Raw genomic sequence first — 71,327 nt, 5'->3', positions numbered from 1 at the left:
AGAAAGGAGGAGATGAAGAGGATAAAAGAGGTAGAGAGGGACAGAGAGGAGAAAGAAATGGAAGTGAAAGAATGGAAAGAGAGGATGGAAGAGACGAAGAGGGTCGAGGTCGAGAGAGAGAGGGAGATAATCCTGAAAGAGACAGAAGGCGAGGTTAAACGTGTGAGAAAAGAGATGGGTGAGACTATGAAGAATACGATAGAAAGGAAGGAGAGGGAGATGAGACAGTTAACAGAACATACTGTGAAGACGATGAAGACAGAAATGGAGAGAGAGAGGGAGGAGTTTGAAGAGAAAAGAAGAGTAACTTTGGCGGCTAATATGGTGTTCGTAAGCGACAGCATGGAGAGGGCCTTCGGGAAACAAAAAGGTAGGCTCGTCATTATCTGCTAACATGATTCTATTGGCTTCCCAAATTACCTCAAAGTAATGTATATTTTATCTACACAAATGATAAGACAGTTTTTTCCCTTTCAGATATTTCAAGGCAATTCTGGCAGTTCTGGAAATGAACTGCCAGAATAACTCACTGCCACAACAACGGAGAACCTACCATATTAGCTAATTCACCTCTCCTGACACCTGTCTCACCTGTCTCACCTGTCTCTCCTGACACCTGTCTCACCTGTCTCACCTGACACCTGTCTCACCTGTCTCTCCTGACACCTGTCTCTCCTGTCTCACCTGTCTCACCTGACACCTGTCTCACCTGTCTCTCCTGACACCTGTCTCACCTGTCTCACCTGACACCTGTCTCACCTGTCTCACCTGACACCTGTCTCACCTGTCTCTCCTGACACCTGTCTCACCTGACACCTGTCTCACCTGACACCTGTCTCACCTGTCTCTCCTGACACCTGTCTCTCCTGTCTCACCTGACACCTGTCTCACCTGTCTCTCCTGACACCTGTCTCTCCTGTCTCACCTGTCTCACCTGACACCTGTCTCACCTAAAAAAAATAAAAAAAAATAAAGTCATGATGATATTGTGTAAGTGTTTACTAGCCCATTTGACATTGTGTTTACTAGCCCATTTTTGAGAAATACCGACTTAATTGCCATGGGAAAAATGTGGGTCCCAATTAAGCCAGACCGGCTGAGATCCACTACTCGAGTCTAGACAGAGCATGTTCTGTCTGTGAAGCAAAACATCTGCGCATGACGTCATCACGTCGCACGGGGGCACGCCCTCACCTATCTCTGGGAAACACTAGCAACCAGGGGGGTATTCCATCAACGTTGCTAAAGGAAAATCTAGGCTTATTTTGACAAGTCTCGCGAGATCTATCAAGATATGCCTGGATCTTTTTAAGAGTCTCGCGAGACTTAACGAAATAAGCCTAGATTTTCCTTTAGTGACGTTGATGGAACACCCCCCAGTAGCCCCCGTTTGTTATTGTGCCAAAACCAAACTAGTCAGGTTTGTTATATAATTTCGTGGGAATTTTTTGGGGATTTGCTAATCTATACATTTTTGGAAAGGGCATTGTATGAGGAATCAGAAAATATATGTTTCCATTTGCACAGATGTCTGAAAGGCGGCCATCTTGGCATTTAAGAAATGGCCGCCATAATACACACGTTTTGTAATATCTTGGCTTCTAAATAAGCTAGAACATTTTAACTGCTAAACCTACATTTTCAGGGTCAAGGAATCCAATGGTTGTAGTTACAAAGCTATTTTTTGTATTTTTTTTTTTTTATATCATCACATAAAAATTTGTAACTTATACTTTAAGAAATTGTCGTTTTTCTATTACTTCCATACGTGAGTCCACAGACCACAGTATGATCACGACAACCTCCTGCATTAGATAGTCTCGATGTTATGATTTAAACTTTTGTTGGCTTTTTGGGGGGATTTGCTTATCTATAAATTTTTGGATGTTATGGCAACAGCCAGCAACCAGTAAGGCAATACAGAGGCAGGTCAATCTTTAGCCTAATGGCATATTTAATGATTTTCTTTCGGCGTATGGGTAGTTGTTTTCCTCTCCACTCCACCATGCTCGGGGCCGAGGGGCTACCCTTTTACCACCCCGAGACCTGGTTGAGGGGCTCACCCGGGCTATATTTCTGGACACCCCTCCAGAAGCCACGTCATCGTCTCGTCATCTAGTACCGACAGAACATGCATCCCGTTGGGTGGGTGGTACACCGGGCAATCCAGGATAACATGGTCTGCGGTTTGGTCCTCTGCGCCACACTCGCACGACGCATTTGGGGCCAAGCCCCATCTGTGCATTGATGAGCGGAAACGTCCGATGCCGGTCCGGAGACGATTGAGCCTCACCCAGGATAGCCTTGGCAAGTCCATCCCGAGGGGCTCAGGGCCGGCGACTGGGATATGGTCGCGGAGTTTGGAGGTGTTTGCCTCCCACTCCGCGCGCCACATATAATCCGCCCATCCTGCCGCACTGATGTTAAGATCTCTGCATTGCTGCCTGAGATCCTGTGCGGCAGGCACAAATGGGTGTCTCGACTTGAGACGCCGGGAGGGCTCCGCTGTTATAGTGAGCCTATCGTGGAGCAGATGGTTATTAAGCTCCACGGCCCGGCAGGCGAGACGTGCTGTGGCTCCCATGCGGCGGAGGCCTGCGGGCTGGATGCCTGCTAGGATGGGAAGGTTGTCCACGGGGGTAGGACGCAGGCATCCTGTCACAAACCGCAAGGCTTCGTTTATAGGCGAGTCGATGAGGCGGGTGTGGGCACTGCGACACCATACTGGGGCGCAGTATTCACTAGTTGAATAAAGGAGGGCTAGGGCTGCCGTGTGCAAGGTCTTTGCGCCGGCGCCCCAGCCTGAGCCAACCAGTCGCCTCATCAACGCCACACGAGCTGTTAACTTCTTGCGCAGTGACTCGAGGTGCCGGCGAAACGTGAGCGTCCTGTCCAATGTCACGCCGAGATAGATTGGCTCAGCGGAACATGGCAGGGGAGTTCCATCTAGGTATACTCTAAGCTCACATTTAGCCTCCCTGTTGTTAAGGTGGAAGGCAGCCGACACCATCTTTGCCTCGCTAAGCTTCAATCTCCATTTCCGGAAGTATGCCACTAGTGTCTGCATGTCCTGGCTCAGAATCCCCTCCACAGACTGCCAATTTCCAGCAGAGTACACCACTGCGAGGTCGTCTGCGTAGGCGTACTTCCGCGAGAGTGTGTTGGGCAGGTCATAGGTGTAGATATTATAGAGGAGGGGGGCCAGGACCGATCCCTGAGGGACGCCGTTCTTAAGGCGTCGAAGCCTGCTTAGCTGTCCGCAACCGGTGGTAAGGGTAAAGCTGCGGTTACGGATGAGCTCCATGATCATTCTGACCATGTGCCTGTCCGGCAGCAGGCGGAGCAGCTTGCAGGTGAGGCCGCGATGCCATACGGTATCGTAGGCAGCCGTCAGGTCTATAAAGACGGCCCTGTCTCGAGGATCTTGAAGGGGATGCATAACAGAGAGATGGGACGGTAACTCTTAGGGTCCCCTTCAGGCTTATTCGGTTTAGGGATCGCAACAACTAGGGCTCTTCGCCAGATTTTGGGGATCTTGAGTTGGCGCAAACAGGAAGTGAGGAACGCTCTCAGGCAGGACTTCAAGGCGGGTGCGGCATGGAGAATAAGCTCCGTATATCATATTTAATGATAAGAATAGGGAATGAAACAAAATAAATGAATGGGAGGAATGTGGGGAGTGTATGGTGTGCTGGTTGTTCTGTTTGTGGGATGTGTATTTACTCTATGTGTAATGACAGGCGGGTTGTGTCTCTTGACTATGTATAAGCGTTTATGCTATGTGTGATGTGATATGTGAATGGCGAGTCCAATGCGTGCCAATGTGAGCTGGGCTGTTAGATTAGTTCATCATCATCACTTTCGTGCAGGGAATCGTCATCGTTCTGGCACTGGCTGCTGCACATGTCGGTACAGGCTAAGTTCTTAGCTCTGCATGAACATCTGCCAGAAGAACAGTCAGTTCTGCATTTGCATTGTACCATCTCAATGATGGACTTTGGGGCTGGGAGGACGTCTGTGGTTGTTGGTTTAAGCATGCCATCCTCATGTTTGGAGTACCAATTTTGCAGGGGATCCAATTAGCCTATGGATCCTGCAGAGCAATGGCTGCCTGTGCCCATATACTTTTTTTTTTAAAGAAGAAGAATACAAAAAATTGCTTTGTAACTCCAACCATTGGATTCATTGACCCTGAAAATGTAGGTTTAGCAGTTCAAATCAATGTTCTAGCTTATTTAGAAGCCAAGATATTACAAAACGTGTGTATTATGGCGGCCATTTTGTAAATGCCAAGATGGCCGCCTTTCAGACATCTGTGCAAATGGAAACATATATTTTCTGATTCCTCATACAATGCCCTTTCCAAAAATGTATAGATTAGCAAATCCCCAAAAAATTCCCACGAAAGTTTAAATTGAAACATAGTGAACCTGACTAAACCAGGGACTACGGATTACTGAGCGAATCGGAGTACACCCTTTCGTCAACGCTAATGCATTTGGGTTTTATTCTAACTTGTGAATCGATACCTTGAAGCATCCTCTCCAGTAGTAGTCGTAGTAGTAGGACTTTCAAAACATTTTGAGCTAGCTAGCAAACTGAATGCCGGCTTGACTGGAGAGCGTTTTGGTGGGTTTACATAGTAATCCCGTTTGATTCCTAAACACTTCTGCTTTCAACGAGTGTCTCTTTTTGTGACTGTCTCTTTGTACGGCCGTATAGATAGCAAATGTTAAGCTAGCTCATCCAGCTCGTAGCAGGCTGAGACGGACTGAAGACAAGCGACAATTTTGGTTAAAGTTCATTCTAATGTGAAAATTACTATGCAATCCCAAAATAGCATATTCATTTGCCACTTTTGCCTGCGTTATTTGAGTCAATATTCAAATTGTAATGCAATAGTGTGATTAGCAAGAATGCATGCAAAAGTGGAACATGCAAATGCAATCTCAAATTGCATTAACATTTGAATTAAGTCCTCTATAAGCAAGCCGTGTTGCCAGATTGGGCTACTTTTGGTCACACTGGACGGGTGGATTCGGCAGCTTTTAGACTGGTTGGGCTGGAAATTGTCAATTCCATCTGGCAACCCTGGTAGCAAAATATGTGCATACGTATCTGGTAGCCTACTGGTACTTTCAAATCGCATCGTATTATTATTATTATTATTAATAATAATTACAATTTACAATACAAATACAACAATTGGGGGTCCCTCAAAGAAAAATTGGGCGCACTGCGCGCGCACAACATCAACCTCCAAGGCTTGATTCTGACCCAGGAAAAACCCTGGTATGTACTGTATAACATGATAGCCATCTATGAGCAATGCACTGTATATAAGATGATGACCAAGGGCCTTTCTGCTGCTGACCAAGGGGTTGAGTTCACTTGATGAGGCCCAATTTTGTTTTAGACTCTGTAGGCTACTGTATTTGTTTATTAAGACTTAAGATATATTATCTGAATTTCTCTTGTTTTATCAAATGTTCCAATTATTTTCATTTATTGTGCTGGTTTAAAATTGCAGGAAACTAGCACAAATAATTGTGTGGGAGAGAGGGGCCGCCGCTACCAAAACGTGCACAGTTTTGGGTCGCTCCACCACCAAAAACTCTCACTCCAAACTTTTGGTGAAACTTGGCAGCCCTAAAGTGTTTCTAATTTCGACACCAACACCCCGATGTGTGTGTTCAGGGATGCATGAAGCTGGGGGCAGGAGGAGAACAATATGAAACGATTAAGGTTGGGGTAGTAGCCTATAGTTCCTGTAAGAAACTCAAACCACTTTCACCCCTGGATATAATGTGAACTAATGTCGGTGTAGGAGTGCTGTAGTGCTTCTCCACAACTGCCAACACACATGATCGACCGTCACCGGCATAACTGATTATGCTAAATAACTAAACCACTGAAAAAAAGAAAATGGCGCAGGTTGGGGTATTTCAACTTGAGTACGTTTACCATCTGAACTCGGTTACACTCACCCCTCTAAACTCACCACACCACAGCGACCCCAGCCATTGTGCCGAGCGCAAATGCGGATCCGGGTCACAGCACCAATGTAATGGGGCTTTTCCACTACGGTGCTGACCCGGGTCAGCCCGCTTCGTTCCCCTTTTCCATTAGTCGTCCCAGGTCGGTTCGGTCCCAGGTCAGCTCGCTTCTTTAGCTCCACATCGACCCCAGGGTCTACAATTTCATATCCGGGTCTCTTTGCCAGGCTGCGTGTGACGTGTGACGCTGCACACCGTTGATTGGTCAATGGAAATCGTCATCCCATGTCCCATCCCATATATTTCTTCACTAACCGCCTACTATCGTCTACTCCTCCTACTAGTCCGGGTCGGTTTGTGTATAATGGAAAACCAGAACAGATCAAAGTGACCCGACCTGACCTCGAACCGATACGAACTGCACTAACCCGGGCTGCTGATGGAAAAGCACCATAACAGTGACAAACTGCCGTTTTGCTTGTGACCTCACGAGTCTTGAACCTGCATCCTCTCTATTGCCAGGACATGTAACCGCCACAACAAAATACTCAATGTTTACCAGCTACACCACTGAAAAAACACCGACACGTGGCCAGCTGGGGATCAAACCGCCAAACCGCAGTCCTCGCGATCATTAGACACTGGCTCTACCTTCTGAGCCCACAGCCACTTCTATTACTAATTGACCAACATCCAAAACCACAAATTCAAATCTGGCAAAACGTTCTCGACCGGCTCTTAAAACCACAATCCTGAATCTGTGAAATGGCAAATTTTACTGATCCACTGCCACCTAGGGTAGACAAAACAGATAACAGCTCCCTTATATCAGGTTATCCTATAAGACAATGGCTATCGAAGCTGCTACTGACAGAGGCAGTGTCTTTTTCCTGAGGCTCTTCACTGCTGTAGGGTTCTATATCACCTGGAAGATGTGTGTTTCTAATAGTACTTGAACAACCTTATAATTAATAATCCCTATGTATGGTCATATAAACATACTCATAGCACCAAATAGTCATAGACATACAGCATAATAAGCATAATGATACTCAGTCTAAAGTGTAACTGGACTACTACACACTTAATGTCAACTTAAAATCCATGTTGCCTTATTTCCACCAGTAGCTCATGCAGTGATATTACTATTGATATCTTATTTGATGAGCACATTCCCCATCCTCTATCTATGCACATAGTGTAATGTAATTGTCTCACCTATACTGCATATTGGAATTAAAGAGTAGAGAGACTGAAACCTGAAACTGAAATTAATTAATTAATTCATATATGCAGAGGTAGAATTAGGGAAAAACTGATTGAGGTAGAAAAAACTCCATTCCCAAGTGTGGGAAGGGTTCCATCAAGCTCTATATAGTTTGATTGATTGAATGTGATGAAGTCCTTGCTCTATTGGGACACATTGTTTTTGTATCATCCATATGTCTAAATCATAACTGCCAAATATATTCAATGGACAGAAAAGAAGCAAAAGAACTGAAGCAGATTATATCAGAGTAAAGAACCTCTCCACTGTGTGCCACTGTAGCTGCCAGCAACACACTACCACCAGTCCCTCCCTGTTGCTATGGAAACTGCTCTCCCCCACTCCTTCTCCCTCTCTGTGGTGTGGCACATCCTATTTTTTCCTCACTGTCTCTCTCTTTCTTTCTCTCTATATCTATGTATCCCTCTTCCTTAGAAAATAAAAACTGGCCATGTACCTACAGTACGTGTGACATTCGAGGGGTATGATATTTGAGTGTGGGGGGCAGTAAGACCAACTCGCCACCACCATCCGATGACCACATCATCAGCCAATCAGATCATCAATAGCACACTCCTAGCTCTGGCCAATAGTAGGATTAGACCGGAGTACGAGTAAGGTGGTACAGCGCCATGGAAACTGCAGGGGATGCATTACAAATAACAGCTCGCCCTTGTGGCACCAGATATCATTACATTTCAGTGTGTTTGAGGTGAGTGTGGACCCTATGTGCCAAATTCCAAATAGACTCTTAGCCCCATGCACTTTATGTCCATGTTCACTTCACAGATAGGATAGATATCTCCAAAATGACAATGGCTGCATTCCAGGTCACTTAGAGTCATGATGCACAGTGCAGTAGATTGCTTTATCATATTGATGGGGTTCCTCTCAACTTCAGACATTATGAGATCTGTTGTAGGTTAATGTAGGCGACCTGCAACGCAGCCAATTGCTAGACCTTTGGTTTGGTTTGATTATTCTGTTATTTCACATTAGTATTGGACAGACAAGGAAAGAAAGCTATTTTAGACTATTGAGATACAAGCTCAGACAGTCATCGCTGGCCAGTGGCCACGTGGATTCAATCCATGCAATAGTTTTACACTGTTACAACGACTTTGAGTTCAGTCAATTCTTCATGTGCAGAAAAGCTATTTTTCATGTTTGAGAATGTAATTTGAGTTCTGTACCACATATCTTTTTTACATGGCCCCATCGGACGTGTTTCTCCTCCCCTCTTTTTTTCTTTGGTCATTGTTATAAAATATCTTGCTGATATTTAAATGTGTGTTATAATAACAATGTTCATTTGGGAAAGAAAAGAAGGTTGCTATTATTCATAGAACAATCATTTATAGTAATTAACATGAAGCTCACTTTTTACATGATACATGGCTTATTGAACATTTGATTTATGAGGACATTTTTGGCCTATTAGACAAATTATTCATGAGAACAAATTGAAAATGTATAAAATGAGATCATCCATTTAGATCATCACTATATGAATTCCAGTGAATTCACAAAAATGCTAGCTTGGGTAGACTGTGACATTTTGCTGTTCGTCACCAAGGTAAATTACATACTGAAATGACTATTTTCAAATAGATATTCATAATTGTGTCCAAGGCATTGAGGCAGGAGGGAGGGGTGATTGGGATAGCTCTACTGCCACCTCAAGGGGGCAGCACCAGCCAACTCTGATTCAATCACCTGTAAACCTGACCTGCAAAGGGTGGAAACCTTGGTTGAATTCTTGGTTGGTTCTCCACCCTTGTCCCCCAAGTGTAAATCTGTTTACCTCCTCTCATGCATTTAAAACCACCATGATGCCTTTTCAGCAAATCTATTGAAATATGAGGACCACTCTCGTAATAGTCAGCACAAACTGATAGGAATGTGTAATTGTTTTCCTATGTCTGATGCAATAAAACAATAAACTGATAAAATAAAAATATGAAACCAGCCCATGAAATACTGTATTTACTATTCCTCGACCATTACAGACTATTATACAGACTATTGGTAATACACCTAGGATGGCCTGGACATCTCTGCTGGTGTCAGGTAATGGTCTCAAACCCTTGAAATATATTTTACCAATCAATGCATGTTTCAAAACAAGAGTTATGTCATAACTTCACCTCATACCTGGATGAATTTTGCATAAACGAGTACGGTGAATATTTAACCATGTAAGCCTTTGTTTGCAGATATGAGTTTGTTATAGAAATAGCAGGCAATATCGAAAATACATACTGGAATGAGTCAATGAGTCAAATCGTGATTCCTATATTATGTCTCTATTGGTTTTATTAACTTATATTCAACATTCCTAACTAGCGGGGAGTACACGATTGTGTAAAGATTTATTTATTTATTGAGGGGACAGGGAAAATTGTGGAAACGCTGACGTAAAGTGATGAGATTTGATGGTCAATGCGTGCGCGGGGCGCATTGGATTGGTGGAATGGCGAGAATGGGGCAGATTAGGAAACTGCGCCTTGAGTGACACAGAGGGTCGCGATCAGAACGGCATCTTGGCTCAAGTGGTGTAGGAATAAGCAAGGAGTCTGGTCGCGCCTACGGAGCCATTCGGGCGCTCCACACCACAGTTTCATAACCTAGAGAGGGAGGAGTCTAGCGTTTCTGGAAGCCGGAGGAGCAACCAGCCAGCATCGGAGGCATCGTAAAACTGGAGGAACGGTGGACGAAGGAGATTGTGGAATACGATCTAGTATTCTTCTTTTTTTAAAAAATATATATAACACAACCACGACACATGGATGTACAATTGACGAGATAAGCATGAAGGTCTTTGATGTACGATCGGGTAGCTGAGCTCTTTCTGCAGCATTGCTTTTTCATGTGCGGGGATATTCCCTGCCATCTGTGCATACGTTGGGTGTGCTCAGCGCAATAACGGCGCTAGGCTAGCTATTTCAAACAGTCAAATAAATCCAGATAGCCAACCATTTTAGCTAGTTTGCGGGAGGAGCGCAAGCTGCCTACCCCGGGCGGAGGCAGGCATCATCGGATGCATCGACCGAGAGGAGGCATCTGGTACTAAAGGCGTCCTGGCACGATAGTCTCGTAAGCATGCAAAGTGGGGTGTTTTGTGCAAACGAGTGAAAAATCTCCGCGCCCTCGGCTCTGGTCGGCGGATTAAAGCCAGCCGGGAGAGAAGGAGAAGGTGGGGCCGCCGAGGAGTGTCACAACGTCCTAAACCACCGTCTGTAGCCCAGCGCGCCCGCTGGATAGCGGCACCGGGAAAGCCACCCAAAAGGTTTTCCTATTGGGGACAATTATTTGGAAACCTCGAATTATTCGAACATTGCATTGGAATTCTGAAAGGCTGCGGGGATTTTCCGGGCCATTCCCCCCCTCTCCTCCAGCAACGAGGAACACTGCTACACACTTGAGGCCATTGGCTTCACCACAGATAAAACCGTGTGGGGCGGATTTCACGGGGGATAGCATCCCCGTTCGCGCTGCACCATGGCGGACGACGACATTCTCTTCGAGGATGTCTACGAGCTGTGCGAGGTGATTGGGAAGTAAGTGTCACAGCGCATTTTGGGTGGACTAAAGAATGACAATAAATGAAACCAACCGTGTGTGTGTGTGTGTGTGTGTGTGCGCGCGTGCGCGTGCGCGTGTGTGTCAGTCTCTGTATGTCTGTATGTCTTTGTCTGTAAAAAAAAAAGCAATTGCCCGGTAACCTTCGGTAATACATATTTACAGTATGCCAGCTCTAATTGGCTGACTTGTAGGTGAACATTTACAATATGAATAACGGCCCTGGAATAGCCTATCCCCTGATACATTCAAGATTGAAGCCTGATCTTGAGATTCATTGTGCACATCAACATATCCTTCAATGATAGAAACAAATTGGTTATTTTGAATTCAGAGGCCCATGTGTAGAGGGATGTGGATGCCATTGAATTATTGGCCTTCTCTGTAACACACAATAAGTTCATAACCCCTGTGATTGAATATGATATAGGCCTGGGCCCTACAGTGTCAGTGTGTCTCATTGAGTCAGAGCTTCACATTCTCCTACTGTAACTGTCTGATTCAGTGCAAGATGAAAGCGTATACCTGTGTGTTATGATGCTTTGCTTATGATGCTTGCTTATGATGTGCATCCATTCATTCAGCCTTCTCAGATTAACATATTCATGCTGAATCAGAGAGAATGCTAATGGCAATTAATCATTTTTTTGGTTAGAACCGAGATACTACCCTACATGTGGGCTAAGAGTTTCAAAAGCTGTGTCACTCTTCCCCTGTTGAGCTGGGCATCACTATTTAATGTTAGCAGGCTACTGATATTACTAGTAACAATATCCCTGCTATTATTGCACCCGCTACATCCACTGTTACTTCCACTACTCCATCCTACAAATACATGTTACCTCAATTACTACAGAACATGCATCATTTTGACTCCCACTACACACTCAGATTTCATAATAATCATTTAGGCTATAGTAATCATAATAATAATCATCTAGTAAATATCATTAATTTATCATTCAAATATAGGCTGTTGGTCCCTTACGGACCTGATACAGTATGTTCCAGACAATGACATCATATTAAGATGTCACACTGATACTAGAATGTAGGTGCAATGGTCTCAGAAAGGGACTGGAATATCCTTCCAAGAATGCCTTGTTTGACAGCATTTGATCTACAGAATGGATGCACTGGAGTCCCCACCCTATAAGAATTCTGACTACTACTGGTATTGATTTGACTAACCAGAGCTGGCTAATCCTATTGTTGATCTATTATTTAACAGACATAGTAACTATTTTATCCTGATGTCAACTTTGATTGGCAATTATCATTGTAGCAGACCCTGAGCCTAAACAATTCAAACTGTATAGTCAGGCTACTAGACAAGCATTTTATTAAAAAAATGTTCACACTAGGCCTATAACCTGTTCTGGTTCTTCCGATTACTTGTGTTTGATTGAAGGGGAACTCTCGTCTTTGTATATGAGAAGTAGACCAGCCCTACACCAATGTGATTGTCCTTTATGTTCAATTTCGAACCCTACTGAAGCTGCTTTCAACTACCAACAACCCAATATCCCTTTCCCCCCCAGATTTTTGTTGTTTTGCTGATCACATCCCTACACATGGCGAACAGGCAGGCTGCAATCTGGGCGCTAGGCTCTTTCCCTTCCCCCTCCACGCTCCGTGGAGATCTGACGATCCATTAGGGTCCAGGCACAGACACATGCCCTCCGGCCCCTCAGGCCCTGCTCTTTGTCTGGGGCTCTCTGCTCCACTTTACTCCTCAGTGACTGATCCAAGACCTGCCGTGTAAGTCCCAGTCCCAGTGTTGGCCACTGTGGGCTGTGTGCATCAAACTGATCAGGGAACAGCTGGTAATTTCACCACTCAGGGCATCCCTCAATTGAGCCATCACTCACAGAGGGCCGTTAGTCAGAGCGTATACCAAGTCCTGAATGGTCCAAAACCAATATCAGGGCCTCCTTCTTTTCTTCTTTACGTGTTGAGTGAAGAGAATCTTTTTCAAGAGTTATATCTTTATTGTATTTGTATCTATTTTATTTCAATAAGCAGACGCTCTTAATTGGCGACTGACAATTAGACCTAGGCCTAGTGCATTCAAATAACAACCAATATGATGATCACTGTCACAGCCTAAAACACAGGTTGTAGTAAAAGCCTTTGTTTCAGCACAGAAAAAGTAAAACTCCTAAAAAAAACAAAAGTGGACCTTTGGGTTCATCGTCATATCCTAGCTTTGTGAAGGATACTGATCAAAGAGCATTAATATGAAATCATATGAAATCAAACCTCCTCACCAAAGTTTTTGTAATTTCTCACAACCGTGCAGTATACAGATTCAACAAAGTCCTGTAAGTACCGGTGTTCTTTTGGGGAACACTGCCTCTCCTGCAGGAAACTCTGGATCATTGTTTTCAGCACAGGGTTGGGGGAGGCTGAAGAATATCAATCAAGACAATGCAGGTCGAGTGAATGGGACGGCCCTGAGTCCCGAAATATACTTATAAATCATCATCGCTGTCACGACAAGAGAAGTAAGAGAGGCGGCTAACTATTCTACTATTAGCCTACTTACCAATGTCTTAAACATGGGCTCAGACATTTTAGTTGTCGTGTTGGTTCACAGGGAGTGTCAGACTTGAACATTGTTGAATTGCATATCAGGGTTATTTAGTTATTATATCCCTAGAATTAGTTTTGACCAAGTGGCTATGCATTCCTTTTGCTTTCCTATCTAGTCCAATATCCTGACATTTCTGTTAGGACGGACAGTACGCCCACCCAGGATGTCTAATGCTGAAGCCAACACACTTGACCTTTGGCCACTTGACCCTTGACCTATTATCCTTTTAAACAAGTGCATCAGACCAATTATCCCTCTTCCCACTCTTCTATTGTTGTCCCTACACTCTGTTGTCTCTGATCCGGCTTGTGTTGGAGAGGAGTAGGGGTGCAACGGTTCAGTTGGCCCATGGTTCGGTATGAACCTTGGTTTTTGGGTCACTGTTTCGGTTCGGTTTCGGTACGTGTTTTGTGAGTAAGGAGAAAATAAAAATGCTACTATTTATGTATAATAAACTGTTACTTTAATTTATTTTGCTTATACCTATGGAACTTTAACATTCAGACACATTCCAGAATATGACTGGTATAGGCCTATAATATAAAGTATAATATACAAAAAACACTTTCAAATGTAAAAAAATTTAGCAATCCGGGGCTTCCTCAAACTATTTCCATGTTCTCAACTCCGCTCTCCATGAACAAACATTTGAACAAGTTACAGAAGCAACTGCGTTCCAGACAAACTCGACGTCCGACTTAATGGAACGCATCGAAAAACCGACATTCACTAGTGCGTGTGTACTGTGTCTGTGCATGGCGAACCATACGGTTCAATATAAAACCGAGAACCGCTGCACCCCTAGATAGGAGGGGGATGGAAGGATGGTGGGTTTGACGCTTACCTTTTCCCCAGGTAGCACTGTGCTACCATGTCAAATTTTTTTGTAGCACACCAAGAATTTCAGTAGCACAATGAAAATTGCGCAATTTTCGTATGACGACAACAAATTATCATAATCATAACATATCAGAATTATCATAACCGGCTCTTGACACTGTAGGTGTTTATTAATGCCTGTGTGGTGTTATTTTTAAATGTTTACATTTTTGAGTTAGTAATTCATAAAATACAAAGGTTCCATCTCACAGAACATAATGGAATGTAAAAACTTTGACGCTCAATATCTCTGAACTGCCCTAAGCGGAGATAGAACCTTATCATTCTAAACGGAGATAGAACCTTATCATTCTAAACGGAGATAGAACCTTATCATTCTAAACGGAGATAGAACCTTCTCATTCTAAACGGAGATAGAACCTTATCATTCTAAACGGAGATAGAACCTTATCATTCTAAACAGAGATAGAACCTTATCATTCTAAACGGAGATAGACTTTGTATGTTAATATCAAAGAACCATGTTGGAAATAGGTGTTCACACTTTCACATGTCATCCCTTGGATTACTGCTTACTGTCGAACCATGAATAAACTCAATCAATCAATCAATCAAAGATGCAAAGCGGAGATTCCTTATTTGACAGCATCTAGACAACACAGCTCCGAGTCTGCCCAACCAGGTTAATGCCAGCACTCCAAAACCAACTCAGTAATCAATCAGCCAAACAGCAGTGAATATGCAAACCGTATAACACCCATTAATATGCAGCATACACAGGTAAGCCTACCTGGCTTCTGTGATTGTCTTTGGCTGCAGGTCCCGAAGTTAATATGTTGACAAGTTCAGTGATTTATCTCCTATGGTCACTTGTGATCATGAGGGACATGATCCCCATGATCTCTTACTCAGGGACACAGAGGCTCTCACAGTATGAATGAATGAATGGTCTTTATTGTCATTGCTATAGTACAGGTACCAAACAACGAAATTTAGGAGGGGTGGCTCCCCTGGTGTTTTTTTTTTGTCGCACTGGTGCGATTGAATGTATTTCCAAGTCGCACAGAAATATATTCACTCGCAAATGCGACCAAAACAGTCGCACTGTCGAACCCTGCAGAAGGTCAAGTCTAAGGATGACCTGCTTATTGACCTGCTAACTGGGTTTATTGTGAGAGTACTTATATCTGAAATAGTAGTTAAAATGCAATAATAAGTATTATTATATTTACCGTTCATGGAGGAAACATCTCTGTTCAACCTATTATTTTTACCCGAATCGAAACCTGGGGAGAGGAACGGGACGGGACTAATGATTGTTTTCTATCTCTACAAGTTGATAGAGCTCTTGTCTCATCTTCAGTTCTATCTTTTTACCCAATTAGCCTACATCAAAAATTCACTGTGAAAGTAGATTTTTGAGTGCTCAAAATCCTTTGTAATCTGCACACAAGTGGAGGCGGTTGGCCACACCTGAGAGAACATTCTAGAAACATGTCCCCTTCTCTCTGAATCGATTGGAATTGAGAGGAACCCCTCCCCCTCACCACAAGGGTCTCTGTCAGAGTTTGGTTCCTCCGGATCCATGCACTGTTGGCACACACCCAGATAGTGCTAGGCGCCTCTCCTCTCCTCCCCTCATTCTCTCCTCGCCTTGACTATCTCCTCTTGTCATCACCCTTTTTATCCATCTGCTTCGTCAAGCTGGGGTACACTGTCAGTGTATTGGCTCATATAATTTTTGTAACAAAGGTCTATAACTTCAATTTCAATTGGATCAGAGACATGCCGTTTGAATGATTTTGACTAAACAAAGGCCAAACTCGTATTCAGTTACCACAGAGAGTGAAGTGGCCAAGGACTAAACTACATATCCGCTCAGTGAACTCATAGCATAGCCTATAGAGCCATTATTTTAACAGAGCATGGGTAAGGGTCTTTCTCTTTCACTGCGTCATCTGATACTAAAACACACACAACCAGCTTATGTAATCCTGATTATTAGCCATTGTGTCTGGGTGCACGTAAGCACATCAATATGCTGTGCGTGTCAGCTCCAGTTGAAGGGACGGCAAGGCAGGGGTAATTTGAGCCATCTCTGTCCATAAGGACTCTGCATGGGAATAGTAATGCAGAGGAGTGCAATTGGAGTCACCCATTCTGGCTCTGGGGTGCTCATTAGAGCCAGGGATGATATTGGGAATTGGGATATTGTCAGAGTGAGTCTGAATTAGGGAAGTGGTCGTTCCTCTGGCTCTCTTGGGCTCTGCTGATAAACATCAACTGCTGACCACCAATGTTTAATGCTTTGAATCTCAATGGCAACAATTCCACACAATTTAGTTGTAGTATCAGAACAAAGAAATCACACACCAAAAGTAGACACACATTGTATGAAGGTAGGACATATGAAGGCATTGTTATACAGGGATTAATGTCAATTAATGTCAATTAAGGCCTAAACCAAATTGACATCACTAATTTGTCTTGATTGCGGGCTATGCCAACCCATATGATGTCCAAGTGCATGGACATTATTTGTCTTAATACAAATTAAACATGTCTAGTGTATTAATTAATCCAGGTTAGTTCGGTTTTCTCAGGGGACCCCACATTGCGTCGTGACCCCAAGTTTGGGAACTGCTGGCCTAAGTAATACATAGCCCGACACAACCTCAGCACAAATATTACATAACCTAACCATTATCGTTCTTTGCAAAACAGGTTTTCTCATCCTCTGGAGTGCTCTGGCCAACAGATCACCCCCACCAACAGGTCTAGTGTCATCTATTTCTACCCCAGCCCCAGATAAATACAAAGCTGACAGTCGGTCATCTTTTATGTATGCTTGTTATTTCACCATCCTCTGCTGCATTACTCCAAAGTTCTTCTCTTTACTTTCTTACCATTCTTTCTTTCTTTCTTTTTTTTCTTATTTTTTTCCATTTTTTATCCTGGGTAACAAAGTGTGTGGTCAGCTCAAAACAGAGCCCAGACACTAGAGAGTGTCTCTGATTTAGGCCTGTGCTTACAGGGGACTATGGGATGCTCTGGGCTTAGTCGAATCCACAAAGAGCAGAATCCGAGGTGATTTTAAGTTTGGGTTTCTGTTACGGGCACCAAAAAATAGTGGTTCTCAAGCGCGAACCAAAACGTAGAACAGTCACGTCGTCAGTGGGTGTGTCATATTCTAGGCTGCAGAGACCAGCAAGGAGGAAGTAGACAAAATCTAATCTAATCCATATCTAATCATTAGTGATCAAAAACAATATCAAAAGTGTCATTATTCTCTTTATCTTCCTCACATGCTCAGCAAACACACACACACGCGCGCGGACATGCGCGAACGCGAATTTCGTAAGCCATTTCTATTCCAGTAACGGAGCAGCTGATTAGTAAAAGAACGCATATAGAAAGTGTCTTTTGTTTTGTTTCACAGAAAATAGTGTTTATTTCAGATACTGTAGTGGAAGATATTATCCTCTTTCCCAGTGAAGTAGCCGCCATCTAGTTGTGAAATGTTTGTTTATCCCGCCCCTTCATCACCCAGCGTTGATGACGCGGATGGTTCAGGTTACACTGGTATGAACACGGGCTCGTTCGCCAGACAGCACCAAGGTTCGGAGGTTTCCGAATGCGAACGCGAACCGGCACGGTTCTTTGCCGGTATGAAAGCCCTACACATGGCTTTAACAAAGGGTCGTAAACCCTCCCCTCCCCTCCCCTAGCCCCCATAGTCAGGAGGGTCGTAAACCCTACCCTCCCCTAGCCCCCATAGTCAGGAGGGGGACCTTATAGCAAAAGGCAAACTATACAGTTTATACGGTTTATGTGTGCCAAAATCTACTACAATGGCGCTACGTGAGGACACAGGATTTCTAGACGTTATTTGCGTTGATGGCCTTCCATAGTGGAGAAGCGCCATCAGTAGCTCCGTGTGCTCGTCCAGACCAGGCGACACGGACATAAACTGATAACAAGTTCCGCCAACATTATATAGTGTTATATATATAACAACATCATATAGCGTTGTACAGTATATCTCAAAAGTGAGTACACCCTTTAGATTTTTGCAAATATTCTGTCATATCCTTTCAGGGGATAACACTATCTTAATGAAACTTTGATATAACTTAAAGTACTCAGTGTGCTGCTTGAATAACAGTATAGATTTATTGTCCATTGATCAGAGTGTAAATTCAACAGCTTCAGAGCGTGTTGTTGGTGGTATAATGGTACATGTGTGAACCCATTGAGGCTTTAACAGAGGAATATAGAGCCTAGGGCTCCCGGGCTTACAATGTCTGGCTTTTTCCAAAATGTCTGTTTTTCTTCACTGTTCTTCTTACCTCCCTACAAACTTTCCCTCCTCTTGTGTAAGGCAATCAATGTTCTGAAACGACGGTGTAGGTTAAAGCCACATGGCTGGGAGGCCTAATTGATTCCTTTCAGACAACAGTGCAGTGGTCCATAGTTCCTAGCCAGCCCCGTAACAGAGTTGGGACCACAGGAAGATGTGGGCAAAATCATGACAAATTCAGAACCGTTTGAATTGTAACCGTTCCATGAGCGTAACAAAAATGTTGTTCTCTTCAAGTAACGAGTCAAATTCGAGGAATGCCGGTCCTTCTGTTCCATCCCATCGAAACAAAATGTTGTAATTGAAGATCCATGGAATTGCGGTAGGTGAAAATAAGGGCTGCTTTTAATGCAGTGTGCTTTCAGCCTCTGGATATTGTCTTGTGAGAGTCATCTCAAACTCCCCGGTTCTCAGAGGTGTCCCAATCCAATGACATAGAGCAAGTCCTGCATCTCTACACAGCATATTGATAATACACTGAACAAAAATATAAACGCAACGCATTTGTTTTTGCTCCATTTTTTTTTTCATAATTGAAATCAAGACTTTTTCTATGTACACGAAAGACCTATATCTCTCAAATTTTGTTCACAAGTTTGTTTAAATCTGTGTTAGTGAGCACTTCTCCTTTGCTGAGATAATCCATCCACCTGACAGGTGTGGCATATCAAGATGCTGATTAGACAGCATGATTATTGCACAGGTGTGCTGTAGGTTGGTCACAATAAAAAGCCACTCTGGCCACAGATGTTGCAGGTTTTGAGGGAGCGTGTAATTGGCATGCTGACTGCAGGAATGTCCACCAGAGCTGTTGCCCCTGAATTGAATGTTCATTTCTCTACCATAAGCCGTCTCCAAAGTTGTTTCCGAGAATTTGGCAGTACATTCAACCGGCCTCACAACCGCAGTCCACGTGTAACCACGCCAGCCCAGGACCTCCACATCCGGCATCTTCACCTGCAAGATCGTCTGAGACCAGCCACCCGGACAGTTGATGCAGCAATTGGTTTGCATAACCAAATAATTTCTGCACAAACTGTCAGAAACCGTCTCAGAGAAGCTCATCTGTATGCTTGTCGTCCTCACCGGGTTCTTGACCTGACTGGAGTTCGTTGTCGTAACCGACTTCAGTGGGCAAATGCTCACCTTCGATGGCGTCTGGCTCTTTGGAGAAGTGTTCTCTTCATGGATGAATCCTGGTTTTCACTCTACCAGGCAGATGGCAGACAGTGTGTATGGTGTCATGTGGGTGAGCGGTTTGCTGATGTCAATGTTGTGAATAGTGGCCCATGGTGGTGGTGGGGTTACGGTATGGGCAGGCATACGCTAGGGACAACGAACACAGGTGCATTTTATTGATGGCATTTTGAATGCACAGAGATACCGTGACGAGATCCTGAGGCCCATTGTTGTGCCATTCATCCACCACCATCACCTCATGTTGCAGCATGATAATGCACGGCCCCATGTTGCAAGGATCTGTACACAATTCCTGGAAGCTGAAAACATCCCAGTTCATGCATGTACTGCATACTCAACAGACATGTCACCCAAGCATATTTGGGATGCTCTCGATCGGCGTATACGACAGCGTGTGTCGTGGAGTGGACCAACATTCCAAAGGTCACAATCAACAACCTGATCAACTCCATGCGGAGATGTGTTGCACTGCATGAGGCAAATGGTGGTCACACCAGATACTGACTGGAACCCCCCCCACCACACACACACACTAGGGATGCTCCGATTTATCGGCCACCGATTTAAATCGGCCGATTTCACTCCAAATGACTCGATCGGTGATCGGCAAAAATGGCCGATCGCAAAAACCATTTTCTTTTCTTTTTCTTTTTCTTTTTTTCTTCCTGGGGAAGACAGATAACTGAACAGAAAACATAGGAGGACGTAACAGTATGTAAACCATGAAGGCCACGTTTATGATGTCTTTTATACAGCCATATCGACTGACTTGGGCTTCAGGCCCTAACTGGGTGATAGGCCAGACCTTTACTATGCCATAAAAATGGGTCTGCGTTTGCTTGGTGCCTAATGGATCAAAACTTTTGTCTAAAAAGCAAAAAATATGTAGGCTATCCAGTCAGTAGGCCTACAGTTATGTCTTTTTTTTAAAAATCGGTATCGGTATCGGTTGATCTTGAGGAAAAAAATCGGTGATCGGTATCGGCCCCAAAAATCCAGATCGGAGCATCCCTAACACACACACACACAGAAATTTAAATGCATATCTATGAAATCCATAGTTCATTGCCTAATAAATGTCTCTTTTCACATCTCATATTCATGCTGTCTAATCAACATCTTGATATGCCACACCTGTCAGGTGGATAGATTATCTCGGCAAAGCAGAAGTGCTCACTAACACAGATTTAAACATTTGTGAACAAATTTGAGGGAAATAGGCCTTTTGTGTACAAAGAAAAAGTCTTAGATCTTTGATTTCAACTTATGAAAAATTCTATTTTTGTTCAGTGTAAGAAACCGGTTTGTCTTAATCAATGGCTCAAAAGCATGTACGGTAGGCCTACATCTTCTGCAACCATTCAGCTATTTGCCAGGTGCAGAATATCAACCTTGATTATCGAATGTAATCACTTTTTAGCCCACTTATTAGCCCTACAAACAGCTGGACACAAGGAAATAAAGAGAGAACCATCCTATTCTTCTGACCATTTTTTACATGACCACACACTGAGTAGTTATTGAGATCAGCGTCAGTCTGTCTGGGCATCCGGGACTGTCAAAGAAACAGGCAAAGATAAAAGCATTCTGGTTGTCTTTAAAGCGATTATTGTGCTGTAACTGTGCTCTGAGCCAAGGCCAGAGGTGCACATTTTAATTCAGTCCTCTAAATCAGAGGTAAGAGCCTGACCATGTTTGATAAAACACTAAAGAACAGCTGAATGGAGCGGGTGGATTACGTGCCAAACATCTTTGCTGGAGATTACCTCGTAGGAAGTCAACACCCTAATTCCTTTCTACCGATGTCTCACTATTTTTCTTCTCTCTTTTTCTTGGGCTGTTTCTGAATTTCTCTCTCTGTCTGTTTCTCTCTCTCTCTCTCTCTGCGTTTGAGTTCAGATCAGCAGTAAAGTGAGAGGAGGAGCTGCAGGTAATGGCTAGAGCTGCAGGGAGGTCATGAATGTGTATGAGAGTTCATGGGGGCCATGTGAGCACAGCTGTGCTTGTGTCATCAAAGCGCGCTGCCCTCCCTCTCGCTGCCCAAACACACGCTCCCTGTAGAGCACTATATTCTCGGGTAGAGAGGGGCCCATTTCCATTTGAACCAAGGGAATAAAAATAGCAATTCTTGAATGGAAAATGGTTACTAATCATCTGGGAGGATTTTTCAATTTGCCCCCAGAATTGACAGAGTTGAAATTGGATTGACCCCCAACCGTTGGTGAACACACCCCGGTCCCTGTCACGCTGTCATGAATGTAATCAGGAACTTCATTGGCACGCTCAGCTCACACTTATTAACTTGAGTGCGACAGTTGAGTTCTAGATGGACCTACCTGGTCACAAATCATGTGATGTGACATGTTGAAAAACCAAAAACCTCCATCTTTGTACGACCATCAAAAGTCTAGTACAATCTCTCTCTCTCTCTCTCTCTCTCTCTCTCTCTCTCTCTCTATCTCTCTCTCTCTCTCTCTCTCTTTAATGAGAAAAGCAGCTGGCTTAGGGCTTCTCTAACCCCACGAGAAAAGGGTGTGTTTGTGTGTGTGTGTGTGTGTGTGTGGGGGGGGGGTCGCCTACTGCCTGGCTTATTGAGAACTCATCGGAAGGATATTTCCTTTAGTTTATGGGGTCATCATAGAACCTACTCTCCACCTTGCCCCCCCATGTGACCCGCACCCAGAGCTGCATGGGTTAATCATTAAAGCCGAGGAGAGGGAGGCCCACACCGGTGTCGCTTCTCCCCATATCGGTTGTTGTTCATAAACCATGTAGGCGTATTACTATTTTCATGAATTCAAAACTTATTTTAGTTATTGATGAGCGTTGAATCCCTCCTACTGGCTATTCGTGTTTAGTTAAACTAGCCTGTCTCTATGTCTCTGTCACGGTCTTAAAGATAAGGCGATACTGAGCGGGACAGCTGGGGGGTTTAGGTAGGGGTTTGCGTGCAAGCATGCGTGTGTGTCAGCTTTTTTTTTTTGGTGCACGTATGTGCAATACATGTGTCTGCACACACACACCCATGGTTGTCAATCCCACAGTCTACTGGGTTTTTGTGACCTTGCCCAGTCCGCTACCCATCTGCCCAAAACCATTACCGCCCCCCCTTCAAGGTCCCTGCCATGCCGTTCCTCCCTTCTCCAGGCCTCTCTGATAGGGCTTTTATTTGAGCCTTTACAGCTGCAGGGCTCACCGCTGCTCTGTAATTCCCCAGGCAGAGGCGTGGAGGCTAGGTTACGTAGCTAACCGCCGACCACGAAATCCTGCATTATGTTCCTCCAAATAGCCAGGACCTCCATCCTTTCCAGGGCTGTGCCAGGCCCGTCCACTGTTCATGGGTCTTGGGTAATAATACACTCCTGCTTTACAGGTGTCAGTTCAGTGAAGTGTGGAACTCCAGGCAGGTGTGAGTGTGTGTGTGTAACTCACTGTGTTTTGTTTTATCTCTTCCAGGGGTCCCTTCAGTGTGGTGCGGCGATGTATCAACAGGGACACAGGGCAACAGTTTGCAGTAAAGATCGTAGATGTGGCCAGTTTCACCTCCAGCCCTGGTCTCAGCACAGAGGGTAAGGAGCACACACGCACGACGCAACACACAGATCACGCACCTCCAGGTGACACCACTGCTGCGTCTGTACGTGTGTGTGGGTGTGTGCGTGGGTGTGTGTGTGTGTGTCTGTGTGTGTGTCTTAAGCACTGATGCGTACCATTGTGAGCCATGTGGTTTTGTGCTGTATCGTGTGTGTGTGTGTGTGTGTGTGTGTGTGTGTGTGTGTCACACTGTGATGGCAGTGCCCTGGCTTTTGGCGTTCGTGGTGTGCCATCTGTGAAGCTCCGGTCAGAGCTGAGCCCAGGAGCCAAGGACAGGAATTACAAGGAAATGGGGAAAGAGAGTGAGGGGGGGAAGGAGGGAGAAGGAGAGAAAGGGACAGAAGGGGAGGAGATGCAGTTAAATCTGAGGGTGAATCTGAGAGATTTTGATCAGACGTAGAGAGAGAAAGGAAAAGAGAAATGCCATGGTCTGATTTCCCACCCTGCTGAAGTTGGCTACCATTCAGGCGCCCCCTCATGGATTTTAAAGTATTGGATTTGTTAAAGCTTGGCAAGAGGAAGCCCACTATGTTTTCTTACACCAGTCCATAGCTTGGGGGTGGGAGGATAGGAAATTGGACAGCAACCGATATATGTGCATACAAGAGAAAAAGCTTCATGACAATCTGTTGTTGAGACTGTCTCAGGAAAAAAAAAGTGAGAGTGATTCTGTGTGCGCGCCCGCATATGAGAGGATGAACAGAAGATTAATCACGTAATAAAAGAGGTGCAGTGTCGGGTAAATGGAGAGAGTCTGTGAAATAACTCAATAAAGATTGAGGGAGAGAATGTGGGTGTGAGTGAATGAGACAGAGACCGAGACAGAGAGAGACAGAGATTGCAAAAAAGCAAAGATATCCACAACGGACAGAATGTCAGTTTCATTAAAAGTTCTCGGCACCAGAAGAAAAGGCAAGTAATATAACCCCTCATATAAAAGGCAGTAATTATAACCCTAAAGAACGGTTATCTAACAAACGGCGACATCACTGCGCGCTATACATTTTTTGGGGGGGGAGATCTATGATCTTCTCAGATCTCTAGGGCTAGGGGAGTGGGCAATCCAAGTGGCTTTCACCACCTGTCTCAGTGGTCTAAAACGGCCTTTCCTCCTTGTGTTCTGTCCAGTGTTGCCAGATTTGGCATTTTGGTATTCCCGCCCAATTGGGCTACGGTACTTATGATCACACTGGGCGGTTTTTAGACTGTGGTTAGGCTGGAAAACAACCCCATCTGGCAACACTGGTTCTGTCCTGATTGGAGGAACACAGAGCAGGTGTAATCAATATGGGGTGGACGCCTGATGGTCACCCGCCTTCAGCTACCCAGTTTTTTTCTCATCAGTGAGGAGGAGGAGGAGAAGAAGAAGGAGAAGCCAGTCCAGATGCACTCCGATATCTCCCTCCACTCCTGCCTTGGGTTGTAAAAAATGTGTAGTTAACAAGAAAGAGACAGAGCCTGTTTGTTAATTGTGTGCAGTGACATTTTCAGTAGAGGCTGACATATTCATTGGGCAAATGGATAGTCGTGCACACGGAGAACACCCTGAAGTCCAGGAGGGTGTAGCCTAACACAAGCTGCAGATAGAAATGTACTGTGTAGATCAGGTGTGAGAATAGGGAGATATTTTATACATTGTATTTCTACCTATAACATGACAAGAGAGGGAGAGAATGAATGAAGGAAGGAAGATAGACTCTATCCCTGGGTCTTGCATAATGAAACTCATCACAACCCACCACACACACACACACACACACACACGTTCCTCGCCTAGGCAACGGACTTCCAGATTGAAGGGAAGTGTGTAAATGAGGTCTTTATAGGGTGAGCTGCTAAACAACAGCTCATTGTGTCTGGGTCCAACTCCAGACTAGGCCTCTAGTGCCACATCAATCCTGAATGTTCTACGTTCTCTTCATATTCTCTGATGTGTGCGTGTGTGTGTGTGTGTGTGTGTGTGTGTGTGTGTGTGTGTGATTTACCCTGGCTACAATCCAACTTCTCCCCTGCAAACGTGTAGGCCTACCCTTCCATGTTAATATCCTTCTGATTATGTGTGGCGAGGGGGAAGAGAGAGGGAAACAAAAACGAATGCCAGGGGTATTTCCTTTTGTCTTAACTTCCTGTGCTGCTCAGTGTGCCAACTAGGTCACTGCGGAGGAGAAGAGGTCAGGAATAAGGGGGGATTAGGAGGCGGACATGCCTCTTTAGAGGGAGGGAAAGAAGGAAGGAAGGAAGGAATATGTGTTCTGAGTAGAAGAGAAGTAGTAAAATGAAATGAAGGGAGGAAATGAGAAGAGAGGACAAAGGGTGCATCTCAGTAGTCTAAAGTGGCTTTCTCTCCTCCTTCATCTGCACTGATCTTGAAAAGCACCGAACGAGTAACAGCAACATGACGGAAACCTCACAAGTGACTTAATTATCCTGTTCTTTTAGTTCAGATGAAGGAATGGTGACCAGGACAGAAGAGAGTGAGATTATTGAGAGTGACTCACCCGTTAGATGAAAATTGTTCAATGGAAAGAATTATTATCTGTATTAAATCTCCCCTGTTTTCAATCAATATTAGATTTTCTATGAGTGAGTATTCCAGGGAGGGGCCACAGCGCTGCCATTCATCTTTTCTCGTTGGCACTTAATTGATCAAGTCACTGAGTGGCCAAAGCAGCCTGATGAATAGTAAATGGTAAATGGACTGCACTTACAGTATATAGCACCTTATTCCGAAGTGCTTTATAATGGCCTCTCATTCACCCATTCATGCACACATTCACATGGCGGCAAGCTACCATGCAAGGAGCCGGCCCGCTCATTGTGGTTCAGTGTCTTGCCCAAGGACACCTCGACACGCGGCCAGCTGGGGATCGAACCGCCGACCTTTCAATCATTGGACGCACAGCCTGTCACACACTTGGGATGCTTTCATTAGGTAGCCTACTAGGCAAATAGAAAACCTTTGCAATCAACCATTGGAAAGTTGGAAAATCGCAAATCCATCTGCCATGATACTTTGACATGTCCTAAATGGACTGACTTATGTAGCGCCTTTATCCAAAGCGCTTTACAACGGCCTCTCATTCACCCATTCACACACACATTCACACACCAATGGCGGCAAGCTACCATGCAAGGTGCCGGCCCGCTCACTGGGAGCAATTTAGGGTTCAGTGTCTTGCCCAAGGACACTCTGACATGTGGCCAGCCGGGGCTCGAACCGCCGATCTGCCAACCTTGCGATCATTAGACAGCAGCTCTCCCTCCTGAGCCACATCCGCCCCTACGTAGCCTACTAGGCAAATAGAAAACCTTTTCAAACAATCATCGGAAAGTTGTCCTCTAATCAGATCAGTGGAGATGAAGGAGAGGTAGTCACTGTCGTCTTCAGAGATGCACCCAGGGTCTGGGGCCGCGGGGACCAGAGTTGAGCGATCACTCCCTTTCACAGATAGGACGGACCGCAGTAGCTGGCAAGGTGTAAGCAACACAGTTCTCACAGTGCAGCTAACACCGCTCCAGTCCTGTCAGGTCTGTGAAGGGGAGTGAACCAGGGCAGATTGGAGGGAACAACTTTCTGGAATGGAGCACACAGACCTGCACTAGGCCTTACTAATAGTGGTTGCCTGGTTTGAGGTACTGTGTTGCCCCCTCTAGTGGTAGTACTGTGAGGCTACACAGGAGGAACTCTCCTAGTATCTATCTAATAATAATAATAATAATAATAATAATAATAATAATAATAACTTAGATTTATATAGCGCCCTTCTCAGACCCAAGGACGCTTCTAGCTGTACCAGATAATGCAGTATGTCAAGTATGCCGGTTTTTGAGAAAAAAAAAGATTTTTTTTTGTCTGAAATGATGATGATAAGAGTGATATATAGTGGGAAGTTCGGCCAATGTTTGAGCCTGAGCCACCACCACAATTACCAAACTTTTTTTATTTTTATTATATGTCTCAGGGAGGAAACTAATGTGTTTTGATATCCTTTCCTGTCTCTTTCCCCTCCCAGACCTGAAGAGAGAGGCCAGCATCTGTCATATGCTGAAGCACCCCCACATTGTGGAGCTACTGGAGACCTACAGTTCAGATGGCATGCTCTACATGGTCTTTGAGTTGTAAGTCTGCTTGGTTCTTCTGGCCATTTTCTCTAGAAAGATCCAATCTAGAATTGTCCCGGTTAAAGTACTGGTTAAGAAATATTTTCTTAATACTTGATTTGTGATTTTATACCAAAAAGGAATGTCCTTTTTTTTCTTATTATTTGATATGGTTTTCTGTCCTGAATTGCATGTGTATATTTGTCTTACTTTTTCCTCTTGATTTGATGACACCACCCCTCCATGTTCTCTTGCGTCCCTCCCTCCCTCCCTCCCTCCCTCCCTCTCTCTCCGACACAGTATGGATGGAGCGGACTTGTGTTTTGAGATTGTGAAGAGGGCCGATGCCGGGTTTGTCTACAGTGAAGCAGTAGCAAGGTATATACACACACAGATACAAAGCCACACAGTACAGAGGTCGTACACAAAGGTGTAGCTACAATTTGTCACACACACTCGCACACAAACAGTGCACATTTTAAAAAAAATGCACATAATGTAGCTACAGGAACACACACTTACTTAATAACATCAGACACACACACACACAGCTTTCTAGAGTGAGCTCTCTAAATCAAGTGGGATTGTTCCCTAAAGTCCCCTTCTTCCTTCTCTCTCTACCTCTCTTACTTTCCTTCAACTTCAAGCCACTACATGAGACAGATCTTGGAGGCATTGCGATATTGCCACGACAACAATGTGATTCACCGTGACGTGAAGGTAAGACCCTCGGTCTCCAGGTAGCAGAGTTATCATAAACGTATCTATATCTATTTGACATGCATGAGCAGCTGCCCCATAGCCCTCTGATGACTTGCTAAGCTAAGCATGATGGCCTGGGCCAATGCCCTTGTTGGAGACCAAATGCTGCAAGTTATCTTGAAGGGCCAGTAGGTGGCACTCTACTCTTCTCTCGGTTTAAGGAGACTCTAATTCCCTGCTACACAGTTATGCTCGGCAGATGGTCCCTCCCAGGGACTATGAACAGGTTTTGTGAACAGAACTTGGATTTCAGCTCAATACATGACTTTTGAATTGGCAGTCAGCTGAACAACGGACAGTCAGTCAGTCAGTTAAATATCTGATTCTTGGTTAGTGTGGTGGGGGGGATTTAAGGTCTCTGTGGATTAGTGTGGAGTGTTAGGGGAAACCCTAATTTGATAGGACGGACAGACCAGGAATCCGTGATTACCATGGGATTAACCATCACACACAGGTCTCCAATACCAGACCAGATGGAGCGAGCCAGACCCTGCCCATGGGCGTCATTGGCCAGACACTGTCAGTCCTGTTCCATTACTTTAGTCTGATGGACACAAAGGCACATTTGGCATTCCCAGAGGGGATAAGAGGGAGCTTGTGCGTGTCTGCTAATGTTAGAAGTGCGCATGTGTATAAATGCTGGTGACTCAAGGTTCAAAGTCAGTTTAAGAGTGTGTGCTGTGTGTATATCGTCTTTGCACGCCTGTGTGTAATAGACAGCAGCAGCAGTAGTAGTAGTAGTAGTGCTAGTGCTAGTGCTAGTGGTAGTAGTTCATTCCACCAGTAGAGGGGGTCCTGTGTTTGGCTATCAGTAATTCAGAGCAGTCTTCTCACAGTTCTCCTACATCAAATACTGTACATTATGTCAAAATAATTTGTGCAGTGCTTATTTAAACTTTGTTTTCTCTTTTTGCACACGAAACACACAGTTTCCAAGTCCCAAGCTGACATCCCATGTGTATTTTAAACATATTTATTCTTTGTAATTATAGATGGTTAGTTTAATGCCACAGATATACAATATTAGTTCACAAACACTACAAAGTAAGAGCATATGCGTTGACTGTATTTTATCACTTTTACCGTGGTAATCTTGTCTTGTTCTTGTTAGGTAATTACACACTGACTTACTCTCGTCGTTAACCTCAGTTTATGATAGACATTACAATCATCTCTAGATGCACTGACTGACGTGAGGTTTAGGCCTACGTGCTGTTAGCTAGCTGTTAGCTAGCTGTTACCCCGGTGTCAGATATGTATGTCCACTCGACAAATGTTGAATCATGTCCATGAAGTTTATTTGTTATGATCCATAAACCACATCTCCATGTCCGGTGGTCTCAACGTACAGTACACCTCTGTCTGATTCAGTTTAAAACCTCATTGCTGGCTGGCAGGTAGGGCCGCGGCCAAGCCTCTGTGGAGGCTGGATGTAATGAGGCAGGAGGCTGACCCTGGGCGTATGGGGGAGGTCAGAGATAGAGAGGGTCTTCTGAACTCTGTGGAGCTGTTGGACGTCCCGTCGTTAAGGAAGTGTAGCCGGTTGCCGAGGCGGTCGCCGAGGGCGCGCATGGCGGCTTTGCGCACCGAACCGGACAACAGGAAGTACATGACTGGGTCCAGGCAGCTGTTGAACGCGGAGAACAACAGCATCACCTCATTGGTCCGGTCCACCAGGCGCAGGTAATCGCAGGAAGGCGATTGGCTGAGCTGGGAGAGGACGTAGATGGGGCGGAAGGTGTGGTAGGGCCCGAAGCAGACGGTAAACAGGAAGAGCACGAAGAAGGACTTCTTGGCGGCCCGGCCGTAGCGTTGCGCGTTGGGGAGGTCCGGCTTGTCCCGCGAGACCCTCAGGAGGCGCGTGGCGATCTTACTGTACGAGACCACCAGCAGGACGAAGACGGCCCAGAACAGGACCACCAGAGCTACGTTGAAGTAGGCCTTGCCCTTGGCCCCACGTCTCTGCTTGTACTGGAAACACTTCCCCGGCTCCTCGTTGCCCTCCGACATGAAGATCATGGGCACGGCCGCCACCAGCGAGAGCCCCCACAGTGTCCCGCACGCCACCCAGCTCCACCCGCCCCCCCTCAGCCTCCTGGCCATGCCCCTCCCGGCCCCCACCCTCCCCCGCAGCTTCACGTAGCGGTCCAGGCTGATCAGCCCCAGGAGGGTGATGCTGATGTACATGTTCATGTAGAACAGGTTCCCCACCACCTTGCAGGCCAGCGGGCCCAGCACCCAGCGGTTCCCGTTGGCGTGGTAGAGGACGCGGAAGGGCAGGCACCCCAGGAGCACCAGGTCGGCCACGGCCACGTTGATGAGGAAGACCCGCACCGAGTTGCGGCGCGAGTGGAGGAAGAGGAAGACCCAGAGGGCCAGGAGGTTGCCGGCCAGGCCGAAGAGGAAGAAGAGGGAGTAGAGGAAGGCCAGGGGGAGGCGCAGGGCACCGTCGTCCAGGAGGCAGAGAGTGTGGTTGGGGGAGGGGCTGAAGGAGGAGGAGGAGAGAGGGTCAGAAGTTGAGGGGAAGGGGAAAGAGGAAGAGAAGAAGAGGGGGGAGGAGGAGGAGGATGAGGATGAAGTCGAGTCGGAAAGGGGGAGGGAGGAAATGGAGAAAGGGAAGGAGGAGGTATTGGGCGAGGAGGTTGAGAGGGGAAGCGAGTCGAGGGGGGAGAGAGTTGTCATCGTGTCCAGAGTGGGGTGTCAATCTTCAGTTCTGTGAAAGAGAGAGAGGCATGAATGCAGACTACTAATTTAACTGCAGTTGAGTGCTAATGTGGTTTGCATCAAGGCGCCGCCTCAAAACCACAATTAGAAATGGAGTAAGTGCATTTAGACATGAGGATGTGATTTTTGTATGTGTTTGTGTTACGGGAAGAGAGAGAGAAAGAGATGGTATGAGCGTTCGACACACACACACACACACACACACACACACACACACACACACACACACACACACACACACACACACACACACACACACAGTAGGGATTGACATTTAAAAAAAAATCTGAATTTACTGATGATTTTAGTTTTTACTTGTATAATAATTACAAAAATAAAATAAACAGTGCAAACAGCGATGAAAGGAAAATGACTTGAGTTTAAGCAGTCAGCCAAACCATCAGCCAGATATGGGAGTCTATCAGAAAGTGTATCCGCAGAACTACATTTGGCTAATAGAAGCTACTGAAGCTGCGGAACTAAATCAGTCCAGATAGTCAGAAGCACAACCGACTTTAGAGTAACTGCTGATTCTGTCAGGAGTCAGGAGCAGCAAAGATGTGTGATCTGGGTGTGTGTCTGTGTGTGTCTGTGTGCGTGTCTCTGTGTGTGTAAGAAGAGAGGTATAACCCGAATTTACATGGCAGTTATTATTTATTGGAATCAGTGAATATAAACTGATAGTCTATTGCATTTGGTGATAACTTTGTTGCTAGCCGGTATTCCCTCATCCCCTCTGCAATTAGTAAAAAAAAAAAAGAAAAAAATCATGTTAAGTTACAGCCTTTTAGGGAACGAACGCGTCACGTTTAAAATATTTCCAGCTGTAAAAGTCTGTGCTCCCGCTCCAAAGCTGGAGCCTAGAGAGTGTACAGTAGATGCGTGAGACAAAACTATTCACCGTTTATTGCCCGCAATGGACTCATTTGACCACTCACTGACTTTGTGTCACAGCCATAAAGCAGCCTAGCGTATCTACGTTGCAAAAAAACACTAGCAAGCATGTTTATAATTTACAGTTGTTGGTTCTCTGGTTAAAGATCGAGTTTTAACATGTGTTCAAGTACCAGAATAATCATGCCCGTTTCTAACACACACACACACACACACACACACACACACACACACACACACACACACATGTTTGGATTAAGAAAGAAACACTCACTCTCCAAATTCCTCCCATTCGCTATATTGTCCAGCTGCAGCTTGAGGTTGTGTTTTACCCTTGAGGTTTTGTGTGAGTTGGCAGTATCCTTTCACCCATTGAAACGCCCTACTCTCTTGTCCAAATAGCTCTGCTGGTCTTAACAACTTATTTTCCCCTCATTCTTTTTCTCTCCCACTTGTTTTGTACCTCTCTATCTCTACATCCCCAGCTCTTTTCCTCTTGTGTGCTTGTCCAATAAGTCTGCGTCTGTCTGTTCCTCTGCCTCTTCCTCTTTCTCATCAGCTATGCTCTGCTCTCATCCCCACCTCCCCATCACAGCTGTGAGCAGACTCCCCTAAACCCCCCCCCCCCCCCCCCCACTACACAGGAAATGCAGTTGGGGCGAAAGTAAGGGTTGAGGACACCGTGACCACCCCCCCCCCAACCCTCACATAGCGCTAACCTCCTCCTTTTCTTCTCACGCTCTCCTTCACCCCCCCCCCCTTTACCACCTCTTCTTTATACGCTCCTTATGCCTCTCCCCTTCATTTGTCCTTCTCACGTTTCTCTCGTGTCTCACTCCTCCTTCCTCTGTCCCCCCTTTACCTCCTCTATTTCTCCCCGTCCGTCTCTTTTTCTTCTTTCTGTCTTGGCCCTCCTTTCTCTCCCTCCGGAATTGTTCATCCTCTCCTTTCCTCTCTTTCTGGTGGTCTGTATCTCTCTGTGCCCCTGGTTTTTCTCCTCCTCCTTCTTTTCGACTTTAATTCAGCGAGTGTCTTTAAAAAAATAAAATAAAAGTTAAATAAAGCTGCAACCCTTTCGCCCTTTTGCCTCTTCTTACATTACATCTGGTTTTAGGCACCACACTGTTGACTCTGAATCAGAAATGTGTGGTATACAAGCACTAAGGGGAAGTACTGTGGGAGATGATTGATGCGAAGTAAAGCCAACGGCTATATGCCGTCCATTTTTCGACCATCTTTCTACTGGCTTAATGAAGGCCAAGCTGGTCCATCAGACCTTTCAGGCCTTTGGGAGGAAGTATCTGGGAACAAGACTACCTTGTCCCTGGCTTGCACTTTTCTGTTGACACGTTTTGTAATTACATTTAATGATCTCTCTCTCTCTCTCTCTCTCTCTCTCTCTCTCTCTCTCTCTCTCTCTCTCTCTCTCTCTCTCTCTCTCTCTCTCTCTCTCTCTCTCTCTCAGCCTCACTGTGTGTTGCTGGCCTCTAAGGAGAACTCTGCCCCAGTCAAGCTAGGGGGGTTTGGAGTGGCCATACAACTGGGGGAGTCTGGTCTTGTGGCAGGAGGTACTGTGTGTGTGTGTGTGTGTGTGTGTGTGTGTGTGTGTGTGTGTGGTTTTGCTTCTTTCTAGATTGTGTGTGTGTGTGTGTGTGTATGCATATGTTGCCCTCTCTTTCTCTCTGTAACGTGTGTAACTGTGTAACACACACTAACAAACACACTGGTCTTCCCCCAGGCCGGGTGGGTACACCCCACTTCATGGCCCCCGAGGTGGTGAAGAGAGAGCCGTATGGTAAGCCCGTAGACGTCTGGGGTTGCGGGGTCATCCTCTTCATCCTCCTCTCTGGCTGTCTCCCCTTTTACGGGACCAAGGAGCGTCTCTTCGAGGCTATCATTAAGGGGAAATACAAGGTAGTAGTTGATTTTCCAAAATGCCTTCCCTCCCCCCTCGAAACACACACACACACACACACACACACACACACACACACACACACACACACTCAGCGGATGTGAAACCATTTGTTGCTGATTATTCTATTCTATTCTATTTGACCACAATATTGAGTTGGACAGTTGCCTCGTACAATCATAAGGAATAAATAGATGATCAAAGATTAAATTACTTGAATGAATGTAGCTTACAAATGTTTATTAATGCGAGAATATACACTAGGCCTACTTCACACATATTTATAGTGGATGTACTGGTGGTATGAGTAATTATCCCAGACAGCCGACAACTGCTACCCGTTATGATCAAATGAGTGTCTATTTTTGCATTTGCCCACTTCCATTGACATGTCTACTGACACTCCCATTAACTGCCCTGCCTATCTGGGTGCATAAGTTTGTGTTGTTTGGGCCAGGCCCACTTTGCGGTGACGCTAAATTACCAAAACAGTCTTTGACGTTTATGCTTTCAGTGGTGCGGAGTGCTCTTTAGTGTTAGCAAATTGGAGGCCATTGTTTGTACGTCCTTGTAAAAAAGAAAAAAAGTAAACGGCCATTGTCCGAACACGACACCAGATTTCCAGAAAGAGCTTTATTTGGACCGAAGTGGACTGAAGGTTCTCTATCACGTGATCTCATTCCTTTATCGCTACCCGTTTGTCATAGCTATTTAGCACGATTTTGAAACTGAAATCTACAAACCGGACCTTTTAAAAGTCAACATCGTACCGTGGCGATAAGCCCTCAGGTGACCACCGGGACAGGCGCTAACCGGAATGGTGACCCTGGTTGCAGAGGCCTTACCCCCATCTGAGAGCGTGTGTGTGTGTGTCTGTGTGAACTCCCCCGCTCCTGTCTAGATGAACCCGCGCCAGTGGAGCCACATCTCAGAGAGCGCCAAGGACCTGGTGAGGCGTATGCTGATGCTGGACCCCGCTGAGAGGATCACCGTCTACGAGGCCCTCAACCACCCCTGGCTCAAGGTAGGGGTTACTGATGCATACACACACACACACACACACACACACACACACACACACTTCTGCATATGAAATAATTTGACTGGTACATTTTGTGGGTTTGTGTGAACGTGTGTGTTATTCATCTGCTATTGTGTGTGGTATCTAGTTATTTGCGGTGTGTGTGTGTGTGTGTGTGTGTGTGTGTGTGGTATTCATATCTTTATGTGTGTCTTTGTGTGTCCTCTTCAGGAGAGGGACAGGTATGCCTATAAGATCCACCTGCTAGAGACAGTGGAGCAACTTAGGAAGTTCAATGCCAGGAGGAAGCTCAAGGTAAGCACAAACACACACACACACACACACACACACACACACACACATGCTCACAAATACAGATGCACTCGCAATATGCTTGTGTTGTTTTCAGTATTTGCTTGATTTCTTAGTTTTTCCTTGTTTCGTGTCCTAGGGGGCGGTACTGGCTGCTGTCTCCAGCCACAAGTTCAACTCCTTTTATGGAGACCCCCCAGAGGAGCTCCCTGACTTCTCTGAAGACCCCTGCTCCTCGGGTAAGCACCGCCCCCTCGGTCAGACCTGTGTAGGTGCTATGTTTTTTTTCCATAGAAACTCAAAACCGAGCAAGCGTCAGGGCAACATGACTATGACTCTCTCTTGCTTTCTGTAGCAGTATCTGTGGTTTGCATTCTCCCAAGGGCACTCTCACAGCACACGCTGGACAATGTTGTGTATGTTTGGCTTCTTTTAGGTACTTAAATGTAATCTTTATTTTCAAGTTTTGTCCCTTTTGAGATCATTGAAAATGTTCTGTCTGCTGAACTGTCCCTGTAGTGCCATAGCATTTTCAATCATCACATTACATTTATCTGAATTGCAATTATGACTTTAAAAAAATAAGTTAACCTTTAGAAATGATGATGAGGATAATAAGTTCAGTTGTCATGGCATTTTTGTAAGAAGCAAGCTTCACCATCAGCCCATTTCCTTGTAATCAGGTGACATTTCTCTGACACCACACACCACCATTGCACTCTCGGAGTAGTGAGTCTTCTGGCTTCTGGCTTCAGAAGCGGGTCTTCTGTATAGTCTCTCTGTTGCCGTCTGAACAAAACGGTATCTTTTTAGAATTCCCTCCTGATTTGTTCAAAGGAAACAGAAGTTGCCTAATGGACTCACTTCCCTGTCTCAGTCCGCCATTTTCACTTCCTAAGGATATAGCTGTGGGAGGCACTGACGGTCAATCTATTCCTATCTGTCTCATAATCACACTGGATATGACTCCACAAGTGGCCATGGGAAGAATTGTACAAACAATCAAGGTTCAAATTAAAACACTCACACGTGTTGTAAGCCCGTTCTTGCTATCTTCCAGAATCTCTTGTTCTTACAAGAACATACCTATAAGATCATACCGGCAAAAATGCAAGAACGTTGGGTGGTTACATTTGAAACATGTAGTTACGGTACATTTGAAACACTTCGGTGTCTGTAATGAAACAAAGCTTACAGTTTATTTCTGCCTAAAATCATTAGTATAATCAAGATTACAGTGTGTTATGTAGCTAGATGCTAGAAGCTAGTAGCTAGTGGCTAGAAGTATGGCATGGCTAACATTATTGATCATGATATCAATATCCCCTCAGACGACACACCCTACTATCCTCTTCATGCCATGTTATTTCTAACAGTACAATTATGTATTTCTATATTTGTATTTATATTTTTCTATGTGTCTGTGTATGTGTATGTGTATGTGTATGTGTGTGTGTGTGTGCCTGTGTGTGCCTGTGTGTGTGTGTTTGTTTGTGTGTGTGCCTGTGTGTGCCTGTGTGTGCCTGTGTGTGCTTGTGTGTGTGTGTCTGTGTGTATCTGTGTATCTGTGTATCTGTGTGTGCCTGTGTGTGCCTGTGTGTGCCTGTGTGTGCCTGTGTGTGCCTGTGTGTGCTTGTGTGTGTGTGTCTGTGTGTGTCTGTGTGTGTCTGTATGTGCCTGTATGTGTGTGTTTCTGTGTGTTTTTTTTCCCATCTAAATTGCACCTTTGCCACTTTAGCGAGATGCCCACAGGTTAAAACTCCTTCTATAGTCAACTGAACCTCACCATCTCTCTGTAGATGTGGCTGCTTTTGCTTACTTTCTCTTTTTCTCTCTCTTCCGCTTTCTCTTGTTTGGCTCCTACTCCCCTCCTACACTTTCTTTCTTTTTTTTTCTTTTCGGTTTCTTTCGCCTGGTCTCTCCATCTAAACTCCCTCTCTCTGTCGTCTCGTTGTACTGCTGCGCTCCCTCTAGGAATGCTAGCCGCTGAAAGTAGGTATCCCTTAGTTAGCCTCCTTGACGTGACCTCATCATGACATCATCACCACCTGTTAACCTAATCCTCACCCCCTGTCGTAGCGCTCAGGACGACTATGTCCTCGTGCTCTGAAAATGGTTCCTTCTCTGCCTCCTCCCACCGTTCACTCCTTTCCCTCTGAGGGACCACTGATTTGGAACAAGAGTATATGACAGCAACAGAGGAAATGACGACATGTTTGAGTGCTTATTTAACGGCTATTATTAGTGTCTGCTGCTTATTAACTGTTATTAGACAGTTTGTTCAACATGATTAAACGGTTTAGGAATAATATTATAAACAATTTCTTCAGGTTTCACGGCTGTATTTTTTTTTACATTCACCTTAAGAATGACCAGTAATGTAATCCTGTACAGACCGATACGTTAATGAATAAATGACGAACAATGGTTATAAGCTATTTATAAGCTGTCCTCAAAGGAAGGTGTTCCTCACCTGTACTGTCTTCCTAGATCAGTGGCCACCTTGTCAGAGGTTGCCGTTTGAGGTACAAGTAACTCTTAACCACAGATTTAGGAACAGATTACCCCCCCCGCCAACACCCTAACCTGGGAAAAACAATGACAAAACAATCTGACCCTGAATCAGTGGTTTGGGTGGCAGCTTCTACCCACTTCTAGGTGACAAAGGAAGGAAGCCATTCCGGAGCATTGAGATGTAACATTTGTGATGTCACTCACCACCAATAGCCAGTGAGCTGGCTGTGTGCCTGGCATGGGGGTGCGCTGATTTCCTTTTTGATCCAATCATGCTCATTGTCACTGCAGCGTGCAACACGGTCTGCACTCATGGCTTGTCCTGGGAAGACAAACTGAACACTAAAGTGCTCAGTTGGACATTGTGCTCTCAAACTTCTGTCTGTGTCTGCAGAGTTTTTATGGTATAAGAATGTTTTGTGATCATGCAACGCCTCTCTTAATTGCCTCCAAGAGGATGCAATTATTCTATTCTACTGCGTTCTATTGAATCTAATTGGGGGAAAAGGCATGGTAGCATTTTATTGGTAGGTCTGCTTATAACGGCCTATTTTAATTCATAGGACTTGTAAATATTATGTCGTACCATAGGGATCATTAGCAACAAGGTCTGTTTATTTACCTAATTGAATAGTCAAAAGTAAAATCCTAAATACATTTTTCAGCCACAGAGCTGCTCTGGGTGGAAGGACAATCCATGATTTTTAAAAGTGATCGTTTTAAACATATTTTCAAGCTACGTTGTTTAGAAAGATGTTGTTAACAAACAATGAAGTAAAACAACATTATATTTGACGGTAAGACAGTTGTAAGCTTACAAGACATTTACTAGTCATGTTCTTCGGGAATGAATTGAAATTACTATTGGAACAGCATAACAAATCCCAGACTGTCTTTAACAAGACTACAACACATAATGTAGTAATTGTTTTATATGCCGTTTATAAGCACACCTTCCATTTTTTTTTTTTTTTAGGAAATATCCTTTGAAACAATAGACGTTTGTGTAAACTTAATTCATTCAGTCATTCATTCAGTCAGTTCTCATATAGTCTTGCATATAAACTTGAGTCGTCCTAATGGGTCATTTCACTCATAAATCATGATTGTTGTATTTTTCCTTGTCAGTCTGCCATTAGTATGGTTTCTAAATACCATTACATTACAAGCCTCATTGACGGACGGATTTGAACCCAGGTCTCCCACAAGACATCTGGACATCCAGAGTGTGAGGGTGATACTTTCCAGGTCTCCAGCAGGTCTACCGCTACACCTCTAATAACAAGCTTCTAGTCACTTCCTGGAAAAGTCATGTCAACTTGGCATTAAGACATAAAAGAAAAGAAAATACATTTTGGGACCATATCAACGGTGGGCTGATGAGAAATATACTCGAAAAATACTTCAGAGTCAAATACCTGTTTAATCTCAGTGATAATTCACTTCACAATAAAAATGTATGTCAGACATTTTCAGACTTCAAAAGTAGTCTAATGTTGACTTGAATCCATGTCCCAAGCTATGTATATTGTCAACTCCAAATGGACAGGATAGATGAGCACCATCTAATTTCATCACTTCAGTTCAAATAGTGCCCATAGTTCAAATAGTTTCCCATTCATTTGGCATTGAGACATATGTGACAGCAGCTGGTGAAAGGGGGAACAGGTCAGCACCAATCAAAATGTTCAGACTTTTATTCTGAAAAATGTAAATAAATGTCAACGTTGTTGCATTGCAAAGTTTTGGCTTGGCTAGCGAGCGTGTCATTGGTTTTCAACAACGTTGAAATTTAATAACATTTTTCTGAATAAAAGTCTGAACATTTGGTCGGTTGACGACTTGTTTCCCCTTTCACCAGATGCTGTCACATATTGCTGAGTCTACACATCTACACAGAATACTTGGGACCTGGACTCATCATGTCAATGTACCACATTTGAGGTCTCTGAACAAACTAGCAAACTTGGATCTTTGGGGCTGAACTGTTAATTAAATATTTGAACTAACCCATCATATATGACATTCATATACATGACCATAGGGTATGGTTTAATTAATCTAATCGCTTGCAATGTACTGCATGTGTGTGTGATGCAGCAGGTACACTGGGCTGAAACCGTTTCTGGAGTCACCTGTGTGTGTGTGTGTGTGTGTGTGTGTGTGTGTGTGAGAGAGAGAGAGAGAGAGTGTGAATGTGTGTGTGTGTGTGTCTGATGTGATTAAGTAAGTGTGTGTTCCTGTAGCTACATTATGTGCATTTTTTATTTGTTTGTGTGTGACAAATTGTAGCTACACCTTTCCTCAACTGTGTGGCTTTGTATCTGTAGGAACTTAACCTTTATGTGTAGAACCTCTTAATGTGTGTTATAGGTAACACGTGTGTGTGTGTGTGTGTGTGTGTGTGTGTGTGTGTGTGTGTGTGTGTGTGTGTGTAGGAGCAGTATCCCAGGTGTTGGACAGTCTGGAGGAGATTCACGCGCTGACAGACTGCAGTGAGAAGGATCTGGATTTCCTTCACAGCGTCTTCCAGGACCAGCACCTGCACACACTGCTGGACGTGAGTTAGCCACACACACACACACACACACACACACACACACTTAAACACACTCTCATGCGCACACATTCACATGCGCAAAATTGTAAACTTGCACAGGCCTCATCACCTGCAGTTTCACCTCACGCCCACTAGGTGGCCATTTGACCCAAGGAAACAGTGGTACACACACACACACACACACACACACACACACACACACCTTACCACATCTAGACACATGGCAAAACTTGATAATAAAGGGGGATTCAAACATAATGATAATCTGGGATTTGAACAACATCAACAAAGTGAGAGTGGAGAAATATAAGCCCTCTCATATTCATAGAGCTTTGGTTAACTGACCATCCATGAGATCAAAATGATAGTTTTAACCATGCTTAACAAATTACATTGTTTACAAACAAATGGAGTAAAGCAAGCCTATATGTTGGGTTATGATGGTGCAAGCCAGTTGAACTATGCTAATGTGGCATTTATAAGTTATATTCTTCAATACTCAATGGCTATATACTGAATCATATCATTCATTTAAAAGTCCAAAGAATTGTGGTTCCAGATTGGTCTTTTAATCCTTGTGAATGACCTGTTTGTGTCTGTCTCTCTCTCTGTGCGTCTGTCTCTGTCTATCTGTCTGTCTCTGTCTCTCTCTCTCTGTGCGTCTGTCTCTGTCTGTCTGTCTGTCTCTCTCACTGTGTGTCTGTCTCTGTCTGTCTGTCTCTGTCTCTCTCTCTGTGCGTCTGTCTCTGTCTGTCTGTCTCTGTCTCTCTCTCTGTGCGTCTGTCTCTGTCTGTCTGTCTCTGTCTCTCTCACTGTGTGTCTGTCTCTGTCTGTCTGTCTGTCTCTGTCTCTCTCTCTGTGCGTCTGTCTCTGTCTGTCTGTCTGTCTCTCTCACTGTGTGTCTGTCTCTGTCTGTCTCTGTCTCTGTCTGTCTGTCTGTCTCTGTCTCTCTCACTGTGCGTCTGTCTCTGTCTGTCTGTCTCTGTCTCTCTCTCTGTGCGTCTGTCTCTGTCTGTCTGTCCGTGGTGTTGCAGCTCTATGACAAGATCAACACCAGGTCGTCCCCCCAGATCAGGAACCCTCCCAGTGATGGAGTGCAGAGAGCCAAAGAGGTGACCCCCCACCCCCACCCCCACCCTCTCCCTCTCTCTCTCTCCTTCTCTCTCTTCCTATTTACATTTATGAAGTACTGTAGGCTAGTAAATTATAAGTGATACAATGAATTATCACGTTTACTATGAGTATTATTACTATTATTAGCCAATGATATGAAGGGATAAAAACAAGTTGTTATACACTATACACTATTGCACTTGTTACTGATTGATGTCTCTCTGGCTCTAGGTACTGGAGACGATCTCATGTTACCCAGAGAACATGGAGGCCAAGGAGCTGAGGAGGATCCTCACACAGCCTCACTTCATGGTGTGATATCTATATATCTATGTATCTATCTATTTACAAACACACACACACACACACACACACACACACACACACACACACACACACACACACACACACACACACACACACACTCCACATACATTTAACAAAGGACTCCCCGGGCCTGGATTAAAAGTGGCAAGGAGAAACCTGTGTGTATAGGTGTGTGTGTGTGTGTGTGTGTGTGTGTGTGTGTGTGTGTGTGTGTGTGTGTGTGTGTGTGTGTAGGTGTGTATGCAAGAAGTGGGTCCCAAGTGACAGCAAAGCTCCTTAGCATCCATAACAGACCACATTGGAGGGAGGGTGGGGTGTGGATGGAGTGATCGGAGCAGCAGGATGGATGAAGGGAGGGGGGAGGGAGGGAGGGAAGGAGGGGCTGTCAGGTATTGCAGGAAGGGTTATTAGAGAAAGGCTGTTGGTACTGGTCAGGTCAAGACGGGAGGAGTCACTACTGGGAGCACTGGGGAAAATACTGGTGAGCCACTGGAAGACAAGGGTGGAGACTGGGAACTGACTGGGAAACAACTCGGTTTTCTTCCTTTTTAGAAATTACTTCAGTGGTGAAAGGTAAAGACACTGTTCTTGCTTTGTCCTTATTCAGTGGTTTATGGTTTATAAACAACTCAAAGCACTAGCGATGTTTTTGCTCGTTTATCAGTGTGGGTGTGGCAGGTCACGTTTGGGCAGAATTCTGGGCGGTTTTGTACGAATTTGGTGCTAGGAAATGATTGACATCTCTTTCTCACCTCTCTATGTGTCGGAGTCTCTTCCACTTAGAGGAGTGTGCTCCATCCTCTTACCTCTGCTTAGTCGCTGACCCAGTAGGTATTTTTGACCCGTCACACATGGCGTCAACTCAACACATCTCATTCTGCTGCTGTGGGCTAAAATAAGCCTGTTTAGAATGACAACATTACAAACATTTATTCAATATAGTTTACAGTATAAAACAACAACAACAACAACAACAACAAAAACCTATCTGCGAGGCTGTTTGTAGGTGGACAGGGAGTATACATTCCCCATCATGTTGAATATCTAGTTTTTCTGCTTGTGCCGACATCCACGGGCGCAGCCGAACTCGTCCCATTCGATTGTCCCTGCTGACACTGTTTCAGAGATGTGCGGGGCTTGTCTGGACCATTATGCTAGGCTCCTCTCTCTTCTTTTGATGTTATTGCTCTGTGTGCATAGTGTGGTGGGGTAGGGGGTGACGACGCTTACTGACACAATCGGTGGTGGCGGAAAGAGGATTAGTGTAAGCCATGCTCTCTGTTTGCTGACCAGACCTGAACTGACCTCACACACACACACACACACACGTCCCTCTGTTTCTGACAATTGCTGTTGTCCTTAGCGGCACGCTCTCACACTTTCTGTGTGTGTGTGTGTGTGTGTGTGTGTGTGTGTGTTTGTGTGTTTGCAGGCCTTGCTGCAGACCCACGATGTGGTGGCCCATGAGGTGTACAGTGACGATGCCCTGAGGGTGACCCCCCCGCCCACCTCACCCTACCTGAACGGGGACTCGCCAGAGAGCACCAACGGAGACATGGACCTGGAGAACGTCACGCGAGTACGCCTCGTCCAGTTCCAGAAGAACACTGACGAGCCTATGGTAGGTATACACACACACACACACACACACACACACACACACACACACACACACACACACACATACACACACACACACACACACACACACACACACACACACCTCCTGGCATACATATACTAACAGTCACACAAACACACAGATCCCAGGGGGTTGCGCCTTGCCTGGTCCAAACAAACTTGGATTAACCCATGGTTGGTACACACACACACACACACACACACACACACTTATCTTCACTCTGCTTGTCTTATTTCCTTTCCACAGGGCATCACTCTGAAGATGAACGACCTCAACCACTGCATCGTGGCCAGAATCATGCATGGAGGAATGATCCACAGACAAGGTACGGTACATTGGAACACAAGTGCGCCTTGTCTGGTCCAAACAAACTTGGACTAACCTACGGTTGGTACACACACACACACATGCACACACACACACGCACACAACATTGACATGTTTTAGGCTGAGAAGAAACAACAAACAGAGAAAACAGCTGTGATTGTCTTCTCCTCACACTCCATCCTCACACTCCTCACACTCCATCCTCACACTCCTCACACTCACACTCCTCACACTCACTCCTCACACTTCTCCTCTCACACACGCACAACCCTTTGTTCCGCCCCAGGGACGCTGCACGTGGGAGACGAGATCCGGGAAATCAACGGCATCAGCGTGGCCAATCAAACAGTGGAACAGCTCCAGAAGATGCTGGTGTGTAGTCCAATCAGCTCCTCTTATTGTAACCCCTGTCCAATCAGCTCCTCTTGTTCCTGTCTCTCGTTCTATCAAGTTTGTCTCAGAGCCATTCTCTAGTCAGCTCTTCTTGTTTTTCAATCAGCATTTCTCGTTATAACCCCTGTCCTTTTAATTCCATTAATTGGTCCAGATAGATCGTCCAGTTAGCCAAAAGCACTATTTTTTCCACTGTACATGTATTGTATGTGTCCCAAACACCCTTGCTTTTTGGTTTACTGTTCACGGTAACATCTATTTTTTTTGTCTTGTCCCCACAGAGGGAGATGAGAGGGAGCATTACCTTTAAGATTGTACCCAGCTACCGGTCACAGTCAATCTCTTGTGAGGTAAGGACAACCTGTGTTCCAGTCTACTTAGTAGTCATGTGTTACTGTGTGCGTTTGTCTGATGTGTTTGTGGGTGATTTGCAGAAAGAGTCGCCCGATCTGTCCAGACAATCTCCTGCCAACGGACATGCCAGTGTCACCAGCTCAATCCTGGTAAGGATCTGTCTCAACCTCTCCATCAACTTCATGGAAGTGTTATTCCAGCTTTTCAATGGATTCTGTCAGTGTTTGTGTGTTGACTCAAGGTCCTGCGTTGTGTTTGTGTAGGATCTGCCCTCCACCATTCAGCCTAAAGGACGGCAGGTGAGAGCCTTACCCTTTCCTCCTCCACTCCTTCACTCCTTCATTCCATTCCATTCCTCTCCTCTCCCCACACATGGCTTTGGCTACTCATTTCATCGTGTGTGTGTGTGTGTATGTGTGTGTGTGTGTGTGTGTGCGCGTGTGCGCAAGTGTGTGTGTGTGTGTGTGTGTGTGTGTGTGTGTGTGTGTGTGTGTGTGTAAGCGTGTGTGTGTGTGTAAGCGCAAGCATGTACAGTGTGTATATCTATGTTCACAGCATGTACTTCATACGTGTGTGTAAAACCTCACTTGACCCATTTGAGCCAAGTCCTTTTCGTGTCCGTAGGCCCCTCTTTCCCCATATCCTATGCCTCTGCTGATTTGTAGATTGCGTCAAAACACACCAGTAGATACACCGCTTTGGCTGTCCACAGCGTGTCTCCCTCTTCCCCCCCCCCACCCCCCCCCACACACACACACATCCAACCTCCTTTGTCGATGTCCCGTACGTTTTCTACTGCATGATGTGTGTGCGTGTGTGTGTGTGCGTGTGTGTGTGATGCTCTCAACCCTTTAGATCTCCAGACCCGCCTTCAAGGACAAAATGTCCGTCAAGGTAAGATCTCCCAGAACGGATCCCAGTAGCAGTAGATCACTCCTTCAAAAAGCCTCTTTCTGGCAGTAGATCCCTCATTGTACTGGTGGCAAATCCCCCCGCTGCTTGAAAAGAATGAAGATTTTTTTCAGATTATCCCCAAAAAAAGAATATCCAGCTCACTCAGCAGTGTGTGGCTGAACATTTGCGCTAAAGCTGTCGCCATGCGAAAGCAAGCCAGAGCGGTTTCTTTCTTCTCTCTCTCTCTCTCTCTCTCTCTCTCTCTCTCTCTCTCTCTCTCTCTCTCTCTCTCTCTCTCTCTCTCTCTCTCTCTCTCTTTCTGTCTCTCACTCTCTCTCTCTCTCTCTGTCTCTCACTCTCTCTACTGTATCTCTCTCTCACTCTCTTTCACTCTCTCTCTCTCTCTTTCTGTCTCTCTCTCTCTCTCCGTCTCTCTCTCACTCTCTCTCTCTCTCTTTCTGTCTCTCACTCTCTCTCTCTCTCTCTCTCTGTTTCTTTCCGGTCTCTCTTTCTCTCTTGCTTGCTGTTGCTCATTTGCTCTTTTCTCAGCTCCCCTCCGCTGCCTGTTTACCAATGTTGAGTGTTGATCAAGTTGAGTCATCACCCGCCTGGCCAATCAGAATGCACCGTACCAGCTTCGGCCAATCACAATCCGCTATTCCCTCTCATTAACAGCTTGACCAATCACAATCCCACTATGCCCTCAAACCAGCAGACTTGACTCATCACGTGTCTTCCCCTATCACCACTCAGATCTACGTGCGTGCCCAGTTTGAGTACGACCCCTCCAAGGATGACCTCATCCCCTGTAAGGAGGCGGGGATTCGCTTCCGGGTGGGTGACATCATCCAGATCATCAGCAAGGACGACCACAACTGGTGGCAGGGCAAGCTGGAGAACACCAAGAACGCCACGGCGGGACTCATCCCCTCGCCAGAACTACAGGAGTGGTAAGAGAACGTGTGGTGTGTGTGTTTGTGTGTGAGTGTGAGAGTGTGAGAGTGTGAGAGTGTGAGAGTGTGAGAGTGTGTGAGTGTGTGTGTGAGTGTGTGTGTGAGTGTGTGTGTGTGAGTGTGTGTGTGAGTGTGAATGTGAGTGTGAGTGTGAGTGTGAGTGTGAGTGTGAGAGTGAGTGTGTATGTGTGTGGGAGGGGGGGGGCATGTGTAAACAATTATCAGTTGTCTCTTCTTACTGTTTGCTGTGTCGTCGTCGTCGTCCCCCCCAGGCGCGTGGCGTGTATAGCCATGGAGAAGACCAAGCAGGAGCAGCAGGCCAGCTGTACCTGGTTTGGCAAGAAGAAGAAGCAGTACAAAGACAAGTACCTGGCCAAGCACAACGCAGGTACACACACACACACACGTACACGCACACACCTGCACGCAGGCACATACACACACACACACACATACGTACACGCACACACACCTGCACGCAGGCACATACACACACACACACACACACACACACACACGTACGCGCGCACACATGCAAGCACACACGCACACACACACACACGCACGCACACACATATACACTCATACACACTCAAGAGTATGCACACAGTGATGGATTTATTAACATGACGGGCACAGTAGTAGTAGTTGTTGATAAAAGACAAAGACACGCACGCTAAACTCTCTAAACTAACCCACGGCACAAATCTGCCCCGAGAGCTAAGCTTAGCAGTTGTAACCTATCTTAAGAGAGCTCAGCTTAGCTGCTGTAACGTCTTAAGATAGCTAAGCTAGTTCATATGCTAACAGGTTCGGCTATCCTGGTACGCCCTACTTCCACCATTATCCTATTACAAAAACCCATACATGGTTGCCACGGGGAGGAGCTATGCTGATGCTGTTTTTCTGACTGGAGTGAAGATGTCAATGCTAATAGTCAATTGTCTGCCTTCACCATTGAGATCACCAGCCTACGGATTGAAGAACTGGGTTTCTGATGATCTACAAATATTTCGTACACAACCATTGTCTATTGTATTACAGATTGGAATGTCGTATATGGAATGTTGAATGTCTTTCAACTTCATTCACTTGGCCAAAAATAGGCTAGGCCCAATTTTGACACTTTATGGTACACTAATTCTCTCACCCCTTTTGGGATGATGAATAACTCAAATCATGCATAATGTACAGCATATAGTCTGTGAAATGTGAGAAAATGTCTCTCTTTGGTTTATGTTCCTTGTCTTTCCCCTATAAGAAAGGCCTTCCCTTGCTCCTTCAAAGAGCTCCTAACTCTAACCGTTGTCTCAATGTTGACTGAATGTTTCATGTCTAACATTCCTGCGATTAACCACCCTGCCTCGGAGCTACTGTATGTACTGTATTGTTTTTTTTTAAGTTCCTTTTTTTATTTAAGAGGTCTTATTAACCCCTCCCTCCCTCCTTACCTCCCTCCTTCTGTCCATCTTTCATGCCGTCTCTTACCCAATGGCTTGGCTGCATGTAAGTAACTCTGAATGATGTCGCCCCCCCTGCCCCCCTTTTCTCTCTCCCTCTCAGCTCTTTTTTCTTTTTGTCAGCCTTTTTCAGTCTTCCTTGTTTGAGTACTGCATCAGTAACCTGGTTTGCTCTGTGAACTTATGGAATCGTCCTCTTTGGTTTGTTGCCATAGCCAGGATGTCCATTGTGATCTCATTATCAATTTTGTACGTCAAGAAATGTCCCAGAATAGTAAAAGATGTTTACGTTATGTGACCTCTGTGTATAATCGTAAAGATGTTCACGTAAAGATGCGATCTCCGTGGTGGTTAGGCAGTATTAGACACTAAGGGTTGGAGTTAGGGTTACGTTAACACTAGAACAGCCGTGCCTTTTTTACCTACTATAAAAGCCGCTACGGGGGTCAAATGGGAAGCTGCTACTTACACACAACGACTACTAGTTGGCCGTCCTGTAAATCTGCCTGCCTCCTACACAGAAAAACAGCAAAATAGCTTTATACTAGCTTATCCTGATGTGATTATGTAAGGATACTGGGTGGTAGAACGCACATATCTAGGAAAAGTCATGAAAGGAGGATCCAACAAAAATTACTCACAGGGTCAAATGACCCACCCATGGCTGTTATAGTGTTACGGCATTCATTTGAGTGGTTAGCATCGGTGGAAGGTGTTGGCACTCATTAGCATAAACATCTTAACGGATTCTCTGACTTACTTTTAGCAACCATTAGCATAAACATCTTAAGGGATTCTCTGACTTACTTTTAGTACGTTTCATAAGATATTGTACAAAATGATGAATGAGGTCAGGCTGGGATGTCTTTAAGCTTTCTGCGTGTCTGAAAACAAACCCAGAAGACAAATCTATAGGAAACGAGATGGAGATGAATACTAATGAATGTGCCTCAGATAATCCTCCCAACTCCTCTTATCTCCATGTTGTCCTTGTTTCCCTGTGACTTTTTTCTTTTCTTTCCCGAGTCTTTTTGTTTATCTCCCTGTTTGTTTAAGTCTGTCACAAACATGAACTATTGAACGGATCCTGAAGAGATTCAGTGAATACTGAATGCTTCTCCTTTACCTCTGTGTCCAGTCTTTGACCAACTAGATTTGGTCACGTATGAAGAGGTGGTGAAGCTGCCGGCGTTCAAGAGGAAAACGTTGGTCTTGTTGGGTATGTAGCCATTCAGTGTTCAGTTCAGTATTTTCAGTGTTCTTTGAATTTGGAGACTTTCACCTCGTGTCGACACAAACAGAGGTCATGTCAGTAGCAATGAGCACCAACGTTTAAAAAAAAAAGGCCAGCACAAACCAGAGTTGAGGCGAATTCCTTTTCAGTTCCATAAATTCTGGTAGTGAATTGTTACAATTCAATAAAAAAAAACTAAACTTTGTGGGTTCTTTACATTCTACTGTAAATTGAGAAAAAGCGTAGGAATTTAATTGGAGTTTCAAAACACTTCTCGAATTGATGGAATTGAAAAGGAACTCACCCCATACTTGTTTATGTCTCTCTCTCTCTCTCTCTCTCTCTCTCTCTCTCTCTCTCTCTCTCTCTCTCTCTCTCTCTCTCTCTCTCTCTCTCTCTCTCTCTCTTATCTCTTTACCAGGTGCCCATGGAGTTGGCAGGAGGCACATCAAGAACACACTCATCACCAAGCATGCAGACCGATTTGCCTACCCCATTCCTCGTAAGACACGCATGTACTTGCACGCGCACGCACGCACACACACACACACACACACACACACACACACACACACACACACACACACACACACACACACAGTATATCTCAGAAGTGAGTACACCCTTTAGATTTTTGCAAATATTCTGTCATATCCTTTCAGGGGATAACACTATCTTAATGAAACTTTGATATAACTTAAAGTAGTCAGTGTGCTGCTTGAATAACAGTATAGATGTATTGTCCATTGAAAATTACTCAGTACACAGCTGTTAATGTCTAAACAGCTGGCAACAAAAGTGAGTACACCCCATAGTGAACATGTCTAAATTGTGCCCAAAGTGTCAATATTTTGTGTGACCACCATTGTTATCTAGCACTGCTTTAACCCTCCTGGGCATGGAATTCACCAGAGCTGCACAGGTTGCTTCTGGAATCTTCTTCCACTCCTCCATGACGACATCACGGAGCGCACGGATGTTGGACACCTTGCACTCCTCCACCTTCCTCTTGAGGATGCCCCACATGTGCTCAATTGGGTTTAGGTCTGGAGACATACTTGGCCAGTCCATCACCTTAACCTTCAGCTTCTTCAGCAAGGCCGTTGTCATCTTGGAGGTGTGTTTAGGGTCATTATCATGTTGGAAAACTGCCCTACGGCCCAGTTTCCGAAGAGAGGGGATCATGCTTTGCTGCAGGATGTCACAGTATATATTGGAATTCATGTGTCCCTCAATGAAATGCAGCTCCCCAGTGCCGGCAGCACTCATGCAGCCCCAGACCATGATGCTGCCACCACCATGCTTGACTGTAGGCAAAACACATTTGTCTTGGTACTCCTCACCAGGGTGCCGCCACACACGCCGGACACCATCTGACCCAAACAGGTTTATTTTGGTCTCATCAGACCACAGGACATGGTTCCAGTAACTCATGTTTTTGGATTCATTGTCTTCAGCAAACTGTTTGCGGGCTTTCTTATGCATCGGTTTCAGAAGAGGCTTCTGTCTGGGGCGACGGCCATACAAACCGATTTGATGCAGTGTGAGGCGTATGGTCTGGGCACTGACAGGCTGACATCCCACTTCTGCAACCTCTGCAGCAATGCTGGAAGCACTCGCACGTCTATTTTTGGAAACCAACCTCTGGATATGACGCTGAGCACGTGGACTCAACTTCTTTGGTCGACCCTGGCGAGGCCTGTTCCGAGTGGAACCTGTCCTGGAAAACCGCTGTATGATCTTAGCCACTGTGCTGTAACTCATTTTCAGGGTGTTGGCAATCTTCTTATAGCCAAGGCCATCTTTGTGAAGCGCAATAATCCTTTTTTTCAGCCGCTCAGAGAGTTCCTTGCCATGAGGTGCCATGTTGTCCAGCATTCAGAGAGAATTGTGCCCAAAACACCAAATTTAACAGCCCTGCTTATCATTTACACCTGAATCCTTGTAACACTAACGAGTCACATGACACCAGGGCGGGAAAACAACATCATTGGGCACAATTAGGACATGTTCACTATGGGGTGTACTCACTTTTGTTGCCAGCTGTTTAGACATTAACAGCTGTGTACTGAGTAATTTTCAAAGGACAATAAATCTATACTGTTATTCAAGCAGCACACTGACTACTTTAAGTTATATCAAAGTTTCAGTAGGATAATGTCATCCCCTGAAAGGATATAACAGAATATTTGCAAAAATCTAAAGGGTGTACTCACTTTTGAGATATACTGTATATCATATAACATATCATATCATATCACACTCACCCACCTTTCTCTCTCTCCCTTTGTACAGACACAACCAGACCTCCGAAAAAGGACGAGGAGAATGGGAAGAACTACTACTTTGTGTCCCACGACCAGATGATGCAGGACATCAGCAACAACGACTACCTGGAGTACGGCAGTCACGAGGACGCCATGTACGGCACCCGGCTGGAGACCATCCGCCAGATCCATGAGCAGGGCATGATCTCCATACTGGATGTGGAGCCCCAGGTTCGTGTGTGTGTGTGTGTGTGTGTGTGTGTGTGTGTGTGTTTGTGTATATATATGTGTGCGTTGCGGGTGTGAGTTGAGTGTGTGTCACGGGGAGATGGACAAGCAGGTCACCGTCTCAATAAGCTAGTCAGCTAGTATGTTAGTGGGTTTGTTGGTTCATTAGTAGTTGGTTAGTGAGGTTAGCTAGTGAATTAGTCAGTCAGTCAGTAAAACATCTGTTGTTTCTTTCTTCAGGCACTAAAAGTCTTGAGGACAGCCGAGTTCGCTCCTTACGTCGTCTTTATTGCAGCTCCGACCATTACTCCTGGAATGAACGAGGTAAGGATACCATATTCTACATTTCTCACTCATTCAGTCTTTCCATTCATTGAGGCCAATGCTTGTTGTCCTTCCACAGCAGTCAACGTACTTCAAATGGTAGTGCCATACCCCTATAATGACAATTCGCAATTCGTCGCCAAAAGTCGTCTCTCACTGCCACCCCCCCCCCCCACCCCCCTGGAGCCTATGGCACTCAGCTAGAGGTGCATGAAGTCCTGCTACTGTACCAGTCCTGTATTTGGGTTGTGGTTCATGTAATTGTCTATCACGCTGCATGTTGCGCTGTGTGTGTTTGCCTGTTGATTTTCTTTGGCATGCCCTTTTCCTTTGCACCCAAAAGCTTCCCAAGTGGTGCAGGAAAGTGCCCGTAAGTACTGGAACATTCCAGGTAGCAGCTGTAGTGTACACGGGAGGCTGGTGAAGGTAGAAATTGGAGGACAGGCTCATTTGTTGATCAAACACTTATTTAATACCATTCCACGTTCCATTCCATGCCTTACAATAAGTTCGACACACACTCCAATTTCTAACTCCACAAGCCTTGCCTGCTAGTGTAGCTTTTTCACACATACCGTACGTGTGTGTGTTAATGTTTTTTTTTTGTTCAGTGTGTACCGGTAGTCTGGTTGTCTGTGCCTGAATCGGACCCTTCCCTAGTGTTTTGTGTGTGTGTGTGTGTGTGTGTGTGTGTGTGTGTGTGTGTGTGTGTGTGTGTGTGCTTGCGTGTGTGCGTGCGCAGATGCGTATGTCATTTGACCACTACCTACCTCTCGCGTATTCAGTATTAGTCATCAATTCTCAGTCCGTCCCTCTCCTCCCTCCTCTCCTCCTGCAGGATGATTCTCTTCAGAGGCTGCAGACGGAGTCAGAGGGCCTTCAGAAGACCTACGCGCACTACTTCGACCAGACCATCATCAACAACGAGATAGACGACACTATACGCCACCTGGAGGAGGCCGTCGATCTAGTCTGCACCACATCCCAGTGGGTTCCTGTGTCGTGGGTTTACTAGCCCCACCCCCCACCCACCACCATCCAACTGACCAATCAACCTGCGGCTAACCCAGCCGACCTCCGACCCCCCGCCCCCCCTTACCCAGACAACCGTTTTGTTTCTTTTTGATGCATCTCTGTGGAACTGTTGTGGATAAAAGAAGAAAATAAAAAAAGTCTCCCAGCGCCTCTTGAAACCTCAGTTCACAAAACAGTGACTTCTGTTTCCCCCACCCCCACCCCCTCACCTCCCCCCCTTATCGACTGCCTCGAAGGCACAATGTTGTGTGTGTATATATATACATATATATATATATAATAGATAAATAATAAATAAGGTCCTGTCCTTAGAGTGGAAGGGAAGAGAAGGGGAAAGGAGGGTGATATCGTAGACATTTTATACTTTTTCTTTTTTTATCGTCAGAGACAGCTATCTCGAAGAGGCGATAACGAGCATGGACAGACTTAAGACATACGGTTGTTGTGGGTGTCTGTGTTTTTTTTTTTTGCCTTAGAAGGCATTTCCTGTGGTCCCCCAGAAGCTAGCTGTGCTCTCTGACCCCTAATCATGTTGGTCCTCTCTTAACCCTCCTTGCTCCGCGCCCTGGGAAACGAGCAGAGGTCCTTCCAGCACAGTTGACGCTGCCGCAGTGGCACCAAGTCCAGATATAAAAGCACAGGAAACTCGGCAGCAGCTACCCCCCCCGGCAACACCATGTATTTATTTGATTGATGCCCTTGTATCTGTCAATCAAAACCCCTTGAAGGAGCACACTACCCCTCCTGTCCCCTATCGTAGCCCACACTCTCCCCTTGTTCCTTACTCGCTTTGTTTACATCTCAGTTTGCACAATGGACTATGGAGAGGACAGGTGCTGTTTCTCTCTCTCTCTCTCTCTCTCTCTCTCTCATCCTCTCCCTCAACTCCCCCACTCTGTCTCTTTCTTTCTGTCTCTTTCTCCCCCCGCTCTCTGCCCCCTCCTCTCTCTCTCTCTCTCTCTCTCTCTCTCTCTCTCTCTCTCTCTCTCTCTCTCTCTCTCTCTCTCTCAAGAGATCCTCCATGCATCAGAGATGAGTTGTGCTGGTTGATGGACACAAACAAGGGTTTGGAACACGTCCAACAACGAAAAAGAACTGGCATCCTCACCAGTGAGCTTGGTACATCCACTGGAGGATGGAGAGAACGAAAAAAAATAAAAAAGAATAAACAAAGATCGCCTGAAGGTGGCTGGGGGAAGAAGACTATGACACCTATGCACCCCCCCAGACCTGCTGGTGAACTTTCTCAATGGACGATTTCTATTAGACCCCGCCCCCACCCCCTTGATAGTGAGCCGTGTCTGTAAATTGTCTTCATTTGATTCGTTGTGGGTATGGTTGGGGAGGGGATGTGGAGTAGGACATCCAATCCAGTTCCACCATTTCCGAACTGTGTCGTCTTAAAGATTATTACTGTTTTAAGTTCAATGGAAGGAGATGGATTCCTGCAGATTTTTATTGTGTGTAAATGTTTTGATGGTGCGTACGTCATACGAGTGAATACGAAGAGCCAGTGTGTGTATAATAATCCTTAAAAGAGCTCATTATGTGACATAAACTCTTCATAATGCTTCACTTGAAGTGGCAAGGCATAACATCTTCTGAACACTGTCTTAAGCAGGGCGTAATGCCTGTCTTAAACTGTTGTGGCACCCAACGTCAAATGTTATGTTGTGTTTATGACAGAGTTACGTAGGGGTTGTCATACCACCTCAAGAAAAGTGTTACCATTTAAAGTCCTGTGTAAATTCCCTCTGCAAATGACAAAAGCAGCTCTTCGGTATGAAATGTTGTTCTTTTTCTTTTCATTTTTTAAAAATATATTTCCTTTTAAGTGTTGACAAAGTAAACTGCCTTTGGATTCTGTCTCATGCATGACTCTGTAGACGTGAGTGAGTGAGTGAGTCTATTTGCGTGGTTCTGTGTATGTGCATGTATACGTGCGTGTATGTGTTGTCCAATGCAGAAGTTTGCTTACACTGCACATACAAAGAACAGGCAACAAGCTGATTGGTTGGCTTTTAGAGCCAGTAAATGGTGCTTTAAAAATAAGGGTGGAAATACTTTCTGTTAATATTCTCAATAGTTATTAAGTCAACAGCTGATACTTCCATAGTCCAGTAGATGGCAGCATCCCCTCAAATGTAGTCCTGACAGTGTGACCTAAAGCAAAGAGTATCCTCTCTTTGTATAAAGATTCAACTGGCCCGCATCATGTGTATATCAGAAGTCGCATGTGAATATCAGGTTTGATTGTTCAAAATGTACAATATATTAATTTAATGGTAAATGATTAACAATATCTTACAAGTTATTGCATGTCTGCATGACCTCAGCGCACTGCGTAATACCACAGCCCTACCCCGCACAGCCACTAGAGGTCACTTTAATACCACAGCCCTACCCCACACAGCCACTATAGGTCACTTTCATGTTTTGTGTATTGTCTTGCGTCCAAACCCAGCTAGCGTTAATCGTCGTACATCCATTGGGTCCTGGAGTTGGCAGGCACCTTAAACATTCTCCATCCAAGCTGTAAAGGCGTCGGCTCCTCCTTAGAACCTATCAGAGTGATCAGCTGAAAAAAAGTGATAATGCCCACCGTTGTAATGGAACACAACGTTCAATGTGGGCCATGTTACTTCCATAAGTGGTACAGTGTTCAGGCAATCTAAAAAAATAAGTATAGAAGTTTAAAAAACGAACAAACTGGTACTTACAATTGGCTCCTAGTTCACTTTGATTTTGAACTTTTATATAAAACAAATATTTGCACTTTATTCCAAATGCACAATATTTACATGTGATGCTTAGGGTTTGGGTAAGCAAGTGAGTGGTAAAGTTACAAAATAGCAAAGTTAGGGTTGTGGTTAGGAAATGGGTCACCTGTGCCGAGATTCAAACAAAGTATGTTAAGTATGCCATGTTAAGGCACTTTCACCTCAACGGCCACCCTTTCAGTCACAATGTAGAAATAAACAATATATATTTTCTATAGAGACCAGGCTGATAATAACTGTGATGTTCGAAAGCAGTTTATTTACGTGCAAACTCAAATAAGGGCTACCAATTTACTATCATGAGATCACACATATCCCACAGTTTTTTTTTTTTTTTAAATTTACCTGCCACAACACTCCCCTAATTGGAAGACATGAAAATAGAATAATAATTATACTTATATTTGACAGTTATTTATTCAGTGCCTGTATTGAGTTTATAAATTCCAACCTTCAGATGTCTAAAGGTTAACCTATCTTTCCCAGTTTACCATTTCACTGTTTTCTTCTGCAATACAGCCTTCTATTTTACTGCGAGGATAGTGTTTAAGAAGTTAATTCTCCCATCGCAATGGTAGGCCAGTGTTGCTACTGTGGCAGACACAAGTTGTGAAGATGTGTGTAGTGCTGCCGAAAGCCACTACAAGCTGGTGACGAGCTGTGAAAGATGTTAGTATATATTACTGATGGTGCTGACATTATTGGTGTTCCCTCCAAACAATCACTAAAATAAAAATGAGAGACAAGGGACCAAGCAATGGGGCCAACTCATGTTTTTCAAATATCCTTATTTACTCTCATACCATCGTCACTCATTCTCTCATAGGCCCTATGCACAGGCAGCAACAAACATGCAACGGCACAGAGAAGGAGGGGATAATATGTTTAAGGCAATTTGATGGGAAGTTGTCAAGTTATGATAATAACTGGTAATAATTATCATATATGATAATAACTTGAAATAAGGGCTACCAATTTACTATCATGAGTATCACACATATCCCACAGTTGTTGTTTTTGGTTTGTTTGTCACCTGCCACAACACTCCCCTAATTGGAAGACATGAAAAGAGAATAATAACTTGATAATGCAACCTATGGATTACAGAATAAAGTTAGGAAGTTCACGCTAGACAGGAGTTAGGATTTTAGGTTCCATTGGGCTTGAGACTGGGTAGAAACATAGCATACAGTGTAGGCTATGTAGAACAACAGAGATGGAGGTGACAGGCTACTTATATGGCGCTTTTCCACTACCGGGTCGACCCAGGCTGGCCTGCTTCTTTGGCGCTTTTCCATTTGTCGGCTCGGCTCGGTTCTTTAGCTACCCTTCACGAGCAGGAACTACAGGGCCGAAAGGTACCTTTTTGCCAGGCTGCGTGTGACGTGTGGCGCTGCACACCGTTGATTGGTCAATGGAAATCGTCATCCCATGTTCATAGATTTCTTCGCTAACCGCCATCTTTAAATACCACAACAGATTTCGCTCTCGGAAAATGTCACTTACTGTTTCTGTAATAACGTATTAATAAAGATTAGGAAAATTATGATAACCATCGTATTATCTTAGTTTAATGTAATTTCAATGCATCATAGAACTTTTATTTACAACAAGCATAACAAAAAAAATCGCTATTATGGCGATGTGCTGTGCCTATGCTGTTCCTCAGTCCAGCGGCAGTCAAATGCCAGTAGATTCGCGTCTTGCTCCCTTTAACACATGTCGGCGTTTCCCTGGTTGCGAGATCTAAACTATTAGAACTGAAAGCGGCAGGTAACAGGCACGTAACATCCATATGCTGTATATATAAATAAATATATTTGACTACCAGCAAGACACCGGAGCACTCGTATCTATAACAAACGTCCGCTTGATTGTATGAGCCCCACGTCAGTCAGCCTTTCCGTAGAAATACATCGCTCACATGTTTTAAGGCTGATCTGTGCATGATAGTGCTGCATTATGTTGATCTATTTATATCGATCTATTCTTGCCAATTCCTTATTACCAGTGGAAAGGGGAAAGGCTAAAACACTTTGAATGGAATAGATAGGACTTTCCGTTCAATGGAGGAAGCATGATACTCCGAGTTCATCTCGCTTTTCCCCATTGATGTATTAAACAATCTAAGCAATCTAATCAGAGCAGTTGTTATTATGGCATATTATTGATGGATGTGCCATTTTTGATGGAGAGCAGTGAGCGAATGACTGGATGTGAGCATGTATTTGAATAATGCCGATAGATTCGCGTCTTGCTCCGAAACCGGAGCTGCCGGCAGCAGACAGGATTTTACAGCGTTCCTTCAAACTATCGTAATTCAGGGCTGGACTGGCCATCTGGCATACCGGGCATTTGCCCGGTGGGCCGCGGGAGTTTTGGGCCGAGCCGACCGGCAAAAAAAAAAAAAAAAAAATTATATATATTTTTTTTTTTTTTTTTTTTTTTATCAGCCGGCCCGGCCGAAAGCTACAATCGAACGGCCCATAAATCGAAAGCTACCATTGAACGGCCCATAAATCAGGGACAGCGGCCCATTGGTCAATTTTCTATACGGACACTGGGCTGGCCCAATCAACAGAGAGAAGGGGGGGGGGGGGGTCAGGGGTCACGCACGCACGCAGCACCAGACCTCCGTCTCAGTTTCGCGGTAGTTTTGGGTCGAGCCGGCCAGCAAAATAAATTTAGTTAGCCTGGATAGTTACTAGATAGATACTGAGAGAGATGGAGCGCAAAAGCACACTAAAACGGAAGGGAGGCTGGGAAAAACTTAGGGAGAAAAACCAAAAGAAACTCGAGGCAGATGCTGCCAAATGTGTAAACATTAGGGACATGTTTGCTGCACCCTCAAGTTTACCACAGCAGCAACAGCAACAGGTTGAAGAGGAGGCTGGCAGGGAGGAGCGGGAGCAGGGTACAGATACAGAGGATAGAGAGGATACAGAAGAAGAGGAGGCTGGCAGGGAGGAGCGGGAGCAGGGTACAGATACAGAGGATAGAGAGGATACAGAAGAAGAGGAGGCTGGCAGGGAGGAGCGGGAGCAGGGTACAGATACAGAGGGTTAGGGTTAGGGTTGAAGAGGAGGCTAGCAGGGAGGAGCGGGAGCAGGGTACAGATACAGAGGATAGAGAGGATACAGAAGAAGCGGGGCCGAAACAGCCTGTAACCGTTGACCCGGTAAGGAAAATATAGGTAGCTGTTAGGGGTGTAACGGATCGCCCCCCACGGTTCGGCACGCATGTGTACCGCGGATCAATTGCAAAATGTAACCAAGTAATAATATTACTTAATATTAGGTAATATCCCTTGTAAATCACAATGTAGAGTTGCCATGAAAAGATAGACGACAGTTGCGTGCTTTGTTTTACTCTAAAGCGCAATGATAGGTTGATAATGGAAGAAAAAAATCTAGAACAACAAGGCTGCGTTCGTAAATTCGCTCTGGAATCTGATCACTGAGTACACTGGTCTACTTGCACTGGTACCATTGCTTACTGCATGTAGTCGTCTTTGCAGTGGTTTGGGGGAATACTACAGTTTGTCATATGACTGTACAGCACAGTATATAAGACGAGTATATAAGGCAAGTATTTTTGTGCTGGTGGGTGTGGTCCGACCGATTGGGGTGGGCCTGTCTGGGCCAAAAATGCCAGGGCCTAATTTTTGTCCCAGTCCAGCCCTGTCGTAATTCACGAACTATATGCCCAATCTAAAAAATTCAAACAGTTTCTGAAAGCAGAGAAGTTGCACTTTTTTTAGGCTTATTACGGTAGTTCACCAACAAAAAAAGCACAGTGCTCAACGTGTCAGGAGAAATAAAAATAGAATCGGGGCTTTAACACATGTTGGCATTTCCCTGGTTGCGAGATCTAAACTAGTCTACTAGAACTGAAAGTGGCAAGTAACAGGCACTTAACGTTACATGTTGTAAGGCTGATCTGTGCACGATAGTGCTGCATTTTTTTTTTTTTTACATTAGTTTTTCAGATTGTTATCCCTTTTTCACCCAATTTGGTAGCCAATTGAACCCAACCTAACATCCAATTATCCCCTGCCTATTGCGAAGGATCCGCCGCACGACGGCAGTCCCAGAAGAGGCCGCCAGGCAGACTAGCTGACTGGCTCCTCGAGCCCAGCACCTGTTATTCCGGCACCCCGGGGGCGCTGTTGCGCGACGGATCCTTGTCCGGAAATACTCCTATACCGCCAGGGCTGGACTTAGGGGGGTGGGGGCCCCTGGGCTTGAGTCATTGTTCGGGCCCCTACCTACACTAAAAACAACTACACCAACCAGAACCTATGACCAGAAACACACGTATCCCAATGGAGTATGTTATTGGCATAAAGCACATGAAGAAAAAGCAAGTGTTAGGCCTGAACCAAGCGGTCAAATGTGGCAGAACCCCAGAACAGACGGACACAGAGACAAGGGTGACAATAATAACATGTTTATTTAATAAAGACAGACAAAATAACAAACCTACACTAACAGGGCCTACGTGGGGGGAGTGTGTGGGTGCCTGAGACGAAATGTAAGTGAGGTGTGTATTGGACAGCTACAGTATGTGTCTGGGCGCGAGTGTCTGAACTCATGAAGCATCTACGACTGGTTTGAAAAACCCAGTAAGTTTTGGAGTTTTTCTCAGTGTCTCCCTTTCGCGTTCCACTTTTTCATTTTTAATTTTTTTTTTTGCGCTCCACTCTCGTAATTCCTCCTGTCCGCCATGATCATGACATTGACAATCGCTCCACCAAAGATGATGCCCCTGCCCTGCGCGTGACGCGTCGATGTAAACCTCTCCATTGGCCTAAATATACAGTATAATTAAACAAATTAAAACACGTCATTCATCAGAGCGTCCAGTAGGAATAGTGATAGGGGCTGTATTTCCATGCCCGCGGGGGAGGGGGGGGGGCTGTATTTCCGTGCCCTGCGCTGCGACAAAACAAATTTTTCCAATTTGAACGTAATTTATGAATTCAAAATCAAAGAGCAAATATTTATTCATACATTTGGATTTATTTTGGGGCCCCTTGTAGCCCGGGGCCCCTGGGCTCAAGCCCAGGGTAGCCCATGCATAAGTCCGGCCCTGTATACCGCCCTCGGGAGCGGCCGCCCAATATGCCGCTCCCCGTGTGTGCCCCAGCCATATCCGGATCTGGCGAGCTGGGATACGATCCCAGTCCCCGGTGGGCAGCTTGCACTAGTGGCCAGTGCTTAGACCGCTACACCACCGCGGGGCACGATAGTGCTGCATTTTGACATAATTCTTATCGCATTTCCCCCCGCTGATCTGTATAGCGGGGGGAATCTTATGACACGTAACTCCTCCTACAGTCCCGGGTCTTTCCTGTATAGTGGAAAACGTCTCGTACCCAGAACTGTTCAAAAGCGTGCCGAGGCGAGCCGTGCTGAGCCGTGCCGTGCCGGTCATTTACATTTACATTTACATTTTTGGCATTTAGCAGACGCCTTATTCCAAAGCGACTTACAATCAATACATTTGAATACTAAGCATGTGAATCAGCAGTCCATCATTCGTTGCAGGAAGAGTACTCTAGCTCGGGCCCGGGGCCACTGATAGGAGGAAAAACCTTCTCCCTATTATCGCCTTCTACTAAAACGTTTTTTTTTTTTTTTTTTTTTTTACTGGAGAAACTGAGAAACAGTACAATGGGGGCAATAGAAGTTCTAGGGACACAGTAGAGGGGAAAGCGGGTGTCTTTAGGAGACGTAGTGGTGAGGGTCGGAAGATGTCTCAGGAGGAGCAGTTAAGATGTAACCTGAAGAGATGGGTCTTCAGTCTACGACGGAAGATGGGTAGTGACTCTGCCGTTCTGACAGCCGTGGGGAGCTCATTCCACCAGCGGGGAGCCAGTGTTGTGAAGAGACGTGATCGGGCAGCCCGACTGCTGTGTAGAGGAGGTGGGGCCAGTCGGCCAGCCGAGGTGGAGGAGCGGAGTGAGCGGGCAGGGGTTTGGGGGGTCAATGGAAAAGCGCCAATAGGGACAGCAGAAGATGGCTCACAATGCTGTACTTGAGTTACAGGAGTTGGTCACATCTGGTGTGATTAAAGGGACAATAGTATTCATAATTACATCCTGTGTCCATAGATTTACTGCAGTTTCTCAATGAAATCCCTCACAGAGTGGCCTTCACTTTCTTCTAAACATAACGACCCTAGTGTAATGAGAAAGACTGCCTCTGACTCAACTGCTGCAGTCCCTTCTTTGCCACGGCATCATTTATAGAAATACAAATGCTCAACCAAACCACAATCATGAAGCCTTAATAAACAGAATGTTATTAATTATTGATTCCTGGGCTTACATTTCAAGGAGACTGAATACGGATGGTAGATCATTAAAAAGGGATTGAGGACACACAGCGTAATCCATATGGGGTTTTGTTTGCTTCGTCCAAGGGCTGCATTTGCATGGTCGCCTTGAGTCGTGTTTCTGCACGCTTTCCACAGGACACATGAGATGAATGAATATACCACAGTGTAGAGATGCTTTTACAGCATGTCTCCTTTTGTCATGTTTGACTGTAATCATCATATTCATCTTTCATCAGGCTATTGTTAACAGTATTGTTAGGGTCTTAAGTGTGGACAGAGACAGAGAATAAAGAATAGATTGTTAAAGGAGCAAGTTTGTTGCTAATCTGCCACCTCTGGCCATCGCGGTGAAAGTCAATTAGAAGTCCCAAACAACAACAACATCCTCCCTGATAGTAACATAATCCCCCGAAATGGACTTTCAGTGTTGGACATTTGCTGTTGTATTTCTGCATGCACACGTGATTCAAAGCCACCAGAGACAAAAAGGTTAAAATTGGTCAGTCCACACGCCCCTAGAACACATACTGGCAGTAACAACTTGTTTATATGCAAACCAAGTGTCAGGTAGGACACTCTAGTGTCTATAACTAGTCCAGACCAAAACAACATTCATAAATGAAAAATGTCTTTCGAGGGTTATCATTCCTTGATGGCTGCTAATTAAACATTACAACCATTAGGAAGCTTTTAGAAAGCTTGGAGGTTATAAACTTGACCACTAAAAGCCATAAAAAATATAGTGCTATTTTGCCAGTTGGTAAAGCAGTGCAGGAATTCATTTCCCAGACAGCTCCAGTTCTGAATCGTCCTTTGGTCACTTTTTTTTTTTTTTTTTTCTCTTTCAGGACAACACAAATGATAACCTTCTGCAGTATTCACTGCTCATCATCTTTGTCCTATTTCCTAGAGTGTTCTTTCAGTAACTATCTCTGGAACTGCAAAAGCGGAGCAGAACTTGAGCACTTATTCAGCTAACATTGAGAAGTGAGAGGTTAATTTAAAAATTATTTTCTGAATCTCTCTATGGGTACCCAACTCAAGGGTCAGGGCAAGACTTTATTCATGCCTTTAGGTCATACATTTTACAGCTCAATAAAACCTTAGAAAGCTTCAAGAACAAAGACACTGCACAAAGGGTCAGGATGAGAAAACATAAAATGGAAATAACTTTTGAATGAGTTATAATGCAGTGATTGACACGAAGCAGAAACTAATGGAAAATATGTGTGTAGAGACGCTTTTACAGCATGTAGTACTATAATTTCAAAGACATTATTGTGGGTTGAAGTACAGTAAGCAAGGACAGAACACTTCAAGGTTCTGACAATGTCTACAAGGTCATTCCTGTTCTTTGTGGCCAATATGTTGCACCATTTAATGAAATTTAATTGGAAAGTTTAGTTGATTTGCAAGTGTCAGAAAGTTTCTCCAACTTTGTTGTGTCCACAGGTTTTCTTAAAATGTATTGCGCCCCGCAGAAACATTTCTGTGTAGAACTCCCACTCCTACAAAATATTATATTTTGTACCAACAGGGGGTGGTAAAAAGACTAAGGGAAAATACATAGGCTCCAATTGAGATTTTTCAGAACAATAGCTTTCAAAATGTATTTTTGATATTAGATATTTATCTGTCTTTTTATCTATCATATTATAACCTTCTTTCTTTTTCATACTATTTACACCTTTTGAGCTTTACTGGAATTTGCATGAAATCCTATTCATGCCTATAACATCATGTGCAAAGCCTAAAACGCTTAACCTATTAACTTCAAATCAGCCTTTAAATGCCTAGACTTGTGTGAGTTGACTTGCTTGAACAAAAAAACGTTTTCATGCCATTTATACTTTTAGCTTGAAACCCTCATTCCGATGGCCATTCACTCTGAATATGGACATTTCAAAATGTATGTCCTCTTTTATCTTTTAAGCTTGCCACCTCAATTCAATTTTAACAACGATGATAATAAGGGCCGTCAGTTGATACAAAATAAATTGTTGATTAATAATGAATCTACTGATTAATCCCCCCCAAAATCCACTTATTGATTCAATGTAGGTGTTAGGTGTGAATAGTGTGTGTTATACAGCAGAACTCTGCTGGAGATGCATGAATAAAGCACAATCTCTGAGTCAATGAGAGACTCAAGGTTTCCCTGCACTACCTACAATGCGGCCTTCGCTGAGAAAGCCCATAGAAGGGGAACCTTGAGACACGGAAAACAGGATTTGGCTGGAATACAAGTCAAGGATCTGTGAACAAAAAGCTCAGGATGGTCATATACCATTCACTCGAGTCTAAAGCCTAGAACAGATGGACTGAGGCATTCGCTTGCAGTCGGGTGGAAGACCATCGTTTTCAACATGATATGGTGCACAACATTCTGATACAATGCCTGTGTTGCATGCTGCACAAGTTGTATTTATTTATCAACATTTTATAAACAACCTATGTAATGCCGTAATGTAAAGTGCTGCCAAAAATGCTTGTAGGTTAGTTATGGTTTAGCTATCTTTGCATAAACTCACTGAATAACCACATTGACATTTTAATAGAATGCCTAACCATTTCTGTCCTCAATTTTGTCTTTGAGTGTCACTGGTGTACTTTTGTCAAGATCAGATCACTCAGGGTGACCTTAGGAGCCTAGGATCTTTCCCTACAGCAAAGGGCTGGAGTGCCTCAAAGGTTGTCAATCACCTGTGCTATTGTTCTTCTTCTCAAATGACTCTGTTTGCCATGGTAACACGATTACACCCATAATTCCACCTTGTATGCAAACACAACTCCAATCCCTTTTCGTGTGAGGACAACATATGTAGTGCCCTTCTCAAAGCGGCTCAATTAAAGGTGACGAAAGGGACATAAATTATACTGAAAGCCCGTTTATTATCTCCTCAAACATGCTGACCCACCCCCATCTCTCAATTATAGCTCTGCAAGACATAAATTAATAATAAGAGTAAGAATTGTCTCTGTATGCCGCCAGTGTCCCTGTGACCAAGGCCATTGCCATCAGTTTTCCAAGGGCTGACTGATGTTTTACCTCAGGAGACGCGCAGGCTTGATTGAAAGACTGAGTGCCAGCTGCTGACTTAGGGTTCTGTGCTTTCCTATCTAACGTCAGTATCCAATCAAGTACAGATAGTGGCTTTCCACATTGTGCTTTTAGAAGTGTGTGCTTGGGCTGTCAGCTTACTGTATAACCGAGGTATCATGTAAGGTTACTTACATGATAAGTAACCTTTACTGAAACCTGAGTACTGAGTTAGCTCCCTTAGTTTTGCGGCATGCAGGACACCTGGATTTGAATCCTGTCAGTCACACAGAGACACATTTTGTATACCATGTGTGAATGCCCCAAACCACGATGAGATAGTAATAGAAAAGTCAAATGTTAATATCATACTATACCATGTCTGAACACAATCCCCATTATCAAGTGTCAACTTTCTCCATAAGGTGCATGCTACTGACATGGAGAGTTCTGCATACACGGTGCCAAAAGCCAGTATGCAATTGTCGAATCAGAAAAAAACAACAACCTGCTGTGCCCATCTTTTTACTGTAAATGTAACACACAGCAGAGCAGTCAGGTGGAGCAACTACATCAGAAGAAAGGTTTCAGAAAGAGAAGGGGCTGTGAATTATTTAGCTGGCCTTGGCAATGTGCGCCCCATTGTTTTCTCCTAAGCTTAATTAACTGCAGTGGGTTTGATCTTGGGGGTGTATAATGGAAGTGTTTACAAGGACACTTCTCTTGTGGCTTCAACAGTCGCTGCTTAGACTGTGGTGCTCCAAGGCTTTATGGTTGTTGTTTAAAATAATACTAAGGCCCCAATTCAATCAATTGCAGATAAAGGCAAACCGCACTGCAGGTTCACTCGAATGTTTATGCTGTTGTCTGAATACTCTGCTGACTAGGAATCTGTAGTCTGCCTTTATCTGCAATTGGCGAAAGTTAACATTACCCATTCGTTATTATACATTAATTGCCTTAATTACGGTAAGTCTTTTCTATTTGAATATTTCAGTTACTTTGCGGAATGCCCATTTCAGGTAAGAAGACACTAATGGGAGCCAGGAGGTTTTGATAGCATTGCAAAATGATGTGTTAAATGTAGCAGATGCTTTTCACTTGGAAAACCATGAACCTTCAATTAGCTAACAGAATGAAGCCGGAGAGATGTGAGTGAAAGCTCACAGTAATGCTTAGCTGAAAGTTGGTCTACTGTCTGTAAAGGCCGTTCAACCACCAGGCACGTGCCGTGAGCTTTTAGATTGGGTAAGCATAAGATATAGAAATACACATAATTACACATACACGCTATCAGTGAACGCAGTTTCAAGGAAATGCCATTTTGATGCCCTAGAACCCGCTAATAAACTGTAGTGTCACTTTGTGATCAGATTACCAAAAACAAAAAAAACAGTTGCCAGTTTCGACTATATCAGGGGTGCTCATTGTTCAAGCTTTTTTGAACCAAGATCTTTTCAAGTAGCCAGCCTGCTGAAATCTACAAGTCCAGTTTCAACATCGCAAACGCACACATGCACAACACAGACGCACACCGTTTCCATCCTCCATAGTAAACTCACAACACACTTTCTTTTCATACTTTGTCACACAGGCACTTGACATCACACATCACCAGCCTCGCGAATCATACAAATCATATAAACCGCTCATACCAGGCTTGCTGGCGACTCTCCCTTTCTGGGTGTGAAGATCGGTGACTGGTGGCTTCGGGCGGAATTTAGCCAGTAGTTGTGTTTTTCCAGTCCAGTCCAGTCTACGAAATCCCTTTAGGTCGCTGACAGTAATGTCCATATTCACAAAATCAAGCAAGTTATCCTTATTGATTATTATTATTTAGATCGTTTGAGCTAGCTGGCATAAGCTATTCTGCCGGGCGAGAGGTGAAATGTTAAGTGAACTTGAAAGTGATAAGAGCCAATCAGTAGCTCTTATCGGAATGAAAGAACTACTGATTGGCTGTAAGCATGCTTACCCTGGCCACATTAAACAGCGGGCTGAGGCATCGGAAAAAAAGAAAAAAGAAATGTTCACGCATTCGAATGTACGCGAGGGAAAGCAGAGAGAGAAGTGCTTATAGTGTAACGCAATGCAGGCAGAGTAGGAAGTGCTTACTCCTGCAGGTGGCGCTAAAAATGCAACGTCAAAATGAATTACTCCTGCTGCCCTGGGACCTAAAATACGACTCTTTTAATGAAAACAAACAAACGGTTTACATGCACTTTTATTTTAATATGTTCACGGTCCTTTTTTATTTTTTCGTTGGGTAAGCACTGCTTACTCTGCTTATATGGACGGCACGTCCTTGTCAACCACATTATGCTCCATTAGAGGCTGAAAGGCTGACCTTGTGTTTGTATGCCTACAGTAGCTATATATGTACAGAACATAGACAAAATTCTGCTTAATGAAAGGTGATGGGTTGGTGGTGAAGTAGCAGAGATAGCCACTCAGATTCATAATAATAAATAATGCATTCTTATATCCAGACTCCCAAGGTCACCTTCCATGCAAAAGGATACAAACAAGAAAATCGAATATGAACACAGGGAGACAGCACATCAAATGCATGGCAGGGACTTCACATCCAAAACTAGTCACAGAAGGTACTGTCGCTTTGAACAACCGTACCGTACAATCCTACATCACTGTGGTGGGGTGGGGGGTGCACTATCCATTTCCCTTTCTGAGTGAACTATCTGATGTAATCTTTAACAGTTTGGGCTATTTTTCAACGGTGAGAAAAACAGTCTTTGTCCAAACGCGGGTGCTGTGTGTCTGAAATATTAGTGGGGATGTCTGAAATATTAGTGCTATTTTCAAGGTCAGACTTTGCACCGCGCATCATGGTACTTGACCTGCTTATTGTTATAAATACGCATCTATTTATCACTCAGCCGGCTGAAAATAGAGCCCTTTATGAAAACCAACAGATACACTGGTGCATCATTACTTGTGTTATGCCTGAGGCCATACAATGTTAATCAATTCATAATAGGCTATGTCTGTCTATGCAGCAATTTTTCAACTGACTATTCATTCATAGGATCATTATGAAATGAAACAAACATTAGAAATAAGTCATACACACTTATGGCAGGCTTTACATTATTATGACTACATCAAAATGCATTATACCTGTTGGCTCTAAGTAATGTCGTGACCTTCTTAAAATAATGGCTTACGTCACTTTTGAGGAAAATTATGTTTTTGCCCAAATATCATATATTCTAGATTTGGTTCTGTTTATTCTGTTTTTCGCAAAACTTGAAAATATGACTTAAGCCATTAATTTAAGAAGGTGACAGTGTGTTACCAGCCTTTCCTCTTCAAGCATTTCACTGTATCTCATTCTGCCATGACCTTTGACTGGCTGAAGCCAGTAGCAGATTGTTTAACAGGTTTTGTCAAGGCAGAGGACTCAAGCTGTGCTACTGGCTTCTTTATTGCGATGGCCAGGTGAGCCCTAATGAAGGTGAAGCCCTGTAAGACTGGTCTGTATGGTATACTTGTATGTTACAATATTGTATTGCACTTTTTAATGTTTTTATGTAAAGCACTATGAGTTTGCATTGTATGAATATGTCATAAATACATTTGGCTTACCTTGCCCTACATGTCCTGCGCTGAGACTCTGATGACAGATAACTTGTAACGGAAAACGGAAGACAGGACAACCATAGGTGTTTTTTGTTTCAGGCTTCTTTTGCAATGATTTAATTAAAACTGTTCTACAATGTAATTGTAGACAAAGAGTTCTTAAAGCTGCAACATTGTCTAAGGACCAGTGACTTTTTTGGATCCATCCATTTTCTTTTAGATTAATTTCCCCCACCATAGCTCTTTACATGTAAGTAACAGACAGAAGGACACTAAGCCCTTGAATAAACCTGCTATAGACAAGGCCGCAATTTATGATCATACTGTTGAGGCAGTATCCATGGTAACATTCAGCACTTCATGTCATAATTTCAAGATATATTCCCACAAATAAATATTCAGTATACTCCATCTCATACGACTTATTGTCATTGTATGCGACGAGTGGGTTGAATACACTTGCAATATATATTTGTACATTTTTGGACAGTGAACCATTTTTTCTTCTTTTGGCTCTATACTCCAAAAGTTTGGATTTTGAAATCAAACAATGAGTATGAGGTTAAACTACATTGTCTCCTTTTATTTTAAGGTATTTGTATAGATATTGGTTTCACCATTTATGATCTTTTTTTTATATACATAGTCCCCCTATTGGACAATTGACCAATTGGCATGATGGGTGTTTCGAATTAGTCAGGTGTGTTCTGTCAAAGCATTTGTGCAGGCATAAGAGAACTGTCAATAGTCTAGTTTTGATTTTAGGCTTTGCATTTGCCTTTTGAGGCTGTTATTGGTGCCTGTCACACAACAACCAAAGAGGTGTCAATGAAAGTCAAGGAAGGGGTTGAAATCAGAGACATAACCCAAACCTTAGGCGTAACAAAACGTTTTGTCAATCAGTAAAAAGAAAGAAAGCACTGGTGTGTTCAGCAAATGGAACACTCTACAAGAGGTAGGAGTGGATGTGTCAGACTATCATCCGCAGAATACTTCACCAGCAGAACTACTTCACCAGCAGAACTACTAACAGAGGCTACAAGGTAGCCTGCAAGGTTGTTTGGGTTATATTATGGGTGTTTGGAATAGCTATTTATAAACATATTTGGGAGTAATTAGTAGGACTCTTCTTTAATTCTAATGATTCAGAGAAAAAAATATGCAATTCATGTATCATCATTGTATTATAGTGTATTACATTCAGAATAGAGTTTCACTCTAACCATTATGGGAATTTGATCATTGTACAGTATCTGTTTTGGCTATTCTGCTTGCTCACATCATTGCAGCAGACAGAACATAGCTGACTCAATCATGTTAGTCGTTACTCATTAGACATAGGATATCCAATCAAGTATTACATACACGTTAAGATATGCATTCCATCACTGTGGATATTTGACTGTGTAGCCTGGCTACAGCCTGCTCTTGACACAGGCCTTGAGAACAACCTTGAATTCAAAACTCTGGGTATGATTAACTTTCACACACAGAGACGTTTGTTTATGAACATGCTGTGAACTAAACTCCAAAACGTATCCCTTTCAAGGACCATCAATTCCTCACTGTGATTTGTGGTTGGCAACTTTCTTTGGTTTTGGATGCCCCCCCCCCCCACCCATACGGTAAGTCCTTGTAATGAATTTATGCAGGACACATAGTAAGGAATGGCTTTGATCCCCTTATTTTGATGCCCTGGGGTTCAATACAGTACCTGCAGACCTGGGTGGAAAATACTTGAGTTGTGCTTTAGCTTTCTTGGAACAAAAGGAATCTTCCAAAAGTGCAAATTCTCCCCACCCAGTTTGCAAAGTCCGCTGTGCCTGCAGTATTTCAGAAACTTTTCAACCCAGTTATTTTACAAAAAGTTGAATATGGATATATACATGGAAAAAATAATATTCTTGTGATAACCCTGAAGTCCAGCAGCTCTTTTTGATTGGATAGGGCAATAGGTAACTTCAACCTCAAATCAATTATTATCATAGACAGTAGACTACATTCGCATGAATTGTGTCATTCTTGGGAGCAATTTGAATTATCTGCTTTAATCTCAATGTCCCTGGAACATTTCCGTTTAAAAAAACCCTGGGAATGGATTTGGGAGGAGAAGACTCTCTGATGGCCTTCAGACTTATAGCAATACAGATCATAGTAGCGGAGTCCTTGTGGTCATGAAGTTTTTACCCTGAGGAGGAAAAAAATATATAAGCATAGTTTCAACTCACCCAGCTTCGTATTGTACATCATTCTTGATGCAGAGAAGCTAAGGAATCAGAAGGAAGTAAATGAGTTAATCCAACATTAGTCAATATGCTGAACTTTAAATAGAACTACTAATAATGAATGAATGAATGGTCTTTATTGTCATTGCTATAGTACAGGTACCAAACAACGAAATTTAGGAGGGGTGGCTCCCCTGGTGTTAGGAAAGAAAAAAAAAACTAAAAAAAACACAAGAAGGGAAGGAGCTGGTTTACATAAATAAAGGCTATGTACACTATCCACTATACTATACTGTACAGATAGACGACTAGGGTTGTCATATTGCACATAGTGTTATTGCACATTCATTTAAAGTGTCGCAGTTTGCAGGCTTGAAATGTACATATTTGTGCCTCAGCACTACACCTAATTTTTTCAGTCCAGCAGCTGCCATCAATCCGTCCAGACTGTCCAGGGCCCAGAACCTAGGTCTTTGCTGTGTTCAGGGCCTGGATGGCCCTGGGGTAGAAGCTGTTCTTCAGTCTGTTTGTCCTTGCGGCCATGGACAATA

The 71,327-nt window shown here is 44.4% G+C and overlaps 2 protein-coding genes across 4 annotated transcripts; one reads left to right on the top strand and one right to left on the bottom strand.

Moving 5' to 3' along the window:
• Positions 1 to 10,706: 10,706 nt before the first annotated feature.
• LOC308152406 (peripheral plasma membrane protein CASK) lies at positions 10,707 to 52,769 on the top strand (the record flags this gene model as incomplete). Of its 3 annotated transcripts, none has more annotated exons than XM_080525382.1 (26): positions 10,707 to 10,823; positions 23,298 to 23,410; positions 27,449 to 27,554; positions 27,837 to 27,914; positions 28,184 to 28,256; positions 33,382 to 33,484; positions 33,655 to 33,830; positions 34,733 to 34,855; positions 35,084 to 35,167; positions 35,304 to 35,403; positions 40,117 to 40,238; positions 41,273 to 41,350; positions 41,583 to 41,663; positions 43,111 to 43,299; positions 43,567 to 43,645; positions 43,934 to 44,019; positions 44,322 to 44,390; positions 44,475 to 44,543; positions 44,658 to 44,693; positions 46,042 to 46,238; positions 46,514 to 46,629; positions 48,840 to 48,920; positions 49,357 to 49,437; positions 51,231 to 51,433; positions 51,671 to 51,754; positions 52,593 to 52,769. In XM_080525382.1, the coding sequence occupies exons 1-26, from the start codon at positions 10,765 to 10,767 to the stop codon at positions 52,767 to 52,769; spliced, it is 2,763 nt and encodes a 920-aa protein (XP_080381508.1). In that variant the 5' UTR covers positions 10,707 to 10,764. The 3 variants fall into 3 exon arrangements, with proteins under 3 accessions (XP_080381508.1, XP_080381507.1, XP_080381509.1); XM_080525381.1 differs by having other exon boundaries at positions 33,655 to 33,833; XM_080525383.1 differs by lacking the exon at positions 44,475 to 44,543.
• On the bottom strand, positions 29,679 to 32,506 carry gpr34a (G protein-coupled receptor 34a; the record flags this gene model as incomplete). The annotated part of the gene is made up of 2 exons (XM_080526225.1): positions 29,679 to 30,783; positions 32,499 to 32,506. The coding sequence occupies 2 exons, from the start codon at positions 32,504 to 32,506 to the stop codon at positions 29,679 to 29,681; spliced, it is 1,113 nt and encodes a 370-aa protein (XP_080382351.1).
• Positions 52,770 to 71,327: the final 18,558 nt, after the last annotated feature.

Source organism: Nansenia antarctica (assembly GCF_963989245.1).
Source record: "Nansenia antarctica genome assembly, chromosome: 3".
NCBI classification, from domain to species: Eukaryota; Metazoa; Chordata; class Actinopteri; order Argentiniformes; family Microstomatidae; genus Nansenia; species Nansenia antarctica.
The sequence above is the reverse complement of the archived record's forward strand: the minus strand, read 5'-3'. Positions and strand labels throughout refer to the sequence as shown.